Here is a 72,089-nt window from a genome sequence, read left to right on the forward strand (position 1 = left end):
GAAAACAGGATCATATACAGTATATTATATTTAATAATTGTTATATTCAGAGGCTTCTCATACTTTTCTTAATAATATTTAGTGCCAGTTTATCAGGAAGATTGATGATTTTGTTCTCTTTGACTCGTGCCTATTCTCAAATGTTTTATCCAATATTCAGATATTTTGTGCATAAGTTAAATTCACAACTTTGGGTAAAAACCATTATGGCAACAACCTAACAACCACTGACCAGGTCAGATGCCATGGCATGGCATTGACTACAAGCACTGACTACAATACAAGCATTGACTATCGTGGCTGTGTCGGAGTCGTAATGTGCCACAGATGTGTGCAGTGTAAGTAAGGGGTTATCCAAGCATTAATGGCAAGGAAAGTACTTTATACTTGAAAGCTGCCACGTATGAGGTGTTTCTTGGTGTATAGTACATTAAAGAATGATCGTGTGACTTTTATGTACGCCAGGGGACCTGTAAATGCATAAAAATTATAGTTTTGTACTATAATTATTTTTCGAATTGCCTGAAAAACCACCTGGTGTGAACGTTAATCTTTTTTGCGATATATGGGAGTTTTTGAGAAATTTACGTGTTTTTTAGTTCGCAGTTTGTGCAGTTTGAAGGGTAATGGAAAGTGGCTACTGAAAAGACCCTACAAATGCCTCTATTAGGTCATTAGTTTATGCAACAGGAAGAAATATATATATATATGCTCCTAAAAAGAAATCTCTGGCTTGTGAAGTAACCTATGGTTTCCTTTTGCTGTGATATCAATACGCTGACTGAATTTACAACTAAACAGAACTCATACTGTAACCTCTTTGCTAATGAGCCACTTGTGAAGTGATATGACACTGTGGGAAATATCTACATCAGAGAAAACAATCAGACTGTTATCACTCTGAAGAATAACACAGCAATTACTCCTCTCCAGATAAGCTAATCGCTAACGGTGAAGCCCTGAAATCTAGACCATCGTACATCGGCCGTCTCTGTTTGATCACACACTTCCTGCATCTGAAACCAGAGATCCAGCTTTTGTTTTAGGCTCAGATAAAAGAGACCTTAAAGCATGACAAAGGAACGTTCAAGATGATGGTTATTTTCTATATAGGTTGTATTGTTTTTTGTTTTTTTTATGTGTGTTGTTTTTATGACCTCTCTTAAACACTCATGTTTCAGAGTGATTAAAGGAAGTAAAGAGGAAGCAGGAGTGTGTCACTGGGTTTGTGCTGTGTGATCTGTGCATGGGAGTTTGTGTGGTTTTATGACATGATTTTTCAGTCTGATTATTAGCATATGCTATTAGCATGAAAGCATAAGGTGTTTATGTTTAGCATGTTGCTATGCTAACAACACACATGCACAAAAATGGGTCTTTTATTGATACTTGAGTAGTTTTATGATTAACTTTATTTTTGTCTTCCTTTATTTATGTTTTATGTATTTTTGAATGGATGTTTTCACTGACCTCATATGCTATTAGCACGAAAGCATGTGCGTTTTATGTTTCTTTGACTTCACAAGATGGGTTTTTTGTCTAACAACACAAAGTTTGGTACTTAGAAAGTATGAGCTTAGAAAGGTAGAGTGAGAAGTTATAATGATCTGTAATATTTATGTGAGATGTTTGTTATTGAAGAATGATATTATGCTGTTAAAATGTGATGTGAACCATGTGGTTGAAGAAGTTAAGTTGAAAAAGAAGGATTGATGACAAGTGAAGAAATGAAGTAAATTCTTTTAATTTTTTGTATAAATGTATATTTTAAATGCATTTATTAATCTGTTGCTTTTTATATATGTTAAAATAGATCACATGCACAATCAGACCAGGAACATTAATTATGAAAGAAAATATAGCCAGTTGTGATTTTATGTTGCACTGTGTTAATAGCCCGTAAAACAACTTAATGTGTATGTAAATCACAATCAGAGTAAACTGTCCGTATTAGTCTGTCAATAATCTATTTGTCAATGCAACTGCAGTCTGAATTGCTGACTAAAGCCTGAGGGGAGGCTGCTGCTCTTTCTGCTATTATTTCCCTGTTTTTCTCCCTCCCTCATTTTATTTTGCGTATTCTTCGGCCTAAAGGAAAACTGACATCATCATTTCCGAGTTCCCACACACTCTTGCGTCTCTGTTTCACTGTCTCACACACACATTTGAAGGCTGAGTAGTGTTATTGATGTTATTGTTGTATTTATTGTGTGTATGATGCGTGTGTTGGGTGTGTTGTTGAAGTGTTTATGTGTTAATGGGCCACCATCTCCTCAGGGTGTGTGTGTGTTTGTGTGTGTGTGTCGTCTACTGAGTTGGTGTGTCTGCGAGAGACCCTTGTTAGTCTGTGTTCAGGACAATTTGTGAGTGTACATGGCTTTTAAAGGTCTGAAATCTCTGCTAATTTTACTATGGATCTGTTCCAAAACCTACTTCCTTGTTGTTGCTTGTTGTTGTTGTTGTTTCTTTTTGTGTGACTAATATTCAAGAGTGTTAATTTTTGAAAATTTTGAAACAACTCAAACAAGTAGAACCAATCTGCTCTAGAAACTTGACTCACAGTGGAGTTTGTCGTTAGCATGTTGCTAAGCTAACAGAGCCATCAAAATATATCAAAATTTGGTCAATTTTTATTGATACATTAGGTGTGAACTTTATTTATAATCAACATTTCTCCCGCTTCCTCCACCATCTCTAATGATGTTTTCACTGACCCGAGCACAATGCATTATGGGATTGCATTCTCCATGAAAGCCTTACAATTTTTTGTTGAAATGAGGCATTGTTTTGTTTTGTTGTATTTTTTTAATTCAGTTTTTGTGTTGAGACTGTGTACAAGGCATTATTTTGATGTCTAGTATTCATCTCCAGGGTTTTGAACTGGAGCTAATGTTTTTGTGGCTAAATTTGAGTGCAAGCGTCTCTTAGCATTAAATGCTTTGTACTTTCCAGCCTTCTGCTCTGGAATCACTCGCCTTACAGTGCAAACACACACAGATCGGTTTCTAATATGCTTTCAGAGAACAAATGATGATAAAAGCTCCTTTAGGAAGCTCATGTTACATCACCTCAGCGAACTGGCTCAGTTGAATGCGCCGCTGTGTTGTTCTGAAGCGAACACTGAGTTCAGTAACCGTGACAAATTTGTTAACGTGATGGAGCCATTAGTGTTGAAAAGGGTGGCCAAGTCAAGTTTCAGACTTTCCTTCAGCCTAACCCATTTCTTGGGCTTTGAAGTCAGCGAAATGGTAATAGTTGCTGTTCTGATGTCAGCATTTCCTGTAACCAGGAGACGAGAGGTCAGTCAGATTAATAGTCCAAATGTATTTATGGATTTGTCTATGTCTACAGGCAACTGTGGGACTTTCACAGAAGGCATTTGTTCTGCTTGCTGTACATCCATTAAATGAAAAATGATACAGTGGGCCCAAAAAGCATTTGGACGCTTATGCCACACTTAAAAGTGAATGGATGTCATTGCATTCAAAATGTCAAACCAAGCGTTATCTGTGTTTTTTCTCAGAACTAACTTCAGAAGCCACTGTTACAAAAAAACTGTTTAAGCAACTGGCATCAGTTTGACTTTCAGTGGATGTATGTAGTCACTTTTCCTCAAGTTCAAACAGATGAACATGTTCCACTGATGTTAGGCTACCAGAAAGAGTCTTTAAACTTTTGAACGGTATTCTATTGTTCTATTTTCTATTGTTTTTTGGATAACAGGAAGGTTCTTAATTTTTTTGTGAGGTGTTTTATAGTTTTGTAATTTTTGGTTTAGGCAGGGCTGACCTTATAGTAGGACTCAACACTGATTACTTTATAATCTTGGCCACTTGAGAGCGCGTGCAAGACTGTCCATCTTAAAAAAAAAAGCGCAGTGCCCTTGAGCACACTAAATCCACACTATCTCAAATAGATCCGAGCAGTATTCAAGGCTCAGTGTAAATACTCATGTTGTGGAGCCCCTGCGCTCGACTGACATGCCATCGCGAGAGGTACTAAAAACCTGCCATGTAATTTAAATATTGATAATAATTAGATATTACATCGATTGGTAGTAAAACAAAGTGCTACACGTTTTATTGGTGCAAAGGTGCGTAGCCTGTATTTATTTTGTACATCATTTGCAACTGCTTTTTATCACTTAATTAAAAGAACCAGAAATTAAAGTTTGTAAAATAAGGTAATGAAAAGTTAATAAACACACTTGTGGTCTTCAATCCTTACTTAAATCACTTGGAACAAAATAGTAAATACTTGCACACGAGTAGTGAACTGATTTTTGCAAAGACCATGCCATGTGTGGGTATTTGGCTCCTGGTCTAAATGAATCTTTAAAATCAGGTGGTTGAGAAATAGTAATTCTTAGGTTCCATTACAAGAAATGTAACCTATTAGGTTAAGTAAATCTTTTTGTAACCAACTGTAATTCCATAGAAGGTTCCCAGAATTTTTTTTTGTTCTCTATGTTTTGTTCTTTTTGTTATATTTTTTTTTTGATTTTTTCGATGTTTCGGAAATGAAGGAGTTTGTTAGTGAGTTATTAGTAATTTATGACATGATTGCCTTAATTGACGGGTTAATGATGTGTGTATTTTGCTCGCTTTCTGTATATAATGTTCCCCCTTACAGTTACTGTGGTATGCTTCTAGAACCAAAAACTGTCTTGAAATACTTTCTGAAAGCCACTGTCATTTCCAAATACTTTGATGTAATAGAGACAGTAAAAATTACTTGAAATAATCCTGAAAGCCACTGTCTCCAAATACTTTATGTTTTTGATTATGTTAAATGCTTTAGTGAAACAGGCCTGTTGAGAAAGGGTCACCGCACGGGTTTCAAAGAAAAGCTGATTGGAGGTAGAGATCTAGAAGAAGACATTCTTTGTGCGATGCCTTTGCAAACACGTTAGGCAAGCGCGTTTCATGCCGTCTATTTTGGTGTGCATCTTCAGCTTTCCCACGACAGCAGAGAGAGACAGTGTGAGGGGCTTTCATAACCTCTCTCACATGGTCGCCCGTCCCGTCCCGCTGCGCTCAGCTGAGCGTCTAGACTCACACAATGTGGACCCTGTTGGGGCCGGTTATGGCTGTGTCCACCATATCAGAAATCAGAATCAGGGTTACATTAAGTCGTGCATAAATAAGGAAATATTTAAAATGATTCTTATGCTGTTTGCTACATGAGCTATATTTGATACACTTATTCTTTAAATTCTGTACTGCAATTTCATATATTAGCATCTGAATTTTATAAAGAAGAGTTCCCACACTTTTTTTCAAATTTCCATGATCATTTCCTCGGTAGTTTGTGATTACTGCTGGATAAGGAAAAATAATTCAAATTCATACCAATGAGTCATTTAAACAAATTTGTGAACCCATTCAACTGATTCATTTAAACAAACTGACTCAAAGAATGACTCACTCACAAGTCAGACATCACTATTGTTAGCTCGCAAACAACTTTTATCCTACACAAGACAAATATGTATCCAATTCAATATTTCACACCATAAATTGCATTTTTTATGACTTTGTCATGGGATAATGGACAGCTTAGGACTAGTATCCACACCACAGAGTTTCCTTCGAATTATAGATATTATTTGATAACTATTACTTTTTTTGGACACAATATTGTTTGATAAATGTTTTTTTTACTTAGAATTATAGATATTTTTTGATTGTTTTCAAAAAGAAAGAATTAATTTGATTTTTTCTAATGAAAAATATTGAATTTGTATGTTATTTAATTTAAATTTATGTTAAACCCCAGGATGATCTGTTTTTTTTATGGTTCTGCTTTTTCATAGAAGGATCTCATAAACACAAGAAGAGAAAAACAAAACAAAACAAAACAATTCAACGAATTAAGTGGGACTGAACTAAAAAAAGCCCAGCAGTCCGACTGTAATGTACAATTAATAAAAGTGGCCTACTAGAGTGATTTTGATTTAATTTTTGTCTTGTGTATCACATTCAGTTCTGTTTTCTTCATATTTCATATTACTGTACAAGCATTGCACTTCTAACACTGCTCGTTCCCTTTTTGGTTAAAGTACATTTGAATACTGTGGTTGACCAGAAAACTCTAGACAAGCGTTGTTTGATATCCTGGGCTGCCAAATTCATTTAAAACAGCTATGAGAAGAACATTTGCTAAACATATTCAGGAATGGTTTTAAAGTAACATTCTATAAATGTGTATTTGAACAGACAAAGTATGTATTAAAACTAGATGGAAAGCCATCTACGTCTCAGGACATTACAAACACAAGTCATGCACATGTTTTCTGAAACAGACATTGCACATTGTATTCTGGATTTAGACACAAACAAACATCCTATTCTTCAAAAAATAAACTATTCTTTTGGCATTTCAGAAATAAGAGACAATATTTTCCATCTAAAAATACAAAGGTTGGGCACGAGCGGTCACATTCTCAAACCTAAAGAATGTATATAAATAAAAACAAACGATAGGCTTTTGATTGTTAAGTTAATAAATCAAATATACACAATGATTAATTAGAAAATATATACAAAGACATCTATACAACATCAACATCTAAACTGACAGTGAATTTCTTCATACAGACAGTCAATTCTAAGCATGACCTGTCTGTCTGTACACATGTAAAAAAAAAAAAAGAGTAGAATAAATAAAAATGAACTGCTAGAAAGAGCGGGAAAATAAAATCCAGTCAAGAACCCAATAAATGGGAGTTAAATACAATCTTCGAGCACAAGATACACCAGTCATCATTGATTCACAAGCTATTTCTGGTGCATTGATTTCTACATTATAAACACTGAACACAATCTGCACATGCAGTTCAGTTCAACAATTGGATGAAACTCACGAAACCCTCAAGAACATTTCCATGTCTAATTTCATCCCAAAATATATTTTTTTACAACCTTTGTTTAGCACTATAAAAGTTTTATGCAATACAAAAACAAAAAAAAGAAGAAAGCATCATTCAAGCAATTTTTATTATATAGTATCCTGATTTGCATAAAAAGTCTTAGTATTACACTATCTGTACTGTATATAAATGCAGTACTTCACTTTTGGATGGAAAAGGTGCTTAAAGGGACAGTTCGCCAAAAAATTCAAAATCTGTCTCAGCCTCAAGTTCAGAACCTGAGTTTCTTTCTTCTTATGAACACAAGATGAGATATTTTGTAGATTGTGTGTAACTAAACAGTTGACAGTACCCATTGACTTCCATATTATTTTTTTCCATACTATGTAAGTCGATGGCTACCGTCAACTGTTTGGTTACCACCATTCTTTAAATCATTTTCTTTTGTGTTCAACCAAAGAATGCAACTCATACAGGTTTGGAACAACTCGAGGTTGAGTAAATGATGACAGAAATGTCATTTTTGGGTGAACTATGCCTGTAATTGTCATTCAAATGTCAACAATGTCTATGATTTCAGGATGAAATTTGACCTGGACATGTTTTGGTGAGATTCACACATTGAGCATATTTTGGCCAATTACTGTACATTCTAATTTAGGCTAGAAGTTCAGCACAGGTTAACGTCTTCAGGCCCTTCAGACGCCATAAAATAGACCAGCTTGTGGTCCGACCGCAACGTCTGAACAAACACTGTCCGGCCTTGTCCTGACACTCGACAGTCAGTGCTCTGATTTCAAAAGATGTCTTCATTTGCTTGACCTTTTGTGACATCGCGTAGCAATGATTGTTACCATGCCGATGATCGGCTGCTATACGATATACTCCATTTTGTGCAAGCTGTGTTGTGCGTCCAGATCTCTTTGCTGTGAATCCGGAGCTCTGTGCTGCGACTCCAGGTCTCTGTTGTCTCGTTTATTAGTCCAGTGAGGATTTTTGACATCCGTGCCGTTGGAGCTCAGCCTGTCGTCCCTGTCCACCAGCATGTAGGTTGGCTGGCGTGGAAAGTGCGTCTTCTGAAGATGCTTGTTGGAGTCTTCCTGTGCTAGTCTGGTGGATTCGGAGAAATGCGTTCTGATTTTGGCGTTGACGGTGTTCTTGTCGTCGCAGAGCAGCTCTTTTCCCGGCAGGCTGCCGTTGGATGCGTTCTTCTCGATGTGGTTCTTGATCTGGTTGAGCTGCTCGCGGGCGTTGTTCACCGTGTTGTCTTCTGTGCTTCCCGTGGAGTAGGGGGCGGCGGGGTTGATGGCGGTGGGGGTGGAGCTTTGTTTGCGTCGATGCCGCACGCACCACAGAAACACCGAAGCCAGCACCAAAACCCAGATCGCCGTCACTATGGACACCAGCAGTGGCACCAAGTAGTCTACTGAACGAGAGAATCAATGAAAACGGATTAATAAAAACAAGCTGGCAATGTATTACATCCCTTCATTGTGCAGTTTTCATTTTATTATATTTAATATGTGTGTTTAAATTGGTTGTTTTTTTGTTTAAGCTGAATAGCTCAAATTAAATGAAAAAAAAAATTATATTAATATTTTTCAGACATATATAACAGTAAAATTGTGAAATATTATTACAATTTAAATCAGTTTAGTATTTGAATATATTTTAACATGTAATTTATTCCTGTGATAATAAAGCTAAATTTTCAACATCATTACTCCAGTCTTCAGTGTCACATGATCCTTCAGAAATCCTTCAGAATTAGTTTTATTATAATGTTCTGATATGCTTTTCTTTTATGATTATTATCAATGTTAATAACAGTTGTGCTGCTTCATATTTATGCAGAAATCATTATTCAGGATTATTTGATGAATAGAACATTCAGAACAGCATTTATTTGAAATAATTAACTAATTTATCAATTAAATGCATCGTTGCTGAATAAAAGTATTAAGAAACCCCTTTCTAACTCCAAACTTCTGATTGATAGTGTATATCAAAATATTTATGTATTTGATTTGTGTTTTTGTTATGTGGTTTTTTATTTTGGTATTTTATTTGAGATTAGGTGATTTTGTACCTATGGCTACTTCCTCCAGTGTGTAAGTGCTTCCTGTCGTGTCTCACCGTTGGGGTTCTGTGCTTTACTGCGCTGCACACGGACCTCAGCAATGGAGCCGATGATGGAGCTGTTCGCGCTGTGTTTGCTCACCAGATCAATGATGCTGTCTGTGATCTCTTTAACAGGAACCTGGCCGTGAATGCCATCCTCAGTCACATGCTACAAAACACAATATTTCCTTTAAAAATAATCCTGACTTAAATAGTTTGTGTCTTTTTATGACTGAAGCTGCTGTTATTACATTAAAGCAGAACTAAATGCATGGGGTGTTAAAATAATAACAAATATAATACAACAACATAACATATAATAAAATAATATAATAAAAAACATGCGTCCTGATTTTTTTTTTTACAGTTGAAGCTTATAAGCTATTATTAAATTAAAGCAGAATTAAATACATAGTGTTAAAATGAAAATAAAAATTATAATAATAAAATACAAATGAACACATTTTTTAAATGAGTGCTGTCAAACAATTAATCGCGATTAATCGCATCCAAAATAAGTTTTTGTGTACATAATATATGTGTGTGTACTGTGTATATTTATTATTTACATATAAATGCATGTATATATTTCAGAAAAACGTTGTTTATATATTAAATATATTTACATATATTGTAAATTATATGATTATAAATATATACATGTAAATACATGTATGTTTTTTCAAAATATATAGTGTATGTGTGTATATTTATGCATACATAATAAATATACAAAGTACACACATATTATGTAAACAAAAACTTATTTTGGATGCGATTAATCGCGATTAATCATTTGAAAGCGCTCATTTAAATAAAAAAAATATATATAAAATTTATGACAAGCTAGTAAGCTATTATTGAATTAAAGCAGAATTAAATGATTAGTGCAAATGATAGAAATTATAATAAAATATATAATATAAATAAAAAATTATCAGATAATAAACAAAAATAATATAAATAGATTATTCATACACCTTTTAGACAATAAAAACCATAAAAATGACTTTTCCAGTCATTCTTCAATACTATAAGGATATTAAAACTGCAATAAAAGCTATTTCTAGACAATGAAATACTGCATGAATGTCACTTACGATGGCCAGATGGATCTCATTATTGGTGGCAGAAGAGAGTTCACAGCTCATAGAGATGGAAAACTCAGCTGAAAGGTTTTTAGCCACATACAGATGCCTGAGCTCACGACACACCTGCTCCACCGTCACTCCCTGAGAGACAAAACAAATACACATCAGAAAGCATTTCAAAATGTTTGCATTGATCCAATATATGCAACCAAATCACCCACCCCTTCCAGCACACTTTAAATGCCAGTCCCAGTGTCCTCACCTGTGGCATGGTGTCCTTGTTGAAGGTGAAGGTGATGTTGGCGCAGTCGCTCTCGGGGTGACAGCGGGTCCTCACGGCCGGCCGGTGAGCAGACCAGCACTCGCCCTGTGATGAGCAGGGCTTCACGAAACACTGCTCATCTCGGACCGGCACACACAGCTGACCCAGAGGACAGTCACCTCGTCCCAAGCCAAGCATCCGGCAAGGTTTAGGGCCACACCAGAGCTGTTGAAGAGAGGAAGGAAGCGAATTCAGAAATGATAATGAATCACTATTAACTTCTGTCCAGCTCCAACACACAGGCTCTCGCTGACGTACCTTAGTACAGCTGACAATCCCTCTGTGACAGTAACAGGTGTTACAGTCTTCAGCCCACTGTGCTCCATCTACTGCAATCCGACCTCCGACCACACACGGACGGCCGGTGACTGAGAGAAAAAACAAGGCTTTTATCTGATCACACTAAATTTAGGCTTTTTATTGTGAGATTTTGAATGGTGTTTTAATTGAAAAATTTAACTGATGCTTGACTGACACTTCATTTATTGCTTGTCCCGTTATTCACCGTTTGTGATGTTTTTGCGAAAAAAAAAAAAGGTATTGATCTTGCCAATTATAATAAGTTAGCTAGTGCATGGTAACTGTTAATTAAGAAAAATACAAAGAAATGGATTGCTTCTGAATTTAAATTAGTAAATGTATTATTTGTACATTTTATAATTATAAAAAAAAATGTAACCAAAACCAAACCAACTCTGAGCTCACGATAAAAAAAAAAACATAATACTATTAGCACAAAAGTCACAAAAAACTACAATATATCTTGTAAATCTAGGAAAAAAATAATCAAATAAACCACAATATTAACACAACAGATAAAATCTAAAGTTTAAAAGCTACTACAATATATCCTTTAAATCTAAAATGAAAAAAAATACTAAGGGTTTTAGTAGCAACACCATACAAACCTAGTTTGATCATGATGAAAAAAATAATAAATTACACTATAATATTAACACAATATACTAGCAATATACACAATATACTATTAACACAATAACACTGCTATACTAGCTATAATAAATAGAATAGATAGTAAAGTTTAAAAGCTATTATAATATATTGTTAAAATCTAGTAACAAAAAAAAAAAAATCTAAATTATTCTCTAGGGGACAGAAAGGTTCCCCTAATGAATGCATGATTGGAAGTATCAACTCGGTTAAGTTTAAATTCTGTATCAGCAATAGCTGCATGACTAATAATATTAATATTAAGCGGCAAGCTTGGAGCATGTACCTTCCTGACATCTGGGCCCGGTTCTGCCGGGTGGACACAGGCAGCGGTAGCCGTTAATTTCATCGACACACGTGGAGCCGAATGCACAGGGAGACGACTGGCACTCATTGATGTCTGTGGGGTGAGACATGCATGTTTGATGACTGTGTGTGATTGATGTCTGTTGGGTCAGATTTATTATTTATATTGAATTCATTTATCTACAACTTCACAACTCATCGATGAAGCATTAATCACTCACTGATGCGACAGTCCGGCCCTGCGAATCCACTGGCACACTCACAGCGGTACCAGTTATCACCGTCCACACACGTGCCGCTGTTATAGCTGCACACACATTATACAAATGATGAGATACGGGGTCAGAGGTCACCTTTTATAGATGATGAGATATTGGGTAAGAGGTCACCAGAACACATGCTGCCTTGTCGTCAAATACATTTTAAATTTCTCTTTCATTCGATATATTCTCCCTATTTCTAAGTGGTAATATTATTTTGATTTTTTTCATATTTGTCCCTATGTTTTTTAGTGTTTTTACAATCATATTCCACGTGTTTTTTAGTGGTAATACAAGAGTAAATTGATTTCATTCATATTTCTCCCTATCTCTTCCACGTCTTGACAAACTGTTCTTATGCTTACACCCACAGAGATTCAAAAAACAGGAAAAAACTATATTGTGAATAAGTATGTTATTATTATTTATTTTTTTTTTTTTTATATTTTTTTTTTATTATTGTGCAAATTATTATAAGACTAAAAGATAAAACTATTAAGTTGTTTAGAATTCATAAATATATTTTTTTTTACTTTTATTATTTTACGTTTATTTGTTTATGTATTTGTTTTTTGTGATATTTGATAATATGGTTTTAATTTATTAATTTTTTTTTTTTAATGTGTAGTTTTTTTATTTTTATTTGATTTATATTTATTTATTATATATATATATATATATGTTTATATATATATATGGCAGCATATGTATATATATATATAATATATATTATATAGTTTTATGCATACTATTTACTGTGCTTGATTTGCACTATATTTCATACATTAAAACAGTTTAAAAATATATGTAGGTAAATATTGCTGCTTATATTTATTGTTATATTATTAAATTATTTTATTATTGAAAAACATCTTTTAATAATGCTTTAAATGAAATGAAATCAAAATAAAATAATTAAAATTAAAATTACAATTAAACATCTTTTAATAATGCTTTAAATTATTTTAATTATGATTTAAATGATTTGAATTAAAATTAAAATTTTTATTTTAAAATTACAATTATTATTAAATATGAAAGCAACAAAATTTATTGACTTAAAATGATGAAACACGAAACACTTTGTTATTAAATGTTATTCGAAAATAGAAACATTCATCTGAAGATTATTGTTATGTTGGAGTGAAATCAACATGTTTACATGCACGACTGTCTATAATTCATATTATAATCTACCAGATCAGTCGCAATAATTTCACCAAGTTATAAATGGCAGATCATAATCCCACCTGAACGATTAGCCTTCAACGTTATGTTTGCTAACAATATTTCATCTGAAACTACTCATCAGACTCTGTACTATTTAATGCATTTTCTGTCCTCATTTAGAAAAACCTGGCATTCTGCAACTACAGGTAAAGGCGACGTGCGTCATTTTTTTGTATGTTAAAATACGTTCTCCTATCCAGAGACAGCTATAAAGATGACGCTAGTGGCGCAGAAGCTGTAAGGAGCTATCCAATGAGTATATAGTTTGGAAGAGAACCTTAAGCAGCAGTAGGTGAGAGTTGGAAACAGGAGGTAGACAGGAGTCAAGACAGGAAGTAGTAAGGAAGTGGAACAGGAAGTTTTGCCGTACTCTGGCTGCAGGTGAGCCCCTCCCAGCCTTCTTTGCAGACACAGGTGAAGCTGTCACCTGTCACCACACACGTGGCTCCGTTCTCGCAGGGGTTCGGCAGGCAGCTGCTGTTCTTTGCTGTGGAGTGGAGGGGAAAAAGCTTTAGAAGCTGATTCAGAGGCTAGTTCACCAAAACGCTCAGCCGGGTTGTTAGCAGCTCACCGATGTTACAGGTAGCTCCTTCCCATCCAGGAGCACAAATGCACTTAAATGAGTCGCCTTCGTCAGAACACGTGCCCCCGTTGTTACAAGTGGCCTCGTCACATTGGCTCTCGCCTATAAACGAGAAGAAATCAGCTGTCAGGCTAATGGACTATATTCAAATCATTTACTGCATACATGAATGATTTATAAGGCTAATTCTGCGACCCTTTCATTGTCTTGTGACTTGCAGGATAATAGCGTTTGATTTATACCTCGGTGGCAAGAATTAAACTAGTCAGAAAGTCAGATTCGTTTCATGAATCAGTTCAAATTGTCTGTTTAAATGAACTGATTCAAAACTCTGATTTAATGATTCATTTGTATCATCAGTTGTTCAGGGACATTTTTCCATGCTATTTCATGCATTAAAATGGTTTCGTAAAAATAAATTTTATTATATTTAATTATTTTATACGTTCACATAAATTAAAAAGATTAAATATCATTCTTAAAGATTTTATTAAATTACAATATTCTTATTTGTGAAAAAACATGCAAGATTTTTACCGTATTTTTCTTTTTACATTAAACATTTTGAATCTGCTTGACAATAGTGGCTGATTGTTGATTAAATTTTAGATTTTCTTATTATAATTTTGTTAGTTAAATAAAAAGAATAATAATAATGATGAATATTTTTATAATTTTTACTTGTTTAACAGTTAAATAACAGCAACAGTTAAATAATAACAACAATAATAATAATAATAAATTATTATTATATTATATAATTAATATTTTTACTAATTATAAAGTATTATAGTTAATAATTTATTATATTATTAATATTATATTAATAATTAATAAATTTTATTATAGTTAATAATTATTATTTGTTTTATCGTTATAAACAATTTCATAATTATTACTGAGTATTCTGTTATTTAGTCTTATTTAAAGGATTCTTTAAAAAAGGTTAAATTCATTTGAAAAGGAAAAAGTGTTATGTGCCATTTGTGCAATTTGAAATGTTTTAAAACTGAGCATAACTAGAAAAATTTTACTGACAAAAGAAAAGTTCATGAAATGATACCGAATTTTTCAAGATTTTATGAATTAACATGATTTTACAAATCATCATATAATTCATGCCAGGATGTGGAAGTGCCATGATGATTAACTGACACAAATTAAGCCACTTTTATAATACTTATCACCCTAAAATACATAGTAATACTTATCACCACTTATACTGGTATGCAAATGAGGAGGTGGGGCTTACGTGAGTGACAGGTCTTTCCCTTCCAGCCGTTTTCACACTCGCAGTAAAAGTCATTGACCAGATCACGGCACACTCCTCGATCCCGACACGGGTTCATGCTGCAGTCGTCAATGTCTGTTTTGGAAATGCACAATATTTTAGCGATCAGTATAATTAGAGGAATTAGAGGTGTTTTTAACCGCATGAAGTGATATTCAAAGGTGACATGTACTCACCGCTCTCACAGTTGTGTCCCTCCCAGCCATCAGCACAGATACACTGGTACGCGTTGATTTTATCAATGCAAGTCCCGCCGTTACGGCAGGGACTACTTTCACAGTCGTTGATGTCTGAGAGTAAAGAGTGAGGTGAATTGTTTAAAAGTCTTTGATGTGTTGGATTTAAGGGTGGGAGGTGAAAGTTTGAAAAGAATTTGGGTTTAGTTTTTTGGTATTATGTGTATGTGTATGGCTCCTGACACTCACAGCTGAAGTGTCCTCCGGCGTGACTTCGACAGCGGCCGTGAGGACCACAAACGTTAGAGGAGATGAGCCGCATGCCGCCCGGAGTGCTGTTAGACGCCACGGCAACCGTGCAGCTGTCAATCACTGCGGGAAAACATGAGGACTGAGTCATCAAGAGCCCTTCTGGTCAAAATCCTTAAATCTAGAAAAAGGTCAGAATCAAGTCCACCAACCGCAGTCATTCAGACCAGCTAGAAAACATAAAGAAGCTGATTTTAGCTAGATTTCTCTCCACAACATTTCTAATAATAATAACAATATATTATATTATAGATATTATATTACTGATGTTGACAGTAACTTTATTTATTAAAATCTTAATCATTATGAAATAGTAGTAATTATAATAGCAATCATTATATAGTTAATATTTATAAATATATTATTATTAGTAGTAGTAGTGGTAATAGTAGTACTACTACTACTACTAATAATAATAATTATTATTATTATATCAGATTATAATAAATACAATTTTGTCAACATTAATACTATTGATTCTATAATAATAATAATAATTATTATTATTATTATTATTGTTATTATAGTATTATTATTATTATAGAATTAATGCTATATTGATTATAATTTTATTTATTATAATCTTAATCAGTATGAAATAATACTAATATTTATTATTAATAAATAATAATTCGAATTATTATAATTATTAATAATATATTGTATTTAATGATATTTTTATTTTTTTTTAATAAGAATAATATTATTATAATTATTATTATATCGTTGTTAATTTTTTATTTTTTTTTTTTTTATTTTATGCTGATTAAGACTATGAAATATACTTATTGTCAACATTACTAATAATAACAATAACATTAATTATTATGTTTTACTAAGTAATTTATTCAAGTAATAATTAAAGTATTTTAATATTTTCTTAAATTTTCGTTTTACAGTAAATAATAATAACTGCAAACAAGTTATTATTATTTTATTTTTTTTTTCGTTGTTTTTTGTTATATAATGTATAATATTATTAGTTAATAATCATTAATATTAAAATTTCATAATTAGTATTTTTCAGATATTATTAGTAAATAAATATTAGTATTTACTATTTTTATTTAGTCCTGCTTTAGTGAAAAAACATCTAAACATCCTTTAAACTAAATAAACTTATTTGAAAAGCAAAAAGTCATCTGAACAGTGACTTTTGATGCCATTTGTGCAATTTTAAATTTTTTAGAACTGAGCATATCTAAAAACAAAAATTAGCACAGAAATTTCTATGAAAGTCGTTGAATTTTAAGATTTTTGAATTAACATGACTTAAACATAAGATTTTTTGAGTTTTTATGTCTTTTTGGGTACTGTGAATTAAAAGGTGAAAATATTTCCAGGGTTTCCATGTGATTGGGGAAGATGGCGGCATGCTAAGAATTAGCCAAGTCGTCATGTAGTCTGACTAGCGGTGGGTTTTCCCCTCTCGGTAAGCTCACTTTGGGTTAGCATACACGTCGTGTAACGATATCCTAGCTGTTACCATGGTGTTCCAGCCCAGAAGACCAACAGACTACAGTTAGCAATCGCAAACACTACGCCGTACACAATGGCACGGCATCAAAAGCGCCGAGGCCTTGAGATGAGGATAGTCTTACGGCTGCGCTGACTAAAAAAAGACTGGGCTTCTATTTCCAGTGTCCATTAAAACCTCAGAATGTGCCCAAGCAGATAATCTTACCACCGGGACACGAGGCTCGCGATCTGGAGTCTGAGAGCGCCGATTAGCATTCAGTGAAGCTGGAGACTTCAGGACTCCTCTAGTATCCGCTCTAGAGCTAACATGGATTTTCAGCGGATATCTTTCATTGACAGTAAACCACCTAGCTCAGGTTTGCGAAATACAGAAGTAAAAAAGAAGTAAAAATCCCATTTAATTTCTATAAAGTGAAATAAATAATTTAAATAAAATAAATAAAGATAAAGTAATTTTCAATATTATTCATTAAAAAAAAAAAATAATAATAATATATATATATAAGTACTTTCAAATGATTAATCGCAATTAATCACATCCAAAATAAAAGTTTTTGTTTATATAATATATGTGTGTGTACTGTGTATATTTATTATGTATATATAAATACAAACACATGCATGTACATATTTAAGAAAAATATGTTACATTTATATATTAAATATATATGATATACATTATATGAATATAATTATATACATGTAAATATTTTCAAAATATATGCTGTATGTGTTTTTATTTATATATACATAAATATACACAGTACACACACATATATTATGTAAACAAAAACTTTTATTTTGGATGCGATTAATCGTTTGACAGCACTAATATATTTATATATGAAGAGTTTATTTTCAAAAATCATGTTTTTTTATATATGGCAATATATTGATATATACAACTGGATTTTCTGGGTAACCTACCTTGGCATGGAGTGATGAGGCAGTGGTCTTTAAGTTGGGAGCAGTTTTTGCCTTCGTAATCTTCGGGACACTTACAGTAGTAATCTGAGGCCAGGCTGAAACACTGAGCTCCGTTCTGACACGGGCCGCTCTCACAGTAGTCTATGTCCAGCTGAAGACAAAATTCACACACATCACACACACTCTAATACCTGCTCACGAGGTTTATTGAGACACGTTTACAACACATCATTAATGACCAGAAAAGTTTTTGGAGCTCACCTGACACGTGGCCCCTGAGAAACCAGGTGGACACTGACACTGGAATCCGTTGACCGCGTCCTGGCAGCGTCCTCCGTTGAGACAGGGTCGACTAGCGCACTCGTCCACGTCTCGCTCACAGTGTTCACCTGCAAAGCCTGCTGCGCACACACATCGATATCCATTCACAAGATCCTGACAGACACACACACACACAGAGAGAGAGACACATTAGGAATGGTATAATGTATATCCACTCAAAAAAAAATATATTACAAAAATCAGCATGAAATAATAATAACTGAATATATGGTTAAATAAAATCATTGTTTTTGTTGTTATTTTTCATATTGATGAAGATGATGCATAATAATTATTGTAAACATTAATAATAATAATTATTATTATTAGTAGTAGTATTTATATATTGCATAATTCTTAATTCTGGTAATAATAATTATTATAATTGTTATTAATATTAATAATAACAATTCATCCTTGCTATACAGTAAAAAAGTAATTGTATTAATATGAATAATATTAACAATCGTTAATAATATAATTGACACTAATCCATATGAAATAATAATAATATATTGTCAAATAAAATTATTGTTATTATTTTATTATTTCAAAGATTATAAATAATGATTACTGAAAACATTAAATATAATATTAATAACAATTACTATTATGATGGTTATTAATAATATGATTTGGGAATACTTATTAATAATATTATTTAATAATTTATAGATTTTCTGAATTCTTACTTTCTATATGATATATTAATAACATCAACTACAATTAATATTATTATTATTATTAACGTTTCTGTGCTATACAGTAAAATAATTAACTGTATTAATAATCATTATTTATATAATTAAACAACTATAAGTCCTTTATATTAATAATTATTAAATTAAAGTCTTGTTTTAAAGCAAAAATGTCTAAAAAAACATCCTTAATACAAGATTAATTTACTTGAGGACCAAAACTGTGTGAGATACAACATACTTTCATAGAATGCATCTTGAATTTTATTTTTTTGGCCCACTGACAAATAGTTTTTCTTTTAAGCATAAATCCAACACAAGATAATATCGCTCACCCCAGTTAGGATGCATTTTTTTTTTAGGGGATTAATATAATGTAGTTTATTACATGTTTTTTCTTATGAATTAAATCAAAGACATTGTCAGGACTGATTAGGTCTTTCCTCGCTGTGTTTTGAGAGCTAACTGACTCAGACAAAGTCTTAATGCATTCCAGCTGTGCAGCACTTCAGCCTGGATACAGCGCTGAACCAGAGTGAGCAAAGTATACAGACAGAGCGAAAAAACAATGGATAGGAGACAAGGGCAGGAGACAAGAATGTTTATGGTAATCCGATCGTTTCACAAACTCACTCTGTCTTTCTGACCACTTTGTCTTTATGTTCACTCTCCAAAACATGACTCAGCTTCTGCTATTTTTAAACAGGAATGGATGGAGGTGATAGAAACAGGGGGTTTTCACATCTGCCAAAAGCGCTGGAAAACATTTGAGGCCTTACCTTACACAGTCCTCCGTTAAGACACTGTCCGTGGCAGTCGTTGACATCTGCGGGGGGGACCCATCAAAATATCAGTTCACATTTCAGAAATCACGCCAAGAAAGCAAGATCAGACTCCATATCAGGCCCAGACAGAGTCTGCACACTTATTTGCATTTTCAGCATTTTCGGGGAGAAACTTGTAAAACAGAGATGGCTGAGAATACTAGATGCTTTTAGCAGCAGAAACTTAATAAAAGTAGTCAAAATATTAAATAAACTTACAAGTGGCAATGCATTTGCCAAATCTATGATATTCTGGTATCTAAATATCGCTCAGGTCACTTCTTCAGTAAGTCTATTTCAGTTATTTTTGACCATTTTATTATCAACTAGACAAAAATGAAATGTCTGGTCATTAAAAAAACTCTCTCTCTCAAGGACCTGCATGATTTTAGGCTTCATTTATATCCATACTACAACTGATAGGGCTTTGCTTAAATGTCATGCTGGGATCTTTAGGAATCTTTTTTTTTTTTTTTGGAACTTTTTTGAATTTTTTGGAACATCTGAACTCCTTTTAGAGCTCCTAATAATTTTATATATTTTTGAATTATTTTTTATTTTGTGGAATACTTACTGATGTCAAAATTTTAGGTTCATTTTAGAGGTGTGGCTGTCGTAATTTTATACGGTGATAAGATTCCGGCAGGAGTGGGCATTGACACACGGGCTTTCCTCGCACTCATTAGCATCTGAGCCAAAAATGACAAAAGAAATCAGCATGAGCGCAGTATAAATTACAATCAGACTGATACGCACGCAGCCTGAGGAATTTGTGCGTGTGTGTTAATGGACTGTAAATGCGCTCTCGTATGAATCAGCGGCGGGGGTCTCATGGTGGTCTGGTACTTAAATTCTTCCAAGGCTGACTCGTTGGTTAGGTATATTTTGTTTTTTTTGAAACAAAACATGCACTGAATGATAGATAGGGAGGTAGGTAGAGGAGAGGGGCAAAGACACACACACACACACTCACCAATGAGACAGGTCTTTCCAGTCCACTGCGCGGGGCAGATGCATTTAAAACCATCCACCAGGTCCACACACATGCCGCTGTGATTGCACGGGTTCGGACTGCAGTCATCTTCATCTGAGGAAGAGGAGGAGACATCATAGTTTAAGAGACATCTAAAATTCTGAGTTCTGTTTCGGTTATTTTGTTCTAATATATTAGAATGATTTCTGAAGGAAAATTCAGCTTTACATCACAGGGGTGAATTACAATTTTTTTTTTTAAAGCACAAAAACTATTTTGCCCACCCCCTAGTTAGGCTATTTTACTTGTAGAATAAGGGACAAATAACCTAAAGTCACTAAAAGTGATTTTAAAAAGTTCTAATGGTATTGCTATATATGGCTCAGTTCTCTCCTTCAAAGTAGTTGGATGTATGAAAAATCAAAGGCTAATCTGAGCAGTTTGAGACAGTGCAGAGATGGCTTACTGATGTTGCAGGACGGTCGGTGTGGTGCCTGGCGCACACTGACACTCAAAGCCCTGACTGGACTCCACACAACTGCCTCCGTGCAGACACGGCTCAGACAGACAGGCGTTATCCGCTGCAGAGAGCCAGAGAGAGAAATGTTATATGACACACACAATCAAAGCAAAACTGAGACAGAACAGCATTTTCCAAAGGAATGCTCAAAATACACAGACATTTTACCCAAAAATAAAACACATGGACCACACATTTGCCAAACAATGACAAACTCCCTTTCTATCTGGCAGCACTGTATGCCTCTGCCTGTCATCTTATGACTCCATGGTCTCTTTACACTCACGTAATAATATTTCAAACTCAGATAAAATATTAATGTCCATTAATTTAACCAGTTAATTGGTTAGTAGCCAGTTTATGCCAGGCAGTTTTGTTATTGTTAATGAAAACTATTGAAAATAGGTTTTATTAAATGCATAAAATAAAATAAAATAAAATAAAATAAAATAAAATAAAATAAAATAAAATAAAATAAAATAAAATAAAATAAAATAAAACTTTACAAAGAAACATTAAAAATATTAAAATGTTTTGCCCTGGCAACTAACTGAAGAAGTTGTTTAAGTTAAGCTTATGTACTAGAATTACCAAAACTAAAACTGAAATAAAAATAAACCTTAATTTATAAAAATAAAAATAAAAAATATAATAACATAAAATATAAAAAAGAATAAAAATACTGAAACCTGTACTTAAATTAAAAGAAAAACTGAAAATATACACAAGCCAATTCAAAATATTGATAAATACTCTAACAGTAAATTAATAATACTAAAATAACTATACAAAATAACTAAAATAAATATGACTCACTGACTGTACATTATGACTTATGCTGTGTAAATACAAATGTTCAGTTACAGCATGCAAACTGACATTTCACTAATATCTGCCACAAAAAAAAAATATATTTTTTTTTACAGTTTTCTAATGCAAATATATAGAAGTCCTCTGTTTCTGTAAAGCTGTACTGAAAACAGATCTTTTTCCCAATTCAGAGATCATGAGATGTTCTGTAAACGTTCCTCTCAGAGCAAGCAGCGGTCGCAGAGTTTAGCAAAGGGTCAGCTGAATGTTCAACTGAGAGAGAGAAGGATCAGTGAGAGTTTTGTTGCTCAAATCACATTGTCTTAGAGTTCACAGACAGTCAGGCAGGGTCACGTCTTGGTTTTCCCCTTTCAATCTCCCAGTCACTCCCTCTCTTCGCTCGATCGCTCTTTATCAGATCAGTCAGTGGACGGGAAAGCCCCTTTGGCCTTTCTCACACCGAACAGAGACCACCAACAAAAACAGACGAATGTAGCAAGAGGCTGTGAGCTTTTATTTCCAATAAAACATAACAAGAACAAGGATAAACAAAAATCGAAGCAAACCAGAACAAAACGAAAACAGTAGAACAAGAAAATATGTCTATTATTGCATCCAGGATGTCCTGGTGAAGTGTGTTTGACAGAAGACACATTGTGCCAAACCAACCCGAGCAACGGATCTATTTTTCCAGCACACATACTGTATGTGACACGATGTGATGCATTATTCTGCCCAAATCAAATGAATGCACACTGCATTCTTCGGCTTGGCCAGGATACGAAGTGCTTGATTAGTAAGTGTATGTTTGCGTGTGTATCTCTCTGCTCTTTTCTCTATTGCGTGTCGAATATATATCTCGTCTGTAGAAAGAAAGAGATGTGAGAGTATTGTATAATTAGTAGAAAGAGAGATATGGGTATAAAATGTGAACTCTCAAAGTGGTAAATGTGAATAAAATTTGGCATTGGCCAGTAAATAAAACAGAGTTTCTCGCCAGATGGCTGACATGAACTGCAACACGATCCACGGCTTAATTTGATGACTCGCTGATAAGTAACGTGAGGAATTCTGATCTAAAACATACAAACTGTGCACTCAAGAAAACATCTATCAAACTTTTTTTTTTTCTTTTTTGGAATTTTTATATATATCAATTTTTTTTCATGATTGTTGTTATTTTTTTTTGTACTTGAATTAATTGAATGTGGAATATTCCTCACATCACATACAATTTCATTGGTAGGAATTGTTTTTTTATTTGGTGAAGGTGTGAGAGTTTTGTAATTTTTAATGTAATAAAAAAAAAATTTCAATAAATGCTGTTCTTTTGAACTTCTATTCATCAAAGAATCCTGAAATAATAAGCAGCACACCTGTTTTCAACATTGATTATAATAGAAATGTTTCTTGAGCTATAAATCAGCATATTAGAATGATTTCTGAAGGATTATGTGACATGTAATGATGCTGAAAATCCAGCATTGTTTCTCAGGAATAAGTTATATTTTAAAGTCTATTAAAACAGAAAACAGTTATTTAAAATTGCAATAATATTTCACAATATTACTGTTTTTACTGTATTTTTGATCAAATAAATGCAGGATGTTTACGGTGGACATCAGCCGTGTGATGTGTGTGTGTGTTTGTGTTTGTGTGTGACCCACCTCTCTCACAGTTCTGTCCCGAGTAGCCATCAGGACAGGCGCAGTGGTATTTGTCTGGTCCCGTGTTACTGCAGGTGCCGCCATTCAGACAGGGCTGCCGCGTGCCACAGGTGTTCAAGTCTACGCCATACAAAACAATTCAACAAATGACCCAGGCTGAAGAATAGAATAGAATAGAATAGAATAGAATAGAATAGAATAGAATAGAATAGAATAGAATAGAAATACCTTTGTCACAGAGCTGCCCTCCCCAGTTGGTGTCACACAGGCACTGCCAGGGTTCGATGCATGTGCCGTGCACACAACCGGGATGAGGGATACACTGGTCGCAGTACTCGCCCTGCCAGCCGTACAGACACCTGTGAAGGGCAGAACATCATCTCTGAAAATACTGTACCACATGCACTCAAACATAATGTGACTCTGCTGCACTACCTAGGAGGATTTCCTGCAGTTTTCTGCCAAAATAAAAGCTTGATGGTTTAAAATTTGAACATGCAAAAAAGCAAATTAAAACATAAAAAATAGTATTGTAATTTTATAGTTGTACTATAAAATTTAATTATTATTATTATTAATTTATTTTTTTACATGGAGAAAGTATTTTTACTATTAAAATATTTCTTATTTTGTATATTACTTTTAATAGCAACAATAATCAAAATAATGTAATAATTATTATTTATTAAACTTTTAATATATATTAAAAAATTTGACCAAATTGTGCAGCCCTATAAAAATGCACAGAAAACCTGTTTATAAAAGAGCTATTTAAAGAAAAAAAACACATTTTAAACCACAATTACAACTTCTATCATACAAAAATACATTTTTGCAGCCCTAGTTATGAAATTCTATATGTTGCCATCGTAGTGTCCAAAATTAGTCACTTAATAGTAGGCCAATGCAGAAAATTGGGTTTCGCTTGAGCTTACTTATGAAGCTATGGGCTTTTTAGTTAGCATGCTACCTTAGAAGGGCACTGCCTATTTAGACATAAGTCAGCTCACTTGATATTGAAAAAAGAATCATTAAATCCATTATCCGTATAAATAAATGCTATGTGTTACCTGCAGTCTCCAGGCACTTTACAGGAGCCATGCTCAGTGCTGCAGCCCTGCTTACAGATGGCTAAGAAAACAAGAGAGGAAGAGGTTACTGCTATCAGCTCCATCTGTGTGATCTCAGCAGTTCTCTCTCATCACGCCATTCCAGCCGCTCTCAACAACATCTGCCAACATGAGGTCATTTCTCCCCCCCTTCACTCATGTTTCTTCATGCGGGAGTGAATGAGGGAATAAACACTATTACAGAGATAAAATCCACCCTAATACTGTCGCAAACCCACACTGTATTAAACACTAACACACTAGCTGGCAGACGGGATGCTGTGTGTGTGTGAGCCAAAGCTTTGTTGTGATAGTGGCAATCTCAAATAACAACATCCCTGTAAGGTCAGTGATTCAGAGCCAGTATGAGTCCAGTCTGACCGAGCCGAAATCCCATTCCCACACTTTTTATACAAACAAATTTCAGTGTTTTTTTTCATTGTTTTGTGAATTTGTTAAAAAAAAAAAAAAGAGCCGAAATCCCATTCCCACACTTTTTATACAAACAAAAAAATATTTAAAAATAAAAAAAATGTATTTAAAAAAAAATGTAGCCAATTATTATACAATTATTTAAAACATTTTTTTTTGTAATTAATTTCCATTAGTATTTCAGGTTTGGGCATTTTTTACATTTCCTGATATTATGAACACATATACACCACTGTTCAAAAGTTTGCGGACAGTAAGATTTTTTTTTTTTTTTTTAGAAATGTATATATTTATTCAGCAATGCATAAAATTTATCAAAAGTTGGCATAAATACATTAGTAAAGTTACAAAAGATTACTTTTTCAAATAAATGTTGTTCTTTTGAACAATCAATTTTGACCTTTGATAAGCTATTCATCAAATAATGTTTAAAAAAAATGCATTACAGTCTCCCAAATAATATTATGCAGCACAACTGTTTCCAATGCTGATAAAAAATGTTTCTTGAGCACCAAATCAGCATATAATAATGATTTCTGAAGGATCATGTGACACTGAAGACTGGAGTAATGATACTGAAAATTCAGCTTTGCATCACAGGAATAAATAACATTTACAATATATTCAAATAGAAATCAATTATTTATACTGTAATAATATTTCACAATATTACGGTTTTTACTGTATTTTTTATTAAATAAATGCAGCCTTGGTGAGCAGTAGAGACCTTTTTAAAAACATTGAAAAATTCTTACTTTGATAAGGCTTTGTGAAGGCATTGTATGCTCAATGGAAATAGACCTCAAATATGAAATGTGAAGTATTTTGCCTCTAGCATGAAATCCATGCACAACAGCACTGTAAATCTGACAAAGGTCATCACCCCTTACCAGTGTTGCATTCTGGGCCAGCCCATCCCTCCAAGCAGGTCTTGTTGCCATTGTGATCGCAGGTATAGTGGCCGAAGAAGTCATCTCTGGGCCGACAGAACTTATTGCAGCCGAAGCCGAAGTAGTGCTCGTCGCAGGTCACCCGAATCTGGTACTGAAACTGAGCCACGGGGCCGTTGTGTTTCAAGACCTGCCACTGACGGTTTGGGTTGATCATGCCCGACTGGACCGCTTTCTCTATGACTTGACCATTAATGCCTACAGGAGTGAGACAGGGAGAAATAGACACTTTAGCGGACAGATGTGGTTTAATTAGGCCTCTGTTCAGAATGACTGTGAAAATACAATTTACACCACCAAAATAGACAAATAAAACCTTAACGTATCACGGATGTTCCCTTATATGATTTTTACCCTGTATTTCCAGTCTTCCGAAGCCATACGATAGCTCAGCATGACAAATAGATCTAAATCTTTTTGGAGCTTGATAGTATAAATCACCTTTTGAGATATGAAATAGAGTAGCTCAGACATTCTGCTCAATATCTCATTTAGTGTTTCAAAGGACATGTAAACAGAAAACAATGACAGATTTTTGCCTGAACTGTCCCTTTAAGAGCAGTGTACTGTAGACTTTGTTTACAATTGGGCAGAGGAATACTGTAGTAATTTTTTCAGGGCAGGCCAGAATCCAGCACAGCGGTGAGGTATTTGGCCGAAGGGCTGTAAATTGTGAGAGGAGTGTGTGAAGTGTGTGTGGCTCGTGGCTAAAGAGAACTAACTGTCTTGCCCCAAACCTGTCCTTCAGAAATACAGGAGGACAGATATCAATGCCAGGCTGCCAAACCTGAGACCTAACTGTTATATATAATATTGATTTCTTATTTTTTGTATGCATAATAAATAAATAAAAAATACTTGACATGTTACTACTATAACTAGTAGGCTACTTAATATGTTGGTGTAAAGTCAATATTTACACTCCTGTTCAGATTTGGCACACACTTATTTAGATCTGAATGGGATAAATAATACAAATAGATTATACACACATTACATCTTTAATTCTACACAAAACTATTGCAAGTAATGACCCAAATTTCTAACTTGCTCCCTGCTGCGTGTGTGGAAGATTGTCTCACACTTACAACAATGTGTTTAAAAGACTGATGAATGCAAGCAGGTGCAGGCAGCGGTTTGGTAACAGGAAGTGTTTGCCAGCCATCCACAACACACACACGCACAGAAATACACAGAAATACACACATGCTGCATGCTGCCTTTACGCACGCTCTCTCTCATTGTCACTTTCTGACTGTACTCTCTTGAAAGATACAGAATTATGTGTGTGTGTGTGTGTGAGAGAGAGAGAGAGAGAGAGAGAGAGAGAGAGAGAGATACTCACTGCCAGTGCTTGAGTCATTATTGAAGTCCAAAGCCTCCACAATCAACGTATATGACCTCTGAAAGAAAGAAATAACACTTTAAATCACCATTACACACAGTCTCAAAGAATCGTTTTAAATTGGATAATGTTCATTTTATGTTCATTCACAATGATCCAGTGGTGAGAGAGCTTCAGGTCAGTTGACAGAAATGTTAATCACCCCATCGGCCCAGTGTTGCAGTATATCTCACATTTGGTGATATTGTATGAGTTTTTATGTCTTCTTTGAACATTCGTGTTTCAAATTATGCTGATTTCAGTTATCTCAGTTATCTTGGGTGAGATTTAGTCCAAATTAAGAGAAAGACTTCAAAGTGTAAGCATGGGGTGAAAAATTATAAACCAGTAAGTTATGCGCTCATCATATAATTTTACACCAATAGGTTCTTACTAATTTTAGAGCTAAATGGTTAGAAATATGCATTCTATCAAAGTCTATTCTAGACATTCTATCAATGCTAGACAATGACATTTTACATTTTAATCTTGAATTTAAAAGTTTAAAATTCTGACATTTTAAAATATTTATTTTAAAGTATACTTTAATTTTAAAGTATAAAGTTTACAAAAACCAAAAATGGTTACCATTCAGAAGAGTCAGTAATATTTTTGAATGTTTCTGAAAGTTTCAAATGTTTTATCATACTGTGAAATATTACTTCGATTTTATGTCCTGTCATAGCAATTATGAATTTTCAGGAGCCTTTCAGTGTCACATGATCCTTCAGAAATCATGCTGATTTGCTGCTCAAGAAACATTTCTGATCAGTATCAATGTTGGAAACAGTTGTGCTTTTTAATATTGTTGCTAAAACATGGATACATTTTTCAGGATTCTTTGATTAATAGAACATTCAATGAATTAAAGCAGAATTTTCATATTTTAGGTTAGAGTTTTAGAACATTCCAGAATGTTTGCGGAAGATTAATACAGCACTGTAATGATTGATCACTCTGTGCTTTATCAGGAGACATCACTGAACTATACTTTCACTATCTGGCTCTTCACCGACTAATTAAAGATAAGTAACAGGACAGACAGGAGAGTGAAAAAATGTGTGAGAAAAACTCTCTACGGGATGTTAGATGAGAAAAGAAAAATATGTCAAACAGACAGAAACAGCTTGAGAAATATTTGCAGAATATGAGCTGATTCTGAGAACAGACAGCAGAAGCATTTACTCCATCAGAGCTCTCTGAGATGACCTCACACACACCAGTAATGCTGGCTCTTCCTGCCGCTGCAGTCTGAGGGATCTACAGGCCTTTATGAGCTTTAATCCATCCATCCAAACACACACACACACACAAATGAAGGTGAAGTCAGACGAGTGAATGCAGTATGAGTTTAAACTCACACACAGAAAGACACAGTAGGTTTACAGGACTCATCCCCAAGTGACACCTCAGTGATCTGACCTACAGACATTGTGAGAAAGACATGAAGACCCTCTCACACTGTATTCAATGTTTGTTTGACCGTATTCAATGTTTATATCTCAATATGCTCTGAAATGACTTAAAAGCACATTTCTTTCAAATAGATGATGCCAATACAGAACCTTTATTTTTAAGAGTTTAGAGACCTTTAGCAGTTGCCATATTTAATTTCACATAAATGAAAAGGATTTTATTATGACTGAGAGATCCCTTAAACCAATATATGGATCTGAGAACCTATTAAATGTGACAGAACATCTCCAAAGAACCAAAGAGCAACTCAACAACCCTATACAGCGAAAAAGGTTCTTAACAAGAAGTTACGGAACTGTCAAAGATTTTTTTAAGAGTGAAGCATGAAATATCTACAGTACAATCAATCTTCTAGTCTTCTTCTCATCCATGTTCACTACCAGCAGGACGCTGGTTACCAAGACTCCGTCTGAAACATCCATACACACACCCTGCATTTTCATCTGACCACTGCTGATGATGCGAAAACGAACAACAAATAGATCAGAACACACACACACTCATGCAAAGACCCCCTGTGTTTCTTTGTAAACCCGCTTTGTTGAACCGCCGTCCCACAAACCAGCATTGCAGGCTGCGAGCAGTTCAATTGCTAGGTAAACTTGTGATGGAAAAGAAAGCATGCAAGATGACAATGTCTAATTAATCTCCATTCAGAGCGGCTGTGAGGCAGGTCTAGACCGCTCTGATCGACGTGGGCAGGGGGTGAGATGTTTGAGCGCGGCTGCCACGGTAACTGGCCCTAATTAAACTATCAGACTGACTTGCAGGAGAGCTTGCTTTGACCTCGTACTGACGGCTCGGCCTTATGAGTTGTGAAAGTAAACATGGGCTTCAGCAAAAACAATTGCACCATTCAGATTCAGAGTGGAGAAAAATAGATGCCACAATCAGATCTGCCTTGGGCAATGCTTAAAAAAAGTTGCGGCTGACTGATAAGAGATTTTCAAAGGCTGATGTCTAATGGCCGACCGATATAGGACTACCACACTATTTAGTCAAGGTGGTGGTCACCAGTCAAAATGTATTAAAAGTGATTGCAAAATTAACAAAATTCACACCTATTTTTCACAATCTTTACTCACATACAACCAAAAAATGTATGTTATTCATTGACAATTTTGGGATCTAACTAAAGGGGGACTAACACTTCTGTCAATCAACGTACCTGGTAATCAGCAAATGGCAATAATCTTAAAATGACCATATGTCTGTTACAAGAGAAATATATTCATAACAAAACATCTTGGATGAATAATTGGCCAGTCTTTGGCTATTTTGAAAGTATCAACATATAACCATTTGTACTAAGCATGCAATAACCAACAATAACCATGTTATATGAATTCTTTTGTGAATTCTAAGCAAACATTTTGTAGAATATGTGTTGATTTATTATTTGCTATTGTAATGTCTTATTTTTTTCTCGGCATACAGAATCATATTATCATAATATTGCATATAAGCACTGGTTATATAAAACCCTCACATCTGAATGCATGCTTAGTTTGAAGGTTGCATTATTGGATGTGTCTCAAAACCTAGTGGACCAGCCAAAACAGCATTAATTTTCCAGCATCATATGCACATTTTGGACTAGCAGGGCACCTATGATGCCCAAAAATGCTGGCTAGGTAGGCAGCTCACTATAGGTTTCATTAGAGATAATGAGATAACCCCCTTTAAATGAACAATGATGGTCTGACTGGATATCTAAGAGCAGTTTCCTGTAGCCATTGTGTGTAAAACAGCCTCTGAATGTCCATCAGTAGATGCTGGAGATAAACTCAGGTGTTTTATTGCACATTGCTATTTTGAGAGGATACTGGCGGACTGTGCTGGCTAGGGTTGGGTAACACCCCTGTCCAACCTGAGCATCATCAAACAGGAATGCCATGAACGGGACAGAACCGGAGTTCTGTTGATTTGTGCTACCTTGTCAAATTTTGCTACCTCCCTATAAAACAGTTGGTATAATTCAACAGCGAAAAATGCTACCTAGCAGATTTAGCTTCCAGCATGATATTAATGTGGTGCGAGGCTTTATTAATGTGTACACCTACCCCAGCCCTAAACCTACCCTTACAGTATTAAAAATACAGTGTTGGTAGCATAACACCGGCGTTCACAAACAACAACTGGAAATCAGAATCCTGAGGAAAGTCGATTGTGTGTTCACAAACAGACTGAGATGCTGGAAGCATCATGGAAAATAGTATGTTGTGACACCGGGGCAAGTTGTCACAAGTTCACATGATAAGCTATTGGGGCATTTTGTGACAAAAAAATGTACATTTGTGACCCTGGCGCACAAAAGCAGTCATAAGTAGCATGGGTATATTTGTAGCAATAGCCAACAAATACAGTGTATGGGTCAAAATGATTGATTTTTCTTTTATGCCAAAAATCATTAGCGTATTAAGTAAAGATCTTGTTCCATGAAGATATTTTATAAATTTCCTACCATAAATATATCAAAAGTTAAGTTTTGATTAGTAATATGCATTGCTAAGAACTTCATTTGGACAACTTTAAAGGCGATTTTCCCAATTTTTTTGCACCCTCAGATTCCAGATTTTTAAATAGTTGTGTTTCAGCCAAATATTGTCCAATCATAACAAACCATACATCAATGGAAAGCTTATTTATTCACCTTATACATCTCAATTTCTCAAAAATTTTATTTTTGTTTTTTTTTTTGTTGTATTGTTGTCTTTTTTCCAATAACAGTGGCTCTTCTGAACAAATAGTTTATACACAAACTGACTTTCACAAATAAACCCACCGTGGGAAATATTTACTGTGGTAAAGAGTGTGACAACTTGCCCCGGCCTCCCGTAATCCCAGACTTGTTTTTAATCAGATTACGATTTCCCAGGGGCTCTGCTACCAAAACAGCCTTTTCAACTCACCGGCCAGGCGAAGCTGAAGGGCAGCACGATCCTGGATTTATCGCTCGCGCCGTCGAGCGGCTTGACAGAAAAAGTATTCCCACCGATAACGGGAGTAGATCCGCTTCCGTAGCTGCACGGGCCTCCCGAAGACACCCGCGACTGATACTCCTTCAGACAGACGCGGAAAAACGTATCGCACTCATCCGCCGTGCATGAGCGGTCCGCCGCGACGCGCGCGCCGTCACAGCACGCGCCGCTCTGCAGCTCCCCGTTCAAGTTCTGCATGGACAAAACCTGCATCTCAAAGTGCCCCGATGCCTCACAAACCTGCAACAAAACAACATGCAAAATTAAGAGTAGGCTACAGTACTTCTCACATGGGACGTCTATCTTTGTCATCTCTCAGTCTATTCATTTGAATGCATGCGCCAAAATCGTGTGAAAAATTGTCCGCAATTGTATACATAAAGAATCAAAATCTATCAAAAAAAAAAAAGTCCTTTAAACTCAAAGGACATTGCAGTTCTATTTCAGTGTAAAAATGTCTTTGCACACAATTCGATTTTTTTTTTTTTTTTTTTTGTTTTCGTATCCGTAGCAAGAATTTTGATAGGAAAGGATGACGAATATACGAAAAAAAAACGAAAAAACGCATAGGGCCTACAAAAATTTGGGAAACTGCAAAAAGAAAGTCTCAAAATCCAAATGAATCGAATGAGATCGACTCAGTAATTAGTGTCATCTGATCCACAAATGCATGTTCACATCGCGTCGTATAAACAGTTGTGAAAGCCAAACCGCACGTACCCTCATCCACAGGCACCGCAGAAGCACATGAACGCACAGCACCGCAAAACTTGGACTCCGTCTCAGAGTCATGCCTCCTCTTTCTGTCTGCTCGCTGCCTGTGAAACTAAACTTCAGCCGACACACGGCTCTCATATAGTGCCTCATGCACTCAGGTCCAATAGAGGACAGATTCCCTGATGCCCCTTTTGAGGTTCTATTATCCGTCACTCTATTCTTGCACTCTATTGTCCTTCTGTTTTTACAACAATGCCCACGGACTGGAGAGGAAAAGCTGCGAGTGCGGCCAGGAGAGCGCTCCATCTATACACCGCATTCACGGGGAGGGGCGGGGCCCACACGCGAGGATTACATATTCATGAATGGGCGGGGCTATGTATGCAAATGACATCCACCTTGTTTTCCAAAGCAATTTTTTGTGGCCTAATTATTTGATGATCTGACTTTTTTTTTTTTAAATCAGGTAAATATTAAATAAATATTAAAGGGTGTTAGATTTCAATTTTAAAATAAGATAGTTACTAATAATTTTGTGTTAAATAAATAAATTCATATGTACAAGACTACAATATTGGAATAAATATATAATAAAATCAGTTAAATATTAAAGAAATAATAGAGATAATCAGATTTTAATTATATAAAATTAAATCTATAAATAATAATTAAAGTGATAAATAATAATTTATATCTAAAATTAATAATTTTATATGTGCAAGACTACCATATAATAATAAATATATAATAATAACAGTTAAATGTTAAATAAAATAATAAAAGATATCAGAATTATATATATAAAAAAGATATATATATATATATATATATATATATATATATATATATATATATATATATATATATATATAATAAATTAAAATAAAATGTGATATTGTATATTTTGTATGTACGAAACTACCATATATATAAAAAAAATATATTAATACAAACTAAAATATATTGACACAACTGAATCTTAGTCCATTTAATTTGTAATTGCTATGTCATACAGCTTTTAAAAAGTCACAGTATAGGACAATCGATTGTACATCCTCCACTTATAGTGTCATTCACATAAAATTAAGTGATGCCTGTCCTGTCCAGGTTTGTACATCTCAGACAGCACACACACAATATCTGTCAGTTTTTTCCCATGAGCCTGCATAGACGTTATCTAAGCGTGAGCATGACAAAGAATGTCAGTGGAATCGCATTAGGCATCGCTCTCAGACCTTCTTTCCTGCTGTCTCTGCCTTAGTGCATTTTCTCTACTCCACTTGATTGCATTCTAATAAGGTTCATTTGCTACAAGTTTCGACGCATGTTGTCACTGTGACAGTCCTGTTAATATGCATATATTATTCATAAGCAAGAACCCTGAATATCACAACACAGGACCCCTGCTAGTTCTCCATTGTTTTGGGCACAGAAACAGCCTCAGTCTCTTCATGCCTGTAATGGCAGCTGGTCAGAGACGGCTCTGTCTTGGAACGACAAACTGCTCTTTTCAAAGCTAAACGTGAAACGGTTAATCATCTCCAAGTCCGTGTTCGAGGAGTCCCAAATGAAAAGAATATGACAGGAATGAGGGGGATGGAGAAGAAAGGGGGGTCTCCTGTGAAATAGAGATGAAGGAAGGAGGGGCTGATAAAGGTGGGGGTCTTTATTTTTAAATTTGAGCAGCTGGGTCTCAGTCTCTTTAAAGAGCGGTCATGAATAGATTATGGCACAGGCCGGAACGGATCCGCCCACCCCTTCCTTTAGGACACGCCCCCTCAGCCTCTGCTTGGGAATGAACGGCATTACATTGACAAGACAAGGAAGAGAGCAGGTATGATTCATCCACATGTGTAAAAAAAGAGACTCATCTCATGAATAAATTGAAAATTATGAAAGTCATCTCGTATGTTCACCAAGGTGAACCAAGTGATCAAAAATACAGTAAAAACTTTTGACAACTAATCAGTTATGATCTCTTTAATATAGTATTGCTGGTCTGTACATTTTCCAAAACTCGAATTACCTTTTTTTTTTTTTTTTTTTTATTTTTTTTTTTTTTTTTTTACATTTTACCCTATTTGACCTAGCCATGTTTTTGCTATTTTTGTTTTCTTTTGTGTTATGTCTGAGATAGCAAACCAGCTCCCAGATATTCTCCGGCTCCGCACCAGCCATCCAATCAACGAACAGAAGGGCGGGCTGAGAGCCGTGACGTAGACGGTAAGCGCTGAATTTAAGATTGTAGTTTAGGTTAGGGAAATCTAAAATGACAGCGGACATGGAGACACGGGTTGCTATTCACTCTGTTGTGGAGAATATTCCTGGCATTTGCCAACTGAAGCCCGAACAAGAAGAGTGTTTGTTTCACATTTTGAATGGAGGTGATGTTGTGGCCCTACTCCCGACAGGTTTTGGGAAAAGTTTAATTTATCAACTGTTACCGATCGTCAGTGAGAAACTGGGGAGGCCAAAGTCTGGCAAGGTGATAATTGTGATTGTGTCCCCCTTGGTTTTCTCTCATGGAGGATCAGGTTAAGGAGGCAGCAAAACTCGGTCTGTATGCTGCACAGCTTGGCGTGCACAGTGATCGAGAAATCATGGAGGGGAATTTCAGCCTTATTTTTGGTAGCCCCGAACCCTTCTCAATCCAAAATGGTGAGCTATGTTGGCATCGACCCTATACCAAGACAACCTCGTCGCCATTGTCGTTGACGAGGCACACGTCGCATACAAATGGTAAGTTTGCATACACAGGTTTGGTTATTAACTTCAACAAGTTAATTTATTTCAGTTCGAGGCGGCTGAGCCGGCGCATAACACGTCATAACCAAATGTTATGTGATTGGCTTACGGGTACACCAATGTTTTTAAACTTCAGACAAGCGCCCCCCCCCACAAGAAAGTGAACGCTTGTCAATTATGCCCTTCCAGATTCTGTCTACGAAGCAAAGCGAAGTAGCAGAGTTTGGTATTACCAGGCTATAAATGACCCTAATTACTGTTGTTATTATGCACAATTCATCCATGCATGTTATTCTGATTTTAAATATTGTATTTTATTTTCCTAGACCTTTACCACTTTACCACCCAGTGTTTTTTTTGTTTTTTTTATTCTATATTTTTTCAGGTTAAATATAATGGTATTATGGATGCAGGAACAGGTGACATTACATTTTTTGCCTTTTTCTGTTTTTTTTTTTTCAAAGAAAGCCTTTTTCTCTCACATGTTTCACTTTAAAATACAATGCATCGTGGAAGCAAAATTGTGAATGCTGTTTATTGACAAACTGAAATCTCTTGCCCTCTCATCTTCCATATCCCTTTGTGCTCAAGAAACAACTGAGGTGTGATACGGCAGAGTGTTGACAAAGCTATTCGGATTAATCCAGGTGTCTATCAAGCATTTTATCAAGGATTCTCAGACTCTCCCAATTCCTCAGAACTCATAAACACAGTGACATCATAGCAGCTCAACCGCGCTTCACCAAAAGTGATATTGGCATCCCAGTACGCTTGTAGCCACAGGCAGCGATACGCTGTCAAGCAGCCAGGATCTGACGCTTTCTCCTTATGCTTCACGAGGCATTCGGTTTTACTTTCCTGTATCTTCACGCCTTATTTATTCATGCATGACCCATGCAAGGGTTGCCTCACCCTCATGAGAAAAACTTTATCAGTTTGTGTTTTTTGTCTGTGTGCATGTTTGTTTATTCATTTGTTTACCTTTGACTTTGTTTTTGGATTGATATCTGGGATGTTTTACAGTAATGTGGTGTTTTTTATTAATGTGCGTGTGTGTTAGTGTGTGAGCTGAAGTTCCCACAGCCTCTCCTCTGCTTTCTTGCTCTGACCTGCGTGTCATTTCCCTGCAGGAGCGACGTTGCGAAACATGTCAGTAAGAAAAAAACAAACAGTTAATGAGCAACTATTGTTACATATTAGATCTGCAATGCCTCATCCGTGCTTCAGATTTCACACAGACACCCAGTGAATGTGCACTGCAAGAATCATTTCCAGTAATAATAATAATACACACACACACACACACACACACACACACACACACACACACACACACACACACACACACACACACACATATATATATATATATATATATATATATATATATATATATATATATATATAATATATTAGTGCTGTCAAATGATTAATCACGATAATCACATCCAAAATAAAATGTATACATAAATAGAGCGTGTATGCTGTATATATTTTATTATGTATATATAATTACAAACACATGCATGTATACATTTAAGAAAAATATATATGTTATATATTATATATATATATATATATATATATATATATAAATATATAATGTGTATACATGTAAAATTTCAAATATTTACTGTATGTGTATGTATTCATATTACATAATAAATATACACAGTACACATACAATAGTAATGTAAACAAAAAACTTTTATTTTGGATGCGATTAATCGCGATTAATCATTTGAAGCACTAATTATATATATATATAATATATATATTCATATAAATATTTTAATTGGTATATATTATATATATTTATTTGAATTGTTAAATATTGACATTTAATTAAATTTCTGAAATTATCTTATAACAAATTGGACAAAAACATGTATCTTAACTATATTATATTTATTTTAAAAATTTTATTTAAATTAAATACACTAAAACATTTTATTTAAAAATGTAATTTAATTTATTTTTATATATATATATATATAATTTCATTTCATTTCATTTCATTTAATCATGTCAACAAGCAATCAGAATTTGGGGCAAAAAAAACATTTATATAAAAATTAATATTCATTAAATATTTTAATTGGTAAATTACTTTCACTGAATTGTTAAATCTGACATTAATTTAATTTAAATTTATTATTTTATTTTATTTTATTTTATTTTATTTTATTTTATTTTTTTTTTAAACCAGTCCTCCTAATCCTGGGCCAAAGAAAAATGATTGGCAATGTTTAATGTTTGAATGCATGCTGAGGAAAGCTTTGAGTTTGTTTGAAGGGGAAACGCAGCTAATTGCAATTCCTTCTTTGTTTTCTGGAGATGAAATAGCTCAACACAAGCCAGACACTGTAAATACTTTCAACTGGACCATATGACGAACACATTTCAGATCTCTGTGAGGTTGGCCAGATGTTGTCATTGTCTTTAATGAAAAAGTGTTGCAGCTTCTACAGTTTTCTATTTATAGCTGCGCTGTGTAGTCGAGAGCGCTGAAGTGATGAGTCTGTGTTTCAGAAAATATATTCTCACACATACCTTTATTACAGATAAGCAGATACAAGATAAGATTCTCAAGAACAAAAGAAACGACAAAAACATGGCTTAGAAATGTAATGCTGTGCATTTCCACAGATAACAAAGACATTTGACAACAACACAGAAAGACCGCAGTAGTATGACATATAATATATGACACGGGTCAAAGTTCACACTTTTGGTAAAACTTTGAAAACAAGAACTTCTTTTTATAAAATAGCAACATTTCAGTGGCAAATACAACAAATTTACTTCACTGACTAATTGACTTCTACAAATAATTAGTCTACCACAGATCAATGTCAACAAGCAATCAAAATTGAACCTATACTTTCTACATGCTCTTATTATACAGTATGTGATTCATCATTACTGCATTGCATCACCTCTAAAATAATCATCCTTTTTGACCAATGTCACAAATGAATTCTTTTTCGACCTTTATTCACCCTCCAGCTTCTGGAATGTGCCGCCCACCTTTCAAAAATTTCCAATGAAACAAGTCCCACCCTACATTTTCTCATTGAATATCTTGTTTTACTCACAAATATGTCAGATTAGGACATTTTATAGTGTGTTCATGGATCATGACCCATTTGTCCTCATAAGGGACAATTTTTAAATTGTTATAACAGATCAGTCAGTGGAAGAGTATGTGTGGGATCTCAAGGGTGTGTGTGTGTGATTATATTCTACTAACCGTGCTGAGAATGCGTGTCCTAAACTCCCCCTCATCTTTAATACAGAGTTTACGTGCTGTAAGTGACTGACAGTAATTACTCTGACTGCAATATGACCTCAGACAGAGATACATGACTTTTTCATTTACTAAATTAGGTCTTGTACTGGTCAATAAAATAAAATAAAATAAAATAAAATAAAATAAAATTAATTAATTAATAAAATAAAATACCAGAAGTATTTTACTATTAATAGGGGTTTCAAAACACTGATACATACATACATAAAAAGTATTTAAAAATTATAAGAAAGACTTAAGACTTGTAATTTTACTAGGAAATAAACTATGCATTCCATAAAGCAATGCAGGTTCTCAAGAGTAATGAAGTCAGTAATTATAGTATTTTGTAGTGTACGTATATATAAGTATAGTACAAAATATTCAGATCAAGAGTGATATTATCATATATGTTAACTATAAGGCAAGATATAATTTACACTTACATTCTTCCTTACAATCTCATCACTAACAATCTCATCCTTCCTGTGTTCATTTAGTGAGAAACATTGGGGGGATGTTTTAATTATTTAGAGTTAAATCTCATTTGATCTAATTCCTAATCTCATATTCATATAAATATTGAAAATCAAAAGACTAAAAATGTTGAAACATTTTAGTTCTTTTATCTGAATCGTGTTCATTTGGCGGATAACAACAGCCATCTCTCTTGGCCATGAGTTTGCTGTCTGTTTCACAACAGGTGTCGTTCCCATGAGACTTTGCTGAATCTGTGACCTGGTAAAAAGACATCATGCGGCGAAGGCCACGCTTTGTTTCAAGATGTTTTGCTGTAAAACTCCCATCCGTTCCCAGCGAAGTGGTACAGGGGACCAGCTCGAGCCGAGACCCCGCACTGCGGGCCGTGCAGCTGCGCTCGGCGGGACGCATCCACCAGCTTTTCCTGATTACACAGTAATGAGCAAATAAAAGAAAGGGAACGCTGTGATTCACTTGCCACAACACAGGACAGTGGCATAACATCAGTAAGAGAATGGTCAATAGAATGAGAAAATGTTACTGCATGTGTGCATTTGTTTTGTTAGATATGTATTTTGACCTCTGGTTTGTGAGCTGGATCTTATTATTTGACTTTGAACATGTTTTGCTTCAAATCTACTAATAAGCGGTACAGCAAATCCTTAGCTTAGTATGAAAACCATTTTGTCTTAAAGTGATCTAAAGTAGTCTATTGTGTGAGTGTGGAGAAAAGATCTAGACTGCACATGCGTGTGAGAGAGTTGAAATCCTCAATACTTGATTTGTGAGGAAAACATTTCACACTCCGAAAACAGAGCCAGCGCTGCAGCGGGTTCAACAGGCACATCTGAACGGGAGATAGAGTATAAAATAACACAACTGCATGTAATAAGTTTACATAAAAAGTTTACATATACACTTTTAAAAACAAAGGTTCCAAAAGAGGGTTTTCACAGTGATGCCACAGAAGAACCAGTTTTGGTTCCCCAAAGAACCTTTCCGTGAACACTTCTTAAAAGAACCATTTTTTCTTAATGTGAAGAACATTTTTCTGCTAAATAACCTTTTGTGGAATAAAAGGTTCCATGGATAGTAAAGGTTCTTTGTGGAACCATTAATGCCAGTAAAGAACCTTTATTTTTAAGAGTGTATGCAAATAATCTCCACCAAGCTAACAAAAATATATTCTAAAAGTTTTTTTTTTTTTTTTCCTGATGCAAATGTTAAAGAAAACATTAAGGGAATGTTTAGCGCTTGCAAAAATTGTGAGAATGTTTCTTTTGAATGTTCTCTGAATGTTCTAAATGTTCTCTGAACAGTAGTAAGTAAACATTTTTAAAAAAAAAATGTTAGACAAACATTTTCCAAAAAGTTCCTTGAAAATTTAAAAAATATATAAATAACATTTTGAGAACATTATTAAATACTAGACAACTTTGAACCAACATTCTATTAATGCTACTGGAAGAACATTTGTTCATAACTTTCAGGGTGACCTGGGCAGGGGAGGTATCCAAAGCACATCAACTGGTCACTGGAGTTCCTCAGGGATCTGTTCTTGGATCCCTTCTCTTCTCCATATACTCTACATCACTGGGACCCATCATACAGGCACATGGCTTCTCCTACCATTGCTATGCTGATGACACATAGCTCTACCTTTCTATCTTTCATTTCAACCAGATGATCCAATGCTTGATGTATTCCCCAATTTGTAAGTCGCTTTGGATAAAAGCATCTGCTAAATGAATAAATGTAAAATGTAACTTTCTGAGAAGTTCTGAGAATTTTCCCTGTTAACTGGGCATCTTCTCTAAAATGGCAGATTAGGCAATAAGAGCTTTATAAGTGATTGTAAAACAGTTAACATGGAGCATTAGATAATGTTTTGTTGTTTTAAAATCACAGCAAACCATGACTTCAAAGGGCTTAGTGATTTAAAGGGATACTCCACCGCAAAATGAAGATTTTGTCATTAATCATTTACCCTAATGTTGTTCAAAACCCGTAAAAGCTTTGTTCGTCTTCAGAACACAATTTAAAAAACCGGGAGGCCTGTGACTGTCCTATAGACTGCCAAGTAAGTTACACTGTCAAGGTCCAGAAAAGTATGAAAGACATTGTCAAAATAGTCCATCGGCCATCAGTGGATCAACCGTAACGTTATGAAGTGACGAGAATACTTTTTGTAAGCGAAGAAAACAACTCCTTTGTGTCTCTCCACATCATTGTATGCAGCGTATGCTCTTCTGTATCAGCCGCGCCACAAGGGTGTGCTGTTTTCTTTCTTCGCTTCAAAGTATTTAAATACACATAGTTGAACCAGCAGTATCCTTGACGGCGGCATACGCAGCACCCCCCCTTACAACGTTACCACAGAGATGGTTATTCATACGGTGAAATGGAGAGGCACAGAGGATCCGATCTGTGTGACCGAAGGAATTGTTCAATGGAACAAAAGTCGTAATATTTTTGTTTTCTTCGCTTACATTTTGACGATGTCTTTCATACTTTTCTGGACCTTGACACTGTTATTTACTTGGCAGTCTATGGGACAGTCACAGGTCTGCCGGTTTTCATCCAAAAAATCTTAAATTGTGTCTATCTATGAGGATGGACTAGTGGTTGCCATATGATAGAATGAGGAGAGCCAACAGCTGTGGCAAACGTGTATTTATGGAGCTGAAATCTTGTGTTTGTATCCACCACTTTGTTAATAGGTTGTCTGTTTGTTTTTTCTGTAAATTCTGTAAATAGCCCCATAATTCAGTTTGCATGAGAAAATAGAAATCTGTATTTGATTACACACACACACAAACCCACACTTGACCTACTGGATTTTACAGCATATTCCTCAAAAGAACATTGTGTTTTTATTCAATAATCTCATTGAAATGCATCCAGCTGAATCATTCCAGCCCTGAAATTTCCCACGAATATTCAAAAGTTTTGCTTGGTGAAATCTGTGTGAAAAGTTCATTTTGCATGACTAGTGTTATGTGAAGTGTCAATTCTGAGCCTCTAGGGGCACCAACAGAATTGCAATTAGTTTGTTTGAGTAGCCAGAATGCATCAGGCACAACAAGCATAATGGCATGAGTTTAGGGCGGGACTACCTGTTTATTCAACCAGTGGTGAATGGGGTGGTTTGAAGTATTTTATTTATTATTTTTAGTTCTGTTAGGGGCTGTTTTAGTGGTGCAGAAATCACACACTTTGAAACTTACATTACCTAAAGTCAGACATATCCTTAAGAGAAGATTGAAAAGTTTTATTTGACTGAAACATCCAATGATGGTTATTAAAAGTTTCAAAAAAGTTGCATTCTTCTTAGATGCTAAATTAGATCACTCTGATTGATGAAAGATGTATTTATTGAATTTTAGATGGTTTATTTTGAATAAAAATTGTTGCAGGAAAAATGTAAGATGCAAATCACAAATGCACACACACAAAATTAAATTCAAACTGTGCAACTCCCATGAATTGTAAGCACATCTGGTGCAACAGCATACGGTCAACCCCCCATCTGTCCCAGGACCATGCGTCCAGTTGACCAAGACAAGTGATTCATGATTCACTTACTCTCTTTCTCTCAATGCTGACTTTGTTAGGATTAACAAGTATGAATTGGGCCTATACACAATGGGGTATTTTCATTATTGTAACACATTTGTTCATTTGAGAGTGTACAGTAACTGCTGGTTTTGGTGTTTACTCTCACAGACATACACACACTGAGCAGAGCATAGAGCCTCATTACAGGATAATGACCCTGCAATCCTCCTGCAGTCACATAGAAAAGGTCAAAGGTCACAGTTATGTGGTGTCCTTCTAGTATCGCCCCACCCAAATTTTCTTTTTACATTGCTAAGAAAATCAACTTTAGAAGGATCATGTGACACTGAAGACTGAAGTAATGTTGCTGAAAATTCAGCTTTGAATAAATTACATTTAAAAATTTTAATTGTCCAAAGTATCTCGACAAAAGCAAGACACTTTCTCTGGTGTCGCAAGCCTTTCACACACACGATCGCTCAAACAGCCCACACACATGCACATTTGTTGTGGTCACTTTTATGTGCAGGTCTGTGGAACGGCAAACAAACAGGTCTCTGGAAACTCTCTTTGCCTTTGTTTCTCTCAGTTTTACTTTCATGACATCAGACACATCACAAATATGCCACAGTGATGACTGTGAGAATCCTCAGGATTTGACCACTCTAAAATCTAAAAACCACTCAGAATATGCTACCAAACTCATATCAACACTATAGCAATGCAACAGCAATGCCTATTTTCTTCAGAGAATGCAAAATTATTTAATGAAATAAGAAAACATCCAAAATAGCATCCACAATACACTCTAAGAATGCATAATTCAATGAGAAAATGTACAAAATAAATAAATAAATAAATAAATCATATAATACCATTACTAACCAGAAATTGCAATAAATATTCATCTTTATTCATATCAATGTTTTATCTAAAAATTGCACATATTTTTCATTTTGAATTACAAATGGTTTTAAATGCTTGTAATGTGCTTTATGGAGACTCAATCAAAGTTATTGAGATAATTAACTGTGTCTGTTTACATTCATTGATTAGCTTTATTGCAAGTGAATGATTGTTCACTATAAAAACAAACACACCATTCTGACCCTGTGTGTGTGAGTGTGTGTGTGTGTTGGCCAGCTGCCACGTCCCAGTTCAGTTTGGCTCTCAGTGGGGACCCAGGGCATAGATCACAGACCTTACTGTTATTATACACACACACACATTCGCTTGGACCGACACTTTCATACATTCCCGTTTGCCCTCACGAGAGTCTGACACAACACACACCAATCACAGAGTGGATGTGCCAGAGTCAGAGCGTTTCTGACCGTTTTGATTGGGTGGAGTTTCAGGACACTCGAGGAGCTCTTGGCTTCACCGTTTTGTTACACATTACTCAATAAAAATAATTGTGAATTGTCCTCTCCATTTTGTGTAATTTCCTCTCACTGAAATGTTATTTCAGTTTTCACTAAATCTAAAATGTCATTTCTCATTGGTCCACCCTGTGCCCATTTACTGCAAATGAATTAGTGCTATAAAAAATATGGATTACTGTGTCTCTTTTCACTTCCAACTGTACACTCAGACGAGTCATTCTTTAGTTAGGAAGAATCCAGATGTGGACGAGATCAGACCAATGAAAAGGATTTGTTATCGCAGCATAAAATGAATAAATCCACAAAAAACAATTCACCCGAAAATGACAATTCCTCTAAAATGAATAAATCCACATTTGATGAGCTCTACATGTGTGCGTTGATCAGTGTTCACACTGAATATCAATAAAAACCATCCCGAAAATGACAATTCCTCTCAAATCATCCATCTCTCTTCAGCTAACTTGGATTAAACGACTCAATTTATAGCCTGTGGATTACTTTTACAATATATTTTGATACTTTTCTAAAGTGTGAATATGTTGATTGCAACGTTCAATATATGGGCAAAAATGATGAGAGAATATTAAAAATATATTTATTTGTATTCAGAAGATGAACAAAATTCTTATAGGTTTGAAACCAATATGGCTGGGTAATTCATGACATGATCTTCATTTTTGGTTGAACTGAATCGTTTCTAAATATTGGTTTGAATGAATGATTAACTGACTCACTCGTTAAAACTTTCCACAACATACTGTCAATTGTATTAAAACAAAGTTTAATTTGATTTTTTACACCTATGTTTATATGCTCTTGCTAAATAATCTCAGACTGAAACATCAAAGTTGTGATGAATTGCAATTTAGTAAGTGATTCAGTGAATGACTAGAGGGAGTTTTTGATGATTCCCCAAAACGATTTGGCTCATAAGATTCATTAATTTCTCCTGTTTTTCAGGAATGAAAAAAGCTACACGGGTTTGGTGTAGACATGAGGTATGAAAATGATGACAGAATTAGTCTTTCTCTTGCTCATGTGTTTCTCCAGGCGACAAAGTTTCCGGCGGTTTCTCTGTGGTGTAAACAGATCTGCAGTCGCCTCCCTATATAATATAATAATGCTAATTACAAATGATAGCCGTTTTACACACACACACACACACACACACACACACACAGAGAAAGAGAAAGACTCAATTCAAGTCATTTTCCCTCGAAACCACAATTCTTCCTCCTTCACACACACATAAACACAAGCGTTTGGGAATGTCTGACCACATGATCACGGCTTGTAATGTTACACATATCAAACAAGTCTTCTGTGGTCAGAGCTGTCACGGCCTGGGGTTTTCATCTTATTTTATGTGCTCGCAATCGTGTTTTGTGTTTATGCACGCCTGAGAGAAAAGCAAAAACGAGAGAAGAGAGCAGAAAAGCAGAGCGATATTGAGGCCGACGGATCAAAAAAGCAAAGCAACCCTCGCTAATCGAATACAACTGTGTTTACGAGCGTTTGCTCGCCTCTCAACGAGCGAGGAAACCGCTCGGTCATGAGTCACGACGAGTTGATCTCCATGGCAACCTCGTTCACTCTCACTCTGGGATGGTAACCAGAGCCCTGGAGCAATGACATCATCATTTGAAATGTCACACAGCTCAAACTCAGGAACACGTTTCTTGAAAAATTACTACACACAGATGAACTGTTGATGGTTATAAGAGCGAGAAAGAACATGAGCTCTGTCCAAAATCAATTTTTATTTTCTATGAATGTACACTCTTAAAAGTAGGCTAAGGTTCTTTATTGGAATGTATGGTTACATTAAGAACCTTTAAAATCCATTAAATCTTTCAATTGCTCAAAAGGTTGTTTATAGTGTAAAAAGGTTCTTGGATTTTTAAAAGCTTCTTCACACTAAGAAAAAATGGTTCTTTTAAGAACTGTTCACTGAAAGATTCTTTGCGGAACCAAAAATGGTTCTTCTATGACATCATCCTTGTGGAACCTTTATTTTTAAGAGTGTAGAAGAACCTTTTTTGGTTCCTCAAAGAACCTTTCAGCGATCAGTTCTTAGATCTTCTGAGATCAGTGCTGCGTTTCCCAAAAGCATCGTAAGCCTAAGTTGATCGTAGCTTCATTGGTGACAATGGTTCAAAGATCAACTTAAGCTTACGATGCTTTTGGTAAAAACAACCCTGATCTTTTCTAAGTGTGATGAACATTTTAAAAACCTAAAGAACCTTTTTCCACTATGAAGAACATTCACTTTTGAGATTCACTCAAAGTTACTTTATTGCCATTGATGGTTCCATGAAGAACATCCATGGAACCCTTCCATTCCACAAACATTTCTTTATAAGGAAAAGGTTTCTTTAGATCACTCAAATGTTGTCAACATTATAAGAAAAAAATGGTTCTTTTAAGAACTGTTGACTGAAAGATTCTTCAAGGAGCCAAAAATGGTTCTGTGAAAACCCCTCTTTGCAACCTTTATTTTTAAGAATGGAAAGGTTCAATGGATGTTAAAGTTTCTTCACTGTATAGATGCCAGTAAAACAGCCTTTGTTTTTAAGAGTGTATATGAGTGTGGATTTGAATCTGGAAACGGCAACTGAATGAAAATCCCACACGGAGAACTGAGGCGAATAATTACGACCACAAACCCATGAGAGGAAACCAAACAAAACCATTCATCCAAACAATCATCTCTTTCGGTTGTGATATCACTGTACAACATCTCATAAGACCAAAATGAAGGGCTTTCAGATGGTTATGACGCAATGGGTTCTAGTTATAATGCAGATAAACAATATAATTATTTCTAATGTTAGACAAGACATGCACTGTAAAAAGTGATTTGTCAAAGTTGTATATTAAATAGTTATTAAAGTATGTTTTACAAGAAAATACTATTAATTAATTGTGAACTTCACTAGCAGTTTCTGAGTGAAAATGGTTTCTGGTGAATAGTTTGAATTAAAGGTCTTTACAGGTGATTATTAGGAGAGCATTCCTGTCTGAAGCATCTTGTGTGTACAGAAATCAGTCAGTGCAAACTCTGGCCTCATTTCACAGTGTGCATGGAAAATACACAGGTCTGGCCAAACTGAGACACCCTTTCACAGTGTGCAGAGAAAGACACAGACACTAACATACACCTTGCTGGGCATACGGAGTAACTGTTCATTCTGCAAACCCCATTAGCAAATGCATGAGGAAAATTTCTGACGTTGCATCCAAACACACAAACACATACACACACACACAGAGGTATGCTTTGTAAATCACACAATTCATTCACAGTATGGAGAGAAAAGCATGCACGTTCACAATACCATATCTGGACAGACAAAATAACCTAAACATACAGAAACTATAGTATTTTGTTAGCTGGGGGTCAGAAAGTGTAAAATAAGTCTCCAGTGAGGCTTAATTTATTTGATCAAAAATGCATTAAAAAGAGCAATATTGTGAAATATCATTACAATTTAAGATAACCATTTTTTATTTGAATATATTTTAAAACATAATTTATTCCTGTGATGTAAAGCATCATTACTCCAGTCTTCAGTGTCACGTGATCCTTCAGAAATCATTCTAAAACGCTGATTTGATGCTTAAAAAAATCAATCTGAAACCATTATAAGTCTTCACTGTCACTTTTGATTAATTAACCCCAAACTTTTGAACAGTAGCGTATATATCAAGGCATTTTAAGCGTATCCTATGTGTCTAAACACTCTTTGTAGTCACTGTAGTTTTGAGTCTAAAACGTTCCAATCATCTGTCACAGCAAATGATGATAAACAGCTCTAAGTGACTTTCCATTGGTTTGAAACATTTGCTCATGTGAATCTCAATGTTTTTTGACAAGTTATTATGGGTCTTTCACTGTAAACTGACTTTTTTTCGGCCACTGAACGGCTCATTTAGGCAAAGAGGAAGGAACATATCAAACCCCCTGTTCCCCTTCACACACACACACACACACACACACACACACACACACACACACACAGAAGATTAAATGAAACAACACACGGCCCTGAAAAACACAAACGTGAAGTATTTCTCTGGCTTGTTTGCAGTCGGTGATGCACATCTAATCCTTCCACTGATGAGTGAGGCTGTTTCCTCCGATTTCAGAGCTGTGGAGTTTTTTTTTTCTTTTGCCATTAGTGCATTTAAACAAGTAAACCTGCTATTCTACTAAGATAAATATCTCAAAGCCATACAATATATGTTTAGCATAAAGAGAATAAAACCTATTTTTAGAACCTTTACCATTTCTTGAATTATGACTTAATGTTTATGACAGTTATGCACATTTCCGTCCTGAATTCTCATCACTGGAATGAAAAAAAAAAATAGATTTACTTTACATTTAAATCATAAAGTAAAGTGTTTCATTGTAGTCTTTGTTGTAGAGCCTTTAATTACACATATTTAAATAGAATTTGCATTTATAATAATAATAATTTGTTGTTGTTTTTATTCTTTTCCTCCCATATTACATTAATGAAGCTATATGTTTTACTCATTTTAACTATTTCACTATTTTTACTCATTTATAGCAATTTTGTAATAATTTTTCACAATTGTTATTATGCAGTATTTTTTTGTTGTTGTTGTTTTTATCATTTATTAGCATATTTATATTATAAGCACATTGTATTAAGGTAACATTTTAGTATATTGATTTTGTGGTGTTGTTGCTGTTTTTGTTATTTCTAAGCACATTACATTAATGTAATACAATTTAAACCAACATAAATTATATTCAGTACAACAAATACTAATATAATGTATCAAAGTGAAAAAGTGACGTGACATACAGCCAAGTTTGGTGACCCATACTCAGAATTTGTGCTCTACATTTAACCCATCCAAAGTGCACACACAAACACAACGTGAACACACACCTGAAGCAGTGTATAAAATGTATAAAGGTGTATTTAAAATGTATTGTAATAATATTTCCATCCTGTTTATGAAAAGTTTTTGCATTACAGATGCATTACAGATTACATTAAAAATAATAGTGTGTAATAATATAATTTTATATTACAAATAAATTCTGCCTTTTTCTTTTGTTTAATTTTTTGATGAATTACGGTATGACCTGGACAAAGGGAGCTGGTGCTGTGAGTTGGTGCTCTAATGTATCAAGCATGCTGTGAAAACAGCTTAAACAGAGAGCTGCAGCTGAAAGAATGAAAAGAGAGGGGAACCGATCGAAAGAGGGATTGAGAAAAGAAGAGAGAGGAGCCTGAGAGAGGGATTAGATGAGAAAGCTGCTCCCTGCGGCCTGAGGCTGTGGATCGACTGAACGCGCTGAGGCCACTTCCTCTCCTGACGCTCTGTTTGAGCCACAGAAAGGACTGGACATTCCTCCTATTGTCCTAAAGCAGAGGACACCAAGAGCTCAGGATCCCATGGGCCTCAGGGAAGAGAGACACAGAGAGAAAGAGTGAGACTGCAACTTTTAATACACATGCAAAGAACTGATGCTTCTGCTTGAAGTCAGATTTCAACCTGAACCAAGTTATATTTTATGGCCCCCATGATTAAATTGCAAGCCTGACTGATTAAAAAAGGAAAAACACCCTGTTCTTAGCAAGTTCTCCTCTCTGAGGATCTCATTAATGCCTCTTTTTGGGATTTAAGAGGCCAAATTAATACTCCATACAGTTTAGCAGCATATTCTCAAACTATTTGCCCAGTCCAAACCACATTAATATGTCAAAGTAAGAGGAAGTCCCAGGGCAAGACAGGAAGTATTCTGTGAAATACTGTTCTCCATTAACCCTGAAAAACACCTCTGATACAGTGAAGAAACAAGCACATCGGACGATGGTTTTCGCATCTAATGCATGCCTTTAGTATGCACTAGGTGATTCAACACAGTTAAAGATGAGGAAAAAACGATCAATTCCTTCTCTGCACTGATTGAATAATGGATGGAGGTCTTTCCCATGGCTTGCTGTGGTAATGGCTTCTTCATGCAGCGCTGCAGTGAATGCATAGTTTCCAGCCAATGTGCCATGCAGCGTCTCCACACGGGCCAGAGTTCAGCCCTCCGGTGAGTGATGGCCCGCTTCAACAGTCTTTGGCACTTTTTTCATAACCTCTTTCAAAATTAAATTTTTTAGCCTCTCTTTTCCTTGTTCTCTTGCAACCTCCACCAGAGGAAAATAATTTAAAATGTCGTATTTCAGAACATTTCCATTTCTTTAGTTTTCCCAGTGGGTCTTTAGTGCTGGTTTCAAGGGTCAAAGCCGCTTTGTAAGCAGATCGGGTTCTCCAAAGTAAAATAGCCACTCAAAATGGGAAAATATTTCAATTATAAGAGAATAGAGTCATGGTGATGTTTGAGTAACACTTTATGATGTCAACAACCAAAGAAATTAGGGGAACACCACATACACCACATGCTGACATCTTGTTGTTTTGGCATCACCTGAGCCTTAAAGGATTAGTTCACCCCAAAATGAAAATTCTGTCATTAATTACTCACCCTCATGTCGTTCCAAACCTGTAAGACCTTCGTTCACCTTTGCCGATCAAGTTATGATATTTTTGTTGGATTCTTTGATGTCTCTGATCTTCTGTAGTAATGAATTAAAGTTTTTCATGTTCCCAGAAACGTAGTAAGGACATCGGTAAAATAGTCTGTGTCACATCAGTGGCTCAACTTCAATTTTGTGACGATACAAGAATACTTTTTGTGAACAAAGAAAACAAAAATAGCAACTTTATTCAACAATTCTTCTCCCCAGAGTTACGTCTTCCACCATTTTGGAGAGTGTCACGATTTATATGCACACTTTACCCTAAGCGTAAACAACGCTGATTATGCCGATTACGTAAATAAATGTGAATAAACAAAGGGTGAATAAATAAAGACAACATTTTAATTTTGGGGTGAACTATCCCTTTAAATGCATACAGTAGTAAAATGAAAATGAAAATTCTCTCATCATTTACTTACTTTCAAGTTGTTCTAAACCTGTGTGAATTTCTTTCTTCTGTTGAACACAAAAGATAACTTGAAAAATGTTGGTAACCAAACAATTGTCCCAACTGATTTTTTTTCCATAGTATGGAAGTCAGTGGAGACCAGCAACTGTATGACTGCGTATGACGACTGTATGGCAGCCTGAAGGAAGTGCCTCTGTTACATTTACTCACATTCAGTGTTAGGGAAAGTTGCTTTAAAAAGTAATGCATTACATTACTATTGCGTTACTCCATAAAAAGTAACACATTTTTGTTACTTACTTTAATGGAAAGTAATGCATTACATTACTTTTGCATTACTTTTTCTCACCTGAGCTGGGCTTGCTTATTTATTTTTAATAACAAAAAACAACTTTAAAGGCCATTTCACACTAAAGGTGAAATGAATAAGCCTCAGGCTAAAGGAAGTACCTCTGCCTTTGCACTTACTCTCAATTTCTGTCAACATGGGGACAGGAGAGGTGTCAGTGAACGAATGGGAAAACAAAGTTGCGTTATTTTTTTGAAAAAGTAACCAAATATTTTCTTGTAAATGTAAAAGTAATGGATTACTTTACTGGTTACTTGAAAAAGTAATCTGATTACCTAATGTCATAGATTAAGATATCTTAACATCTATCATATCTAGCAAACATACACTCGTTCACATCCTTCTCTTCACTCTCTGAGGCAGAAGTCTCCAAACTCATCCTTTCTAATCATCCTACTACTTGTCCGCTTGATCCTATTTCATCTCATCTCCTTCAAGCCATTTCTCCTGCAGCTGTACCTGCACTCACTCACATCATTAACACATCCCTTCACACTGCTGTTTTTCCCTCAGCATTTAGACAGGCTCGTATAACCCAACTACTTAAGAAACCCACCCTTAACCCATCTCTTTTAGAGAACTACAGACTGGTTTCCCTTCTTCCTTTCATTGCAATAACACTTGAATGAGTTGTGTTCAACCAAGTCTCTGCCTTTCTCACACAGAAAAACCTCCTCGATAGCAACCAGTCTGGTTTCAGAAGTGGATATTTGACCGAGACTGCCTTGCTCTCAGTTGTTGAAGCACTATGACTGGCAAGAGCAGATTCGAAATCTTCAATAGTTATCTTGCTGGATCTGTCCACTGCTTTTAACACATTTAACCACCAGATTCTCCTGTCAACCCTATTGGCAAAGGGCATCTCAGGAAGCGCACTCCAGTGGTTTGAGTCTAACCTCTCAGATAGGTCCTTCAAGGTATCTTGGAGAGGTGAGGTGTCCAAGTCGCAGCATTTAACTACTGGGGTGCCTCAGGGCTCTGTTCTTGGACCACTTCTCCTCTCTGTCTACATGGCATCATTAGGTTCTGTCATTCAGAAACATGGCTTTTCATATCACTGCTATGCTGATGACACTCAACTCAACCTCTCATTCCATCCTGATGATCCGACGAAAGCTGCTCGCATCATTTCTTACTTACATTTAGATTTACTCACATTTCTTACTTACATTTCACTGCTGGTCATATGCTCTCCATATAAACATGTACTGTATGTGACAAATAAAAAACTTGAATCCTGAATCTTGAATCATCTCAGCTTGTCTAACAGACCTTTCTTGCTGGATGAAGGAGCATCACTTTCAACTCAACCTTGCAAAGGCAGAACTGCTTGTGGTTCCATCAAACCCATCGTTTCATCACAATTTCACCCTCCAGTTTGGCACATCAACCATGTCTTCTTCAAAAACAGCCAGAAACCTTGGAGTTATGATTGATGATCAGCTGACTTTCTCAGACTACATTGCTAAAACTGTCCGGTCCTGCAGATTTGCTTTATTCAACGTCAAGAAGATCAGGCCCATTTTTTTCAGACATGCTGCACAACTCCTTGTTCAAGCTCTTGTTCTGTCCAGGCTGGACTATTGCAATGCTCTCTTGGCAGGCCTTCCAACCAATTCTATCAAACCTTTACAATTAATCCAGAACACGGCAGCAAGATACATTTTTAATGAGCCAAAAAATGCATGTCACACCCCTGTTTATCAATTTGCACTGGCAACCAATAGCAGCTCGTATAAAATGCAAGGCATTAATGTTTGCCTACAAAACCACCACTGGCTCTGCACCCCTTTACCTAAATTCAATACTTCAGACTTATGTGCCCTCTAGAAGCTTGTGTTCTGCAAGTGAACATCGCTTTATTGTGCCATCCCAAAGAGGCACAAAATCTGTTTTCTTTTTATTTATTATACAATAAAAAAAAACCTTGCTACGTGTATCAATCTAAGCTCAATCAAATGCATCATGCCTGCAGCACCTCTGTTGTTTTTCTGTTTTCTTCTTTGAGTAATTTTTTTAAATCAACAGCCCATCTGTGAGCCATCTAGTGGACCCAACAATTAGCGCAGTCGATGCAGGCTAATACCTGCATTGACAAAATTTACGCGTAACATAGTGGTAAACAAAATGTATAAATAATGGTTTTATATTGTATCAAAATTTCGCATAATATGATGTTTAGTTAATCCACTCTAATTATGAAACACTTTTTTTGCTTCAATCTAAAGTTAAATTTGTGATTAAGTGCTTGTTAAATACACATGGAGAAAGTGAAAAACACTTTATTGGTCTATCTTGCTTAGCAACCAGATTTCAGACACATCTGAGCCATACTTGTTTTTTTCCTATCAAGAAATGGCAAAAAGCCCAAGAGTCTAAAAACATTCAACAGCATGCTTGTGTGTGTTCATTTCAGTGAGTGACAGTTTTGAATGTTGGCCTCATTTAAATCCCATTTAAAGTCATTATAGCCTGTGATACTGGCTTAGAGAGTGATGGCATGTCTGTTTGGCTGCTCTTTCAATGGTCAGAGTGCCGTTATGAGGCCAAGGGCCCCTGAATGCCCATGAATGCTACATTAATTAAAGCAACACCTGTTTGAAACTATTGACACGACAATAGTAAGACACGGCGAGCAGTGCACAAGCAGATTATCAGCAGCTGTTCCAGCGCTCCTCTGAATAGGGCCCTCGTCCGTCTCTATTGTGTGGCAGTTTCTGATTGGCTCTGTTGTTGCTAATGGAGTTTATAGTGGTTTAATTGAGTGGAGTAAATACACGGAGCACATCAATGGAGCGGCAGGCAGATGCTGGCGGAGATAATAAGGGACGGTCTATTCTCAAGTATTCAAAACTTATTCAAGACTCCATTATCCCTTTCAACCACGCGCAGGAGGGCGGAGAACAGCAGCACAGATGGCAGGGGTGACCGTTTTGGCCAGAGAAGAGCTTTCTGAGATTCTTTTCTTTCAAGCAAATGCAGCGAAAAGTGATGGGCTCTTTATTGACTATTCATTGGAGGTGAACACAGGTCCCTACAGCTGAATGAATGACCAGTGGAGCACAGAAAGAACGACCCAGACCTACATTTGCAGACTGGTTTATGCTGGTTAGTGCTGGTCTGTTCATGATCTGGCTAAAAGACCACTGAACTGAGAGCTGAATAATCACATCTATCTATCTATCTATCTATCTATCTATCTATCTATCTATCTATCTATCTATCTATCTATCTATCTATCTATCTATGAATTGTCTTTTTGGTCTTGTTTTGTCTTTTTACTTGCTTATTGGTTTTGTTTAGTTTTTTAAATGCTTTTTTGTTTAGTTTTGATTTGTCTTTTTACTTGCTGTTTTGTATGCTTTCGTTTTGTCTTTTTTTTTTTTTTTTTTGTTTTGTTTTTTGTTTTTATTTGGTTTTTTTGTTTAGTTTTGTTTGTTTTTGTTTTGGCTTTTTACTTGAAGTTGGGTCTTGTTTTGTTTTTTGTTGTAGCTTTTGTCATTTTTCTTGCTTATTGGTTTTGTTTTGTCGTCTTTTTACTAGCTTTTTTGTTCAGTTTTGTTCGCTTTTGTTTTGTTTTTAATTCGTTGTTTAGTTTTGTTTGCTTTCATTTTTCTTTGTATTTGCTGTTTTGTTTAGTTTAGTTTTGATAGCTTTTTGTCTTTTTACTTGCAGTTTATTTGTTTATTACTGTTTAGTTTTGTTTACTTTTGTTTTGTCTTTTTACTTGCAGATTGATCTTGATTAGTTCTGTTTAGGTTTGTTTACTTTTGTCATTGTACATGCTTATTGGTTTTGCTTTGTTTAGTCTTTTTAATAGATTTTTTTGTTCAGTTTTGTTTGCTTTTGTTTTGTTGTTTAATTTTGTTTGCTTTCATTTTTCTTTGTACTTGCTGTTCTGTTTAGTTTAGTTTTGATAGTTTTTTGTCTTTTTACTTGCAGTTTAATTTTGTTTATTACTGTTTAGTTCAGTTTTGTTTGCTTTTCTTTTGTCTTTTTACTTGCTGTTAGTTTATTTTAGTTTAGTTTTGTTTGCTTTTGTTTTGTCTTTTTATTTGCAGTTTGGTCTTGTTTAGTTTTGTTTAGTTCCATTTAGTTTTGTTTACTTCTGTTGGTGTTTTAATTGCTGTTTAGTTTAGTTTAATTTGTACAGAACTGCCTTTTCTTTGATGGAACCTCTGGCAAAGGTGTGTAAGAGTAGCATGCTCTCATAATTACTTTCTGTGATATGGACACACAGCTTGAGGTTATGACAATGGATGATGTGACAAAGAAGGGGTTGGATCAAGACACACTGGATCCCAGAATGCACCTGGATGTGCAGCCCAGCCGTCTGTTCATCTCACTCGCAGCCAAATGAACAATAAGAGCCCTCACTAAAAAATACTACAATACCCTTCACGAAACACTGTTACCACCCTTTCCTTCTCCACAACACATACACTAAGCCCTGAGAAAGCCTGTGCACAATACAAGGGGCAGGAACTGACCAGCCTATGAATACAGAGCCCCCCATTATCACACCATGTGTTCAGTCTAAACGCTGCGGTTCCCAGGCATGAGATGTATTATTCAATTCAATGAATGCCACTTGACAGAATAAGAGAAAGAGAGAGGCTATGAATGAAGAGAGTTAGTACGGCTAATTCATCCTTTATCTCCCTAAACAGCATTTCATTGTAATAGACTTCTAATTGACTTTGGCCAATCTGCTCGCTCAAGGATTTGAAAAGGATCTTGGGGGGTTTGGGGGTGAATGCATGTGCCGTCACTCACAACAAAACATCACTAAATGTGACACCATGACAGGACCGTTAGGAAGAAAAGTACATTGAAAATAGAGCTGGGTGATACTGATCAATGTATAGAGAGAGAGAGAAAGATGCACAATTTTTAAGTGTTAAATATTAGTGGAACATATTGGAAGCATGCTGAAATATATTTTGAAATAAATTTGAAAGTATACTTAAACAGTATATACACTGTGGGCTCTGGTGGGCTCAAATGATCATAACTCAGAGCAATTTCTCAAAATCATAAACCTTTGGTACAAAATGCATTTTGCAAAATGACAGATAATCTAATAAAAGAAGGGAAAAACTCACAAAGGCCAAATTTAAATCGTTGTGGAGTAGGAAAAGTCGTACCAACCCTGTGTTCAGAGACTCTGATATCCCACAATACACTTGGGGCATAAATCACCGCCGCTCACTACAGAGGAAAAAGAGAACATGAGATTTCATTAGCAGCCACATTCAACTAAAATGATACAAAATCTGTATTTGCAGATACTGTATAATGTTATGGCTGCAACGCCACATGAGTTGTGTAAATATAACTGCATATGTTATTAATCCCAGCTCATTATCTGTGGTTACTCAAATATAAATTGCAAATACATATATATATTTTTGAAATAGAAAATGTATTTAGCTTTAGACCTTCATTTACCAAAATATATTTAAAAATGCTTTTCAGGGCAAGAAAATAAATTGGCAATAAAAAAACTTACTATAATAAATCTAATAATAAATCTTACTAATAATAAATCTTACTATATCCTACAATAAGGCTAAATGCAGAATGGAATAGCCTATTAGAGATCAAAACTAAATTTCTAATCATTTATTCATGTTTTTTTCACATAATGTAATATTCAATTTTTTGGAACATTGTAAATTATGGTCCTTGCAGATTTTTGTTAAAATGTATTATGTTAAAATATTATAGACAACAAATTTCTTTTTTTTTTTCTTTTTCTTGGATTGAAATAAATAGGGCAAATTTTCTTTTAAAATCTATTTTATTTGTAATATATATATATATATATATATATATATATATATATAGTTTTTTTTTAATATACAAAAAATAGTCAAAACATATATTGGTAGAAAATATGCAAATATATCTTGATTCATATTTGAATAAACATTTTGGGAATTTTTTGTATGTTTTGAAATTGTATTTATTTATTTATTTATGAGAACGTTTCATAAAAATAAGTTTAAGCTTAAATGTTAAAACAGTGGATGCTGTGGAAAACAAATGAAAATAAGTTTCGAGAAAAGGTTTAGCAGCATTTGTTTGAGAATACAATAAAATTCAGCCACTTGCAAGTGTGGCTAAGTGTCCAAATACAACGTGGGCACATTCTGGTTTCTTTTTGTGTTGTGCATGTTTTTGTGTCTGCCATAACCAAATCAACCATCCTATAAAAGCAAACTGATGTTTTAATAAACTCATATTTTAATACGACATTTCACAAGCTTTACCACAGCAGTTTAATCTCAGACTTTCTGGAAAAGCGAAGAAAACAGACTGGATCTATGAATAGAAGAGTAAACATAGAATGAGACTCCACACGAACAATAAAAAGAACAATTTTGTGTTCAAGCTAACCATAACTACTGTCGACGGGCAAACAATGGTCATTTCCTAGTTTAAAAACCTCTATATAAGCCTTTAAATGGCCTAGAATTGGTCTGAGAGATAGAAATCAATGTCCAGACAATAAAAGTGTGGCTTGTTTACGGACCCCTTCCCTTCCGCCTGTCGGAGTCTGACTGAGAGACCCGTTACCCAGCATTCCCCAAAAGCCGAGGCCTCTATAGTGTAATTAGTAAATCATTACGTAAAGCCTTTGCATCAGTATAACAAGGGCATCATTGCATTCCTGTGACTCTTTTTGCTGTTAAGCTCCAGTCAAGCTGCTTTCCAGGGTCAATGTTCAGTCAGAGGTTTGCTGGCCGTGGAACTCCAGTGATGCATCTGAATACTTGTTATTTTATAACTAATAAAAGAGATCCTTTGCAGTCTGTGAATTTCACACACTGACCTCGATGTTTAAGACTGAAGATGCTTAGGATAAGAGTAGACGTCTAAAAATGTGTGAGGCTCAAAAATCCAATATCCTTTTGTAATGCATGTTTTGTCAGCGGCAAGAGAGACTATTTATAAACAATGTACGTTTGCAATTATTTGCAACTGTACTTATTATACAATAATGTTTTGAGCTAAACTTTCTTGTATTATAATTATCCATTAATTCCATTGTTTTTATATATATAATATATATATATATATATATAATATCTATATATATATAATATATATGTTGTGTGTGTGGTGTGGTGTGTGTGTGTGTGTGTGTGTGTGTGTGTGTGTGTGTGTGTGTGTGTGTGTGTGTGAAACAAATAAATAAATACGCAATAAATAATTAAATAAATTATACAAAAAGCATACGTCAATTTGGCTTAGGGAAAGACATCATTACAACGATTTAAAAAAGTTATCAATTATTCTAAAACCTTGCATTTGGTGCCACCTGCTGGCCTTATTAGTATCAATAAAATATATGTTTGAAATATGAAATATATGATTGGTTTTAAACGAATAATTTGGTAGCGATTTGTCTCCGCAAATATTTGCAGTTTTGTGTGAAATATCTTATCATATCAAGACACGGCTGTATTAAAAGTTATCTGCTACGGTTGCCCTTAACATTAGTTTTTGTTTCTTAATATCAACACAACTCAAATAAAATATCGAAAGTACATTGTACCTACTGTTAACGGAAAGTCTCTCTCTCTCTCTCGAATAATAATAATAATTGTATTTATTTGTGAAGCGCTTCCACCGCGCATGCGCAGTCGGTCAGGCGGATGTTGACGCGCAAACCAGCTGCAAACTTTCCTCACTCAATCGCTAAACCTGCCGCATTAATCAGCCTCTGGTAATCACTGCTATTGAACTGTTATTAGTTAATGAGCGCAGGCGTGTCGTGATGGTGTTTTAGTTCGATGTTTTGGGGGGTTTTCAGGTTTGTGAACCCGATGGCTGCTTTTGTTTATTTCCTGTTGCTTGCATCTGAATTCAGATGATCTGTTATCACTGATATTACAGTTATCAACCCATTTACTAAATGCAGTCTAGATTCTAGATCATGCAAACTCGTATTTAACGGTATTTTTGCTGTTCTGTGATATTGGGAGGATCATCGCAGCTTTAGCTGTGATTGCTAACGTAACTGTTTATGCGAGGCTAGGAATAAATGTGAATTCACTTTTGTTTGTTTTTTTAAATGTATGTGAACTGCTTCATTTAGCGCCAGTTTAATGTAGGTTATGTTTAAGATAGCATGGATAAACAGATCTATTAAAAATAAATCAAAAAGATATAATGGTTGCTAATGACAGTTTGGATTGATAATGTCATAAACTCGTAAATACGTGTTGAGGTAACGTTAAATGCATACAAAGAGTCATTTCAAGCATTTGTATTAAATGTGTGTGTGGGTGTGTATATATATATATATATATATATATATATATATATATATATATATATATATATATATATATAATAAATGCTTTTTGTGTCTTCTGAATATCTGGCGTTGTTTTGTCTTCAGGTTGCCAGATCCCCCGTCATGAAATCGTCCTGATTAATTGACATGTTTTGGTAAAATGGCCGCTGAGCTGTTTCCTGCCAAAAAACTGGCCCCTGTCGCACCCACCGCTGTCCAGCAGTTCCAGCAGCAGAACGTGTGCAACAACAACACCATTCAGGGATGTAACTGGCAAGGCTTGTATCCCTCCATCAGAGAGAGGTGAGGCACTCTTTCTGTTGTGCATTGCTCTGTTCTACTGAAGCCACTGTACGTGTAGGGTCTCACTCGTTTGTCTTCTGCAGAAACGCAGTCATGTTCAACAACGAGCAGATGGCCGATATTCATTTTGTGGTGGGACCTCCTGGAGGAACCCAGAGAGTGCCAGGACACAAGGTACAACATTACCACACTTGAATGAACCTGGAGGAACCCAGAGAGTGCAAGGTCATATAAATGCAAAATATATTGTATATAATGCAAAATCATATTTTTTTTCCTCTGGATTTTGGGGTGACGTATGACTGGGACTTGTTCTTGGATGATGCTTATAATCTCTTTTTGAATTCGTTGTCTTTCACTCTTTCAGTATGTCCTGGCTGTGGGAAGTTCTGTATTTCATGCCATGTTCTACGGAGAACTGGCCGAAGATAATGATGAGATCCGGATCCCTGATGTTGAGCCACCCTCATTCCTGGCCATGTTGAAGTACAGTTTTCAAAGCTGTTAATGAAACAAAACATTTTTACCAATTTATTTATTTATTTTTTTGTGATGGGGCCATGAAGATAGCACTTGAGGTCCAAAAGTCTGAGAACACTAGTGATTTATTTTTCTAACAACATAAAAATATTAGTATCATTTATTAATTTTACTTTATATAGATTATAGATTTTATGGTGTATATAAATAATTTATACACATGCATGCATACATACATACACACACACACACACGTATAACTTTTTTGATGCATTTATAGTTCTAATATTTTTCCAGTACTAAAACAATGTTGTGGTGTTTAAAGATGAAAATTTTTCAGGTTTAATTTACTTTTTAGAACTCTCTTTCTCTCTCTCTCTCTCTCTCTCTCTCTATATATATATATATATATATATATATATATAATTTATTTATTTATTTATTTATTTATATAGATTAAATGCATTTAAATTCTACTTTATTGCATTACAAAATCTCAAAATGTTATGTTACAGGGTCTTTAAGGATAAAAATATAATTTATTTGACAGCATTTTTTATTAAAATAGGGAAATACATTTTCAATTTATTTAGAAATTTATAAATGTAATCTTTTTTTTTTTTCATAAATGGTTATCAGTTTAACAATTTGAGTGAATGTTTAGTATTTGGTTTGTCTCTCATTTGCTTAAATGACAGCAGCATTCAGTAGAATTTACAGAATTGTCTGCGCTCTGTTGTCAGGTATATCTACTGTGATGAGATCGACCTGTGTGCAGACACTGTTCTCGCCACGCTGTATGCCGCCAAAAAATACATCGTTCCCCACTTGGCCCGTGCTTGCGTCAACTTCCTGGAGACCAGCCTGAGCGCACGAAACGCCTGCGTCCTGCTATCTCAGAGCTGCCTGTTCGAGGAGCCCGACCTCACGCAGCGCTGCTGGGAGGTGATCGACGCGCAGGCCGAGCTCGCGCTCCGCTCCGAGGGGTTCTGCGACATCGACGCTCAGACCCTGGAGAGCATCCTGCGGCGCGAGACGCTCAACGCCAAGGAGATGGTGGTGTTGGAGGCGGCATTGAGCTGGGCGGAGGCCGAGTGTCACCGACAGGAACTCCAGCCCAGCATCGAGAACAAACGGCTTGTTTTGGGAAAGAATATCTACCTGATACGGATCCCGGCGATGGCGCTCGATGATTTCGCCAACGGTGTGGCGCAGTCCGGCGTGCTGACACTCAACGAAACCAACGATATCTTCCTGTGGTACACAGCGGCCAAGAAACCGGAGCTCAAGTTCGTCTGCAAACCACGCAAAGGGTTGACGCCGCAGAGGTGCCACCGCTTTCAGTCCTGCGCCTACCGCAGCAATCAGTGGCGATACCGCGGGCGCTGCGACAGCATCCAGTTCGCCGTGGACAAGCGCGTCTTCATCGCTGGGTTCGGGCTGTACGGCTCCAGCTGCGGCTCGGCTGAGTACCAGGCCAAGATCGAGCTGAAGCGCCAAGGCAGCGTGACGCTCGGCGTCGCCATCATCAAGTACTTCTCCGACGGCTCCAGCAACACCTTCCCCGTCTTCTTCGAGTACCCGGTGCAGATCGAACCCGACACCTTCTACACGGCCAGCGTGGTCCTGGATGGGAACGAGTTGAGTTATTTTGGCCAGGAGGGGATGACGGAGGTCCAGTGCGGGAAGGTGACCTTCCAGTTCCAGTGCTCCTCAGACAGCACCAACGGGACGGGTGTGCAGGGGGGGCAGATCCCTGAACTCATATTTTATGCTTGAGAGCGTCCCGCTTGATTCATTAGAACCCAGTGTTTAGTGAAGTGCTGCTCAGAATTTGCACGAAGGCTGCAAAAAGATTATTAGAGATTACTGACAATCCATATAGACTATGTTAGAAGTGTTTGTGCATCTAAAAGAGTGACGTTTGGTTATCATTTACTCAACCTCACTGTCGTGTTTCATGCTGCTGTTTTCAGTCCAGGATCAATGGAGACTGGGGCTGTCGGAGCTCAGAAATATTAAAGCGGTCTATATAACTTGTGAGCTGTAATTTACAACACACACAAATTTGCGGTCAGTAGGCAACATTTGAAGTGGATCAAAACCTTTCACCAAAGCTGTCCTAAAACCAAAATGCATTCTTGTATTAAGACAACTTTGATTAACTTTTTTTTTTTTTTTGATCCACTTCAAATGTTGTTTACTGTATTTTTAAATAATAAATTAATACTTTTATTCAACTAGGATCCATTAAATGAAGTAAAAGTTACAATAATGACAATGTTACGAAAGGTTTCTATTTCAAATAAATTCTGTTCTTTTGAACCTTCTAATCATCAAATAATTAATAAGCAGCAGCACAGCTGTTTTCAACATTCATAATAATAAGAAATGCTTCTTGAGCAGCAAATCAGCATATTAGAATGATTTGTTTATTGTCATGTGACACTGGAGACTGGAGTAATGATGCTGAAAATTCAGCTTTGCATCACAGGAATAAATTACATCTTCAAATATATTCAAATCAAAAAGTGTTGCTTTAAATTGTAATAATATTTCACAATATTACTGTTTTTACTGTATTTAAGCAAATCAATGTACCAACCCAAAACTTTATTTTTTTCCTTTGATTAGTTTTCAATTGAACGAGTGAATTATTTTGAATCAATAACGACCAGTTTCCTCCCATAAAAGCTGTCTTGTGACTTAAGATCACTTGTAAAATGGTGCACAAGTGAACCAGATGACATGAGGTTGAGTAAATGATCTCATTTTCATTATTATGTGACGTACTTCGTTAAGAGAAGAGATTATGATCCACTTATTTAGCTGGATAAATCTTTCTCTCAAAGCATTATTGAAAGACACTAATAAGAACATGTCTGCTAAAGATAAAGAAAATCTTAAACGTTTCAACACAAATAACATGCATCACATAAATCCTTTGCGCGTTTGTAAAACGGTAACGGCGTCTCCATTGAGGCGTTTTATAGGTCACGTGACAGACAGCGTTTACACTAAATCATTCCGTGATGTTTACTCTGACTAACAGCAGACATGTTGTGTTTCTTGTGATTTAATATCTTGAAATCTAATTTGTGGAGTCACACACTTGACTTATTCTACAGAATCATATTTGTATCGCCTTGTGTGTCGTATCGTAATGAAACTGTATTTTACTAAGCTTTAAAGTATTTGAATAATTTTTTTACTCGACACGTGAAGCACAATTTGTCCTGAAGCGTTTCGCTAAAAACTTATTTTCTCTACTTAATATTCATGTAATCCTATATTTTATAACATTTTTGGTGCAACACAACATTGTATGTAAGCGGCATGAAGTTAAGAGGGGTTTCTACAAAGACTTTGAGAGAAAAGATGAGGCGAGGGAGAACTAGTGGTGGTGGTTAAGATAATATCACTATTACTATTATTACTCAAACTGTAACAGATTATTTGTTATTGTTTTTTATTGGTTTTTTTTTAATGGAGTTGTTCAAATTTGATGGAAATTTTTTATGAATGTTTACTAAAAATGTACATACAAGATGTAGATGAGTTTTTTTGTTGATTTTGTTAGATTTGGAGATATGTAGCATCACTCGCTCACCAGTGGATGCTCTTCAGTGAATGGGTGCCGTCAGAATGAGACTCCATACAGCTGAAAAAGACATCACTGTAATCCACATGACCATCAGTTAACATCTTGACCATTAATAAATTTTAACTTTAAACTGTCGCTTCAGTCCTAAAAGTTAACTAAACTGTCGCTTCAGTTCTGAAAAAGTCGCCTTATCTGAATCAGGAGCCGTTTACAAGCAGAAAACAGTTCTAAGCAAATACTGGACTGGAGTGGTGTGGAGTATTATGATGTTTTTATCAGCTGTTTGGACTCTCATTCTGACGGCACCCATTCACTGCAGAGCATCCATCGTTGAGCAAGTGATGTAATGCTGAATTTCTCCAAATCTGTTCCCATAAAGAAACAAACTCATCGACATCTTGGATGGCCTGAGGGTGAATATATTGTCATCAGATTTACATTTTTGGTTGAAGTATTCCTTCAAAGTTTAAAACTACGGTGCACAACTCAAGGTGTTCTGATCTGTCACTTTTCCAACAATCAGACTTGGGATTTTCGCGATAAAATGGGGAGAGAAAAAAGTCGGAGACACTAAAGGAGGGACCCGAGCCATATAGGGACCGCGATATCATAGACAGTGGGATTGTTTACTAAGGCCAGTAATAAATCGCCATAGCAACGCCCTGTCAATCATCTCTAACAGCATGGCGGCGAGACCAAGCACCATTTGCTTCAGGAACTGTACAAATGATACTGTGGTGATAAAATATGTCAACCTGAACCACTACACAACACTCCAGCTCTTTCATGTGTATGTCTAACCTTAATTGCACTATTTCTCATAAAGTAGCTGTGTATTTTTTTTTTTTTGTAACACTGTGGCACAATTTTAGAGTCATTTTATTCTGTTGGTTTTTCTTCTGAGATGCTTGTGATCTGGACTGGGGTTCTGCTTCATTTGGTCGAATCAAACCTTGTGTTATTGACATTACTCTGTAATTTGTGCCTTTTCTGGATTGGGTTTAATGATGTGAACTACCCAAGCGGTTCTTACATGTACACTAAATTCCTGGACCATGAGTCGAGATGTTTTTACATGCTCTGAGCACTGGTCGTATTCACTGGAATTGAAAGTGTAAGAGGTTTTCATTCATTCATCGCTGTATTTTGATGTATGGCATGAGTGAGGAAGCCGGTTTCTTCTGTTGTGTAGAAAGTGAGGTGCCCGTGAAAGTGCCAACAGACTTTTTTGAATGTGTGAGCGGCGTTTGTGTCAACATGAATAAAGCTAACTTTAACTCCAGCTTCTCGGTGTATATTTTTGTTTCAAAGTGACACTCTGAAACTACAGTAAATCAAATCTCTTCTTGGGGGGCGCATATTTGACTTTTCAGGCAAAACTGAAATTTGACGGTGATTTGAAGATTTTGAAGAATTATAGATTTTCTGCAGAAGAAACTCATAAGTTTGGAATGATGGGGTTAATAAACGATGACAGAATTTTAATTTTTGCTTCAACGATCCCTTTAAATCAATAGAAATCGTTCTTTGCCACAGCAGAAAAAGGGAATTGCAACATCTATTTCACTTTTGTATGTAGAAGTTGTATGCAAAATTCTACATATTCATGTTTATGTTGTGTATTCTAAATAGAATCTAAGTATGGAATAAAAATTAAATCAGTTGACGAATCTAAATTGAAAAAATCTAATAAAATATTTACACTTTAGACTAAGAATTGCAGCATCGAATAATTAAAAACCTTAGTTTTTATTTCTACATTTTTAGTTAATTTTTTGACTACAACGAAATAACTTACTACTACTAGGTATTAATAATAGTGATGATGAAATAATAAAATGTTTAATATGTTAAAATACAAAAATTAAATGAAATATTAAATTAAGAAAATAAATTGCATATTCTTTTGCGCTTTTGTTGGTTTTGATTGCTTCTATTGTCCTCATATGTAAGTAGCTTTGGATAAAAGCGTCTGCTAAATGACTAAATTTAAATATAATGTAAATGTAAATAACAAAACTAAACTGAAATTTTTAAAAAAGCCCCAAATCAAATAAATAACACAAATAAAATAAATCTCTTCATACAACAAAATAAGGCTTTTTCTGTGTTCTTTCCATTTAAAATGTGTTTCAGTTTATGAATTTTAATAAAGATCCAAACAAAGATGCTGCATACATGAAACATGAGCAGTTTTTAATTTAAACTAGATTGTATAATTTAGAAATTCTGAAGCATAAACAGAATGGTTTAACTTCAGTTTTGTGAAACTTCACATAAAAATATCTGCATGAAACAGCAGACGAACTGAATGAGACGCAGATTCACTCTCTGCAAGCAGGTGGTGCTTAAAAGAGTTTCCTTGGTTTCTGCTGTAAACGAAGCAGCGTTGCACTTATGAACTTTAATATGCATTATACAGAGGCAAGATGAAAAGAAAAAATACCATCTAAACTTTTCTAAAGACAGTAAGTTCCCCTCAGACATACATTCATTTAAACTCCTACACCTAAATTAATCACGATTTGCTTAGCATCTCAACCGATTTGAATCAGCACAGATTTTAATAGTTTTTCAACCGGCTCGCGGTTATTCGTTACATCCCTACTTTGCTGTAAAATACAGAAATAGTATTTAATAATTTTTTACAGGACAACACTAAACAAACCCTTGATGTTTTCATCCAAAAATAGCCGGTCAATTACAAAAGTCTGACGCAAACATAATTAATCGAGTCTGAACTAGGAGAAAGTATGATGTTTATTATCAAAAGCTTTTGTCTCCAAGCACAAATTAGTCACTAAAGTAACACACAAAGACTCCAGAAAACCATTAAAGAATCCACTTCAGACTCGAGTCTCTCAGAATCGGAATCATTTTGTCTTTTGTTTCTTGCGCGCTTGAAACTGTTCAGTTTTGTTCTTGATGGATTTGACGAGCAGTGATAAACCGGGGTCCATGACTTTAGTGGAGGATGAGGGCGCCTCTGCTCCATGCTTGTCCTGCAGGGCTCTGCTCTTCAGCGCCTCCTCCTGGCTGTGCTGTCGCTCCTCTCTGCGTCTCTGTTTCTCCTCTAGGAGGCTCTGCGTTGCTTTGGTCTTCTTGTAGGCCGGGTCGGACGGGTCCAGGTTGTAGAGATGGGAAGTGAACACGGCCTGGAAGCGCGAGTCGTGAACGTCCACCTGGAAGTCGTCCTCCTCTAGTGCCGTGTTGCTCTTCAGGAGCTTCTTCCTCTTCTTCTTGCTCAGGTTCTGCTGCTCTACGATCTTGTCGTAGTTGAAATGTTTGTGCTTGTCGTCGTCTTCGTCGTCCATCAGCAGCTCCATCTCAGCCTAGACGCCACGACACAGCCGTTACCCACGATGCATTACCCACAAACACACATTCATGAACATCAGAGAAACATACCCTCCGTCTCTCCAGCTCTTCCTGTTCTTCGGGTGTCCTCTCTTCATTCTTCTTCCTGTTCTTTTTGTTTTTCAGGGATGCTGCAGAGAGGATATAGATTAGAGCACTAGAGGTGTAATACTTCCTAAAGGAATATGAGAAACTGATGCTGAATATAAGAAAGCATGACACTAACCTGTCGAGCCGAGCTCCTCTTTGAAGAAGGGGTCACTGAGGTCAACATCAGCAGGAAGTTCATCATCACTGATCACAGGCTCCGCCTCCTCTGCTTCCTGCACAAGACAAAAGAGCATATGTGAGTCAGAAGGACAGAAATGAAGGACAAACTACATGTTTCTTTCCCCAGCGAAACATTTACCTTCTTTCCTTTCCTTTTCTCTTTCTTTTTCTCCTTCCTCTTCTGCAGGTACTGCTCCCACGGAGTCAGCTGATCTTTGCCCTCCATTTTCTTCTTCACAAGCTTCTCAGTTGTTTCCTTCAGTCCTAAAAAGCAATGAAATGAGTAAACATTAATAAAACATAAATATGTCAATATTACATAACATGTACCAATTTAATTTAACGTTATATAGTTTATAATTACTATTATATTTATATTTAAATATAAATACAAAATATTACTAATAAATAAAATAAAAATATATATTTAAAAAATATAATCATTTTACAAATATATTTATAGTATTAAATAAAATTAAAATATGTATTTATATATACTGTTTATATCAAAAAGTAATATGTTTATGTTTGCAGTCAAAACATTTTTGATAAATATATATATATTCATAAATTATTTATTATATTTAATGAATGAATATTATATAAAACAATAAATACATAATATAAATAAATTTTTTGACATTTTATGAATAAATAAAAAATTTTTTTTTACATATGTATACATATTGAATACATTATTTTATATTTATTTTTATTATATGTTTAATATATTTACAGAATAAAAATGCATTTTATTATAATTATATTCTTAACAGTAACATGCAATGCTACTTTTAATTATAAAATAAAACATTAAACAATTAAAAAATAAAACAAACAAAATTTATATTAATTAATAATATTAATATTAAAATTTAAATGTTTAGAATTAACAATCTATGCAATATAAATAAATAAAAAAAATCTGATACCTGGTACCCATGTGACCTCCATATCCATGCTGTCATCCTTCTCCTTGTCTTTGTCCTGAATGCTCTTCAGTAGTTCTCTGTATTTAGCGATCTGCTCTGTGCTCTTCTTCTCTTTACTGCACCTTTTCTCCTCAGGAAGAGGCTCAGCGGGCTTCTCAGCTGAGAGAACATTCAATTCAACACAACAACATTCCTGATGAATGAAAAAAGTACCAGTGACAGTTCAGAATAATGTTGCTAGATGATTCAGTCAACACTTACCTTCTGTCTGTTCCTCATCCTCCTCTTCCTCACTGGAGGAGGCCAGGTAAGCCTTGAAGTCCATGTCCAACATTCTTATTTTATTGAACTTCCTGCAGAGAGCCGTGACCCGGTCGTGATCCGTTTCATCCCACGTCAGCTCCACCTAATGACAACACACACATTATAGTACACTGAGTCAGCAGCTCAGATCTGATGTAGGACTCAGCGTGACAGACCTTGGCTGTGGTGGTGGCCGTCGATGTGAAGAGTTTAGGCTTGTAGGAACTATAATCCACATCAGTGGCTCTATCTTTCGGCTCGTCGTCAAACGTCACATCATCAGGGATGAACCTGCAAAAACCCCCAGAGCCACAAACATGAGCCAAGTTCTTAGAAAGCAGCTTTGTGTTCCTGATGGTTTCAGTTCTAGCATCTCTGTGAATGTGAGGCTCTCACCGCAGGTCGATCATTGAGCAGCTGCTCTCGTACTCATAGCCGTCACACTCCTCATAAATCTTTGCTGCGGTTTCGACCGAGTCGCACTCCACCACGGCGTAGTAATACCTCAGACGCTTGAACTGATAGTCTCGCACTTTCTCTCGGTAGATCCTGAAAACACACTGGTTAAAACCACGCTTCCTCTGAGCGAAACTAAATAGATCAAATGATCCTTGAAAACCATTCAGAGTGAATATAAAGCTAGAAGATGTTAAATATTGTCAAAAGGCTGAAGAATACAGAGATACAGGTAGGTACGATTTTTTTTTATGTTTCACCAAGGCGGCTGCATTTACAGTATTTGTTCCAAAACACAGAAAAAACAGCAACATTGTGAAATATTATTACTATTTAAAATAACTATTTTCTATTTGAATATATTTTGAAATGTAATTTATTCGAGTGATGCAAAGCTGTATTTTCAGCATCATGACTCCAGTCTTCAGTGTCACACGATCCTTCAGAAATCAGTCTAATATGCAGATCTGCTGCTCAAGAAACACTTCTGATTATCATCAGTGTTGAAAACAGTTGTCCTGCTTCATATTTTTGTGAGAAATGTGGAACTGTTTAAATGATTCTTTGGTGAATAGAAAGAGCAGCAATTATTTGAGACAGAAATCACTGTCACTTTTGAACAATTAACTGCATTCTTCCATTCATTTCTTTAAAAAAATAATTAAATTAAATTCAAAATTCAAATTAATTATATAATGTAGCATGCAACACAGCATAATCACAAAAATACACATTGTAAAAAGGTTAGTTTTTAATTTGACTGATTTTTTTTAAGTGCATGCAAACTGATTAATAATATAATGTTTCAGTTAAAGACGATTATTTTAAATTTTTTAATTTTCAGTACTGAATGAATCGATTTTAATTAGACTGAATTTTTTGGTGGTGTTTTTCAGTGCTGATTTTGTTATGAGAATGTTTTGTATGAATATGAAAGGTTTCTTTGATGTAAGTTTGTTTGCATTTTGTTCTGGGATGCCCGAGTAAGAATCTGAAACAGCTCAGACAGTGACGTACTGTGGCTGTTACCTTATCTGCGCAGGCTCATCCTCCCTTCCCCAACGTCAGACGGATCTCCGGGACACACCACACACACACACACACACACATCACTGTTCAGCGCTCATCAGCTTCCCCACTGAGATGGGATAGAAACTGACATGTGATACACACCGTCACACACATCACCAGTCCAGACTCGGCTGAACAGCACTGAGATGGTAATGTTACATAACGCGAAGAGAGTCAAGGACTTCATGTGAAACTGTCCCGTTCCGTCACAGACAGCACCACGCAACCTCGGGCTCTAAACGAACTGAAGAGATCCAGGAATCTTAGCTTTCAGTCAGTCCCAGTTCATGTTACAAACCAGCCAACCACTCAGTCTAGGAACACTGTTTATTATCAATAACACAGCAGCAACAACTTTTACAACCGTCGGGACGTCTAAACACACAAACACAGGAAATAACACACTAGCAACAACCAGTAACACTTCAGTACGAGGACCTTAGTACTTATAAAGCACATATTCTACATCCTTAATCCTACACTATTCCTAAACTTAACTACCACCCTACTAACTATTAATAAACAGCAAATTATGAGTTTATTAAGGCAGAAGTCATAGTTAATGAGTTAATGCGTATTCAGTACAGCAGTTTCTGATTAATAAATCTCACGTTGTCACTGCGTGGAGCATCTTTCCACATCTCTCCCCAGTCATGCTCGATCTCCTCTTCCTCACGCCGCAGATAGTCCTCCAGCTCATCCTCATCATCATCGTCATCTTCATCAGAGCTGGTCTCAATGTTACCCTTCCCTCGAGCCAGATCGGGTCCACTGTCGCTGTCATCACCTGACTCGCTCTCGTCATCTTCATCAGCCTCCTCCTCATCCTCACTCTCTTCCACGCCATCATCTTCCTCATCCTCGTCCTCATCTGTTAAAAACAATACAAACCGTATCAAGCCATAAATACATTCGTATAGGCTTCAAAAGATCCATTTTAAAACAAAACAATCAGATGCATTACTCAGATTAATAATGCATATTAATGCAATATGTGACCCCCGGACCACAAAACAGGACAAAAGGGTCAATTTTTTGAAATTGAGATTTGTAAATCATCTGAAAGCTGAATATACAAGTTCTCACTGATGCATGGTTTGTTAGGATAGGACAATATTTGGCCGAGAAAATCTGAGGGTGCAAAAAAAAAAAAAAAATTAAAAATACATAAATCAAAACATTGAGAAAATTGCCTTTAAAGTTGTCCAAATGAAGTTCTTAGCAATGCATATTACTAATCAAAAATTAAGTTTTCATATATTTACAAAATTTACAAAATATCTTCATGGAACATGATCTTTACTTAATATCCCAATGATTTTTGGCATAAAAGAAAAATCGATCATTTTAAACCATGCAATGTATTTTTGGCTATTGCTACAAATATACCTGTGCTTCTTATGTGTGCTTTTGTGCTCCAGGGTCACATT

The 72,089-nt window shown here is 35.5% G+C and overlaps 4 protein-coding genes and 1 long non-coding RNA gene across 8 annotated transcripts in view; 2 read left to right on the forward strand and 3 right to left on the reverse strand.

Moving 5' to 3' along the window:
- Positions 1-5,755: 5,755 nt before the first annotated feature.
- Positions 5,756-33,123, reverse strand: jag1a (jagged canonical Notch ligand 1a). The gene is given in 27 exon segments (XM_042762257.1): positions 5,756-8,294; positions 9,008-9,161; positions 10,093-10,224; positions 10,346-10,570; positions 10,664-10,773; positions 11,643-11,756; positions 11,884-11,981; positions 13,483-13,639; positions 13,724-13,837; positions 14,988-15,101; positions 15,203-15,327; positions 15,421-15,574; positions 17,918-18,068; positions 18,179-18,352; positions 19,716-19,762; positions 20,335-20,344; positions 20,388-20,449; positions 20,734-20,847; positions 21,200-21,218; positions 21,220-21,314; positions 23,731-23,850; positions 23,959-24,089; positions 24,801-24,861; positions 26,162-26,419; positions 27,567-27,624; positions 31,994-32,302; positions 32,783-33,123. Coding segments are annotated over 27 exon segments (3,960 nt in total). The 5' UTR covers positions 33,086-33,123; the 3' UTR covers positions 5,756-7,743.
- A 16,090-nt stretch (positions 33,124-49,213) lies between these two features.
- LOC109049510 lies at positions 49,214-59,269 on the reverse strand. Its single transcript, XR_006160651.1, has 3 exons — positions 59,144-59,269; positions 56,681-56,786; positions 49,214-49,686 (listed from the first exon to the last, which is right to left on the reverse strand). It is a non-coding gene; the product is annotated as an uncharacterized LOC109049510 (long non-coding RNA).
- Positions 59,213-72,089, forward strand: part of LOC109055918 (BTB/POZ domain-containing protein 3) — a 102,839-nt gene continuing 89,962 nt past the window's right edge. Inside the window, exon 1 of one of the 2 annotated variants that reach the window (XM_042762191.1) lies at positions 59,213-59,310. The gene's annotated coding sequence lies outside the window, so the exon portion shown is untranslated. Of the gene's footprint in view, positions 59,398-72,089 lie in introns of both variants that reach the window. The other variant, XM_042762195.1, reaches the window with a different exon arrangement.
- LOC109053050 (BTB/POZ domain-containing protein 3-like) lies at positions 59,230-63,079 on the forward strand. Of its 3 annotated transcripts, none has more exons than XM_042762159.1 (5): positions 59,230-59,310; positions 59,989-60,186; positions 60,270-60,360; positions 60,554-60,672; positions 61,410-63,079. In XM_042762159.1, exons 2-5 carry the CDS (start codon positions 60,044-60,046, stop codon positions 62,443-62,445), a joined length of 1,389 nt encoding a protein of 462 aa, XP_042618093.1. In that variant the 5' UTR covers positions 59,230-59,310; positions 59,989-60,043; the 3' UTR covers positions 62,446-63,079. The 3 variants fall into 3 exon arrangements, with proteins under 3 accessions (XP_042618093.1, XP_042618099.1, XP_042618107.1); XM_042762165.1 differs by having other exon boundaries at positions 59,262-59,397; XM_042762173.1 differs by lacking the exon at positions 59,230-59,310 and adding an exon at positions 59,658-59,814.
- Positions 67,013-72,089, reverse strand: part of LOC109053051 (ESF1 homolog) — a 5,610-nt gene continuing 533 nt past the window's right edge. Inside the window, exons 2-11 of the mRNA XM_042762360.1 lie at positions 71,271-71,530; positions 71,024-71,034; positions 69,529-69,786; positions 69,309-69,423; positions 69,091-69,235; positions 68,830-68,988; positions 68,037-68,161; positions 67,854-67,950; positions 67,679-67,758; positions 67,013-67,602 (exon numbers count right to left, since the gene is read on the reverse strand). Of these exons, the coding sequence (XP_042618294.1) occupies positions 67,144-67,602; positions 67,679-67,758; positions 67,854-67,950; positions 68,037-68,161; positions 68,830-68,988; positions 69,091-69,235; positions 69,309-69,423; positions 69,529-69,786; positions 71,024-71,034; positions 71,271-71,530 (1,709 nt within the window). The 3' untranslated portion in view covers positions 67,013-67,143. The remainder of the gene's footprint in view (positions 67,603-67,678; positions 67,759-67,853; positions 67,951-68,036; positions 68,162-68,829; positions 68,989-69,090; positions 69,236-69,308; positions 69,424-69,528; positions 69,787-71,023; positions 71,035-71,270; positions 71,531-72,089) is intronic.

Source organism: Cyprinus carpio, chromosome A1 (assembly GCF_018340385.1).
Source record: "Cyprinus carpio isolate SPL01 chromosome A1, ASM1834038v1, whole genome shotgun sequence".
NCBI classification, from domain to species: domain Eukaryota; kingdom Metazoa; phylum Chordata; class Actinopteri; order Cypriniformes; family Cyprinidae; genus Cyprinus; species Cyprinus carpio.

Bases quoted from the DNA above. Each gene is read 5' to 3' on its own strand.
- LOC109053050 (XM_042762159.1), top strand. From the start codon at position 60,044: ATGGCCGCTGAGCTGTTTCCTGCCAAAAAACTGGCCCCTGTCGCACCC. The intron at 60,187-60,269 runs GTGAGGCACTCT...TGTCTTCTGCAG, and splicing joins TATCCCTCCATCAGAGAGAG to AAACGCAGTCATGTTCAACA. The intron at 60,361-60,553 runs GTACAACATTAC...TCACTCTTTCAG, and splicing joins AGAGAGTGCCAGGACACAAG to TATGTCCTGGCTGTGGGAAG.